The following is a 72089-nucleotide window of genomic DNA, read 5'->3' as shown; positions in this document are numbered from 1 at the left end:
GTCTTGTAAGTGGGACAGGATTGGCAGATTTGTGATTAACACCTCAGAAGGAGAAGTGTAGACACCATCCCAGGTTGGGAGCTCATGGTAACTGCAGCTAATAATCAAAAGGTTCTCCTTCCACATTAGCACAGTACAAGAGACCAGCATTTTATTTGTGTTCATTTGTATTAGAAAAGGGATGTGAGATTAGCAAGGGCTTTAGCTGTGTACATTGGTAGGACTTACTGCATTTCTCACTATCAGCACATCTCCCAGTGATATTAGTGTGATGAAAATTGTCCTCTAGACAAAGAAGAAAAAAAGATCTTGTTATTAAATACCAATAAACCAGACACCAAACTGCTTTCAGAGTTTTATAAATGTTTCCATTTCTTTGAAGTCCATGTATGCTCACTTACAAATAACTCTGCTGATACAGCCTCCACTCTAAATGCATCAAAAGCTGCTATTGACAGGTGCTGAAATGAGGGTCTACCTTTAACACAGGGTCAATTGATAAGTGCCTGACCTAGACTTTTGACTGACATGAAGAGCTGTCAGGCAAGGTGCATCATTATAAGTGGTGAGTAAGCACTGAAGAGGTCTGAGTCATTGCTATGTTTGGTAAAATAACTTGTCATAGAAAGAAGAGGTGAGAACCAGATTGCAAGAAAGTAAGAATGCAAGGAATGTTATTTTACTCGGATTTGAACAATTGAAAATTGACGTAATAAAGACTTCCCGCTGTCTGTTTACCATCCCCTTAAATCATTCTGTCTGGTGAACAAATCACAAAGGGTATCTTGAGTGTATCTGAGAACCACTATAGATGCCAAAGTACTTCTTATCTAGCTCCATCTCAGAGAACCTGCACACTTTGTACCACCCTTGCTCCCCATACTCATCAAGCTTAAAGTTTCCCCAAAAATAGGTAAGGTTGGGCCCTTGGGACTATTTTTTAACATGTATTTCACCATGTATATTACACCTCTTACTTCTCAAACATATTCATGGCTGGATGTAGAAAAAGGTATTTCACCACTGGAAATGACATACGATATGGAACTGTAAGCAAGTACAGAAATGCCTGGGAGATACAATGAATTAAGCAGCTAAGACAAATGTGTAGATCAACATCTCCAGATATATATCTGCCATTGAAATGGAATATTACAAACCTAAGACTTTGTTCACATCCTGAACTTGCGAGAGTTCTGCTGTACTTCAAATAGCAAAACCAGCTTTGCTGTAACCACTGGAAACTCTCATGGATGTGAAAATATCCTGTCCCAGTCTTATGACATCTGTTTTCATTTCAGAAGAAGGGGAAGACTTCAAAAACTAGGCAAGACCATCTTGGCTTATTCTACCTTTGTTTACACTTTAAGCACAGGTGGAGAAAAGTGGTAGTACAGAACAGATGATGAAGTACAATATGTTTGAAGATGAAAGTGAAGAATTAGTTAGAGCTGAAGATATCACCAAAACCTTGCAATTAGTGCAAATCAAGACAAATTATACTCAAACCATATGATAAATTCTTATGATTAAATTCTAAGCACATGAGGGAAAGTCTTAATCTGATCCACTGTAATTGTGTATCTTCTCTCCACTCTAAGACATATCCCCATTGTCTACAGGGTACAGGTAAGACATTAAGTATGTACAAAGTAAAAAAAGCACTTTCATCCTCAAGAATGTAGAAAAATCTCGCAAACCTACCAGTTCCTGAAATGTATCCTCTTTTTCAAGATAGTCCAGTATATGACCAGATGAACCTTCCCACTGTCTTTTGGACAATGTGAGCATGCAACATGATTGCACATAACACGTGGCTACTGACAAAATCTGTAGTCCAAATAATAAAGGTCTTTATAGGTCACAACCTGTATGTTAACAGAGCATAGCCAGTTGCTCATGAAATTATTATCTAACAGGTGCATCTCAGCACCCATTAGACCACATGTAGAATACTCCATCTTGTCTTGGGGGCCCTCAGCGCAAGACCCTATGACCTGTGAACCAATCTCTTGGATGGAAAACCTAGACTGTTGCTATGTGTATGAAACAAAAGACAAAAAAATGGGGGGAAACACTTGATCTTTCCACAAGGGCAAGAGGAAGTGAAGCCTCACAGGCTGCTCTTGAATCCATAACCAACCACCTGGCCTGGAGGTGTCATGAGTGGCTGAATCTGTTCTGGCAGCTGGGACTTTGTTTCCTTATACACACACACAGAGACACATATTTATATGTACATAGCTCGCTTGCTGCAGCAGAGCAAATAATTTGCATTGAAAAAGTAGATAATTTTAATGGTCTGTAATCTACCATATTCTTGAATGTATTAGTTGCTGAAACTAGTCCCTCTGAGATTAGTTCATGATGCATAGCTAACTCTTTGGTTTTGAGAAGTGTTTAGTGTGAGCATTTGATAGTAAAATCAGAGTGCATTGATTAGTTTTGATGTCTGTTATAGAGTTCAGTTGTGAGAACACCAATTTTTAGAGACAAAAATTCTGCTTTCTGAGAACATTTCACAATATTCACTCAAAATGAGTTGCTTGCATACATAAACTAATTCATAAGCTTATTTGAGCAAATATGCACACAAATGAAATTAAATCTCTTTTTTTTTCAAAATGCCTTTTTTCTAAATATTTGAAGTCTTCATCTAGGTGCAATGTTATTCTACTGTTGTAATTCTTCTACATGTATCTTAAAGCTGTCCAAAGACTCTTTAGGTTTATCACTGGAGAACAATTAAGACAAAGAAACTGCAGAATGTGAAAAGCCAACTTCTTTGTATGCTTTATAAATACTTGTACACTATATAAATATATACACAATATATAAATTGTGTATGTACAAAGAATAACAGTAAAAACAGAAGAACCAGTGATGGTCCCCAGTGCAACGAGAGCTTGCAAGGCTTGAATCTCAGCTTGTTCTCCTCATTCAGCTGTGCTAGCAGTACTTTTGGAAATACTTCAGCAAATATCTTCCTCTCTACTTTAGGCGATCAGAAATACAAAGCAGAGACAAGATTGCCATACGACAGCTGTGGCGAGTCCTGATTGAACAAATGCTGAAATAATTAAAAATGGTAGCGCTGTGGAAATGCGTGATGGGAGGCCAGACCAGCCTCATCAGAAATTGCCATAACACAGCTACCTACAAATTAAAATATCGTCCAGCCGCACTTTTGAGCTAACTGCTGACATCTGGGTAAGGCTGGCAAGAAGCTAAAACATACTTGTATTTTATCTCCGTGTTTTTACCGGTGCAGAGTGGACATATCTGTCACACGTAAGGAGGTAAGCGCGCGGGCTGAGGGTGGTGGGGAGGTGTGCTGCCCGTCGAGTTTCTCCCTGGGTTGCGGGGCCCTGGCAGCAGGCAGAAGATGTCTTGCCCTCCATTTCAATGCTGCGAGCATCCTCCGTGACCTTCCCTCTCCCTTCCCAGCGCACGCTGACACATCCAGCCTAAATTTGCGTCTCGCATCACCTCAGGATACTCATGGATAATTTCATTATTTTGGAGAGAAAATGCAAATGAAGCCAGACAGCTGGTGCTTTCCTCATGGCGAGGAGTGATGGAGGGGCCCGAGGCCTACCTCATCAGAGGCTCTCATACCCGTCTGCTCAGACAGGCCCTGGCGGGAGGAGAGCGGGGAGGCTGCGGGAGCAGCGGGAACAGATGGCAGGGAAGGTAGGAAGATGGAGAAGCAGGAGGGGCCGGAGTCGTTCGGAGGAAGAGGTAGTGTCAGTTACCTGTGGGCTGATGCAGCCTTACAGGACAGTTCTGCATCTCTCAGCCTCCCCTGCTTTGCAGGGTTTTTTTAATTCGCCAGGGATGTGAAAGACAGTCGCCGGTTAGGTGTTGCACAGCATCCTTAAATTCAGGATGTTTTAGAGTCTGTTAATACTGCTTTAAACGAGCAAGGACCTCGGTTCGCTGTTAACGCTGGCCAATTGACTGCTAACTCCTCCTAAAAACAGTGTAACTAACTCCAGCAGGTTTGGAGGTTGTTTTTTAAATTCCCTTTCAAGAGTAGGTAAAGACTTAAAAAAAAAAAAAAATTTCCCCCTCCATACAGAAGAGAGGGAGAGATTTTAAATCAATTTCTCCAATTATTCATGGAATAAGGAAGCGAAAACAAAATCATGCCTGTAAAAATCTGTCAAAACATTGTCTGATAAAACACCTTTACAAGAGGTCTGCAAGAGTAATGCCACTCAGCACAAACTGCCCAGCATTTCACAGTAGTTCAGACCAGCTTGTAAGAACACATTTCATGGAAATGTTTTCTGACATCTAAAAAGGTGACAAGACCAGGGGCATCTTAGTTGGTAGGTGTTTTTATATTACTATTTTTTATTATGATTATTATTATTGTTATTATTATTATTTTTAGTGAGGTTGTTTCTGGAGAAGTCTGAAATCTTCTTGCATTCGACATACCCACAGGCAAATAGCACATGTAGAATTTTTTAATGCATTAATTGGCGAGGTAGGTACTTTCAAGGGAGCAGATCTCTCTCTCTCTCTCTCTCTCTCTCTCTCTCTGGGTGGTATAAGTAGATCTTTTTAACAAAAGAATAAAAGAAAAATGGATTTGAAGAAGTTAAGGTGAATAACTGTTTTCAAGCATTAAGCAGGAGCTAGAAAAGGCAAGAAAACTATTATCTTACACGTATATAGCCCTGTCCTCTGAAACATTTTAACAAATTAATTACCATGATTTCACATCTATCCTATGTTAACAAAAAAACCCAAAAAACCACAAATCTCTCTATATCTACAACAGAGTTCTTTCAGATCCCTCTGTTTAATAATTATTCAGATCTGGCTAGAAATTGTAATAATATATCAATTGATTATAAAAGCTAATCTCCGATCCATTAGGCAAGTAAGCAGAAGGTCAGTATTATCACCGAAGCAGATTCACAGACTTTAAAGGAGATGACTGACGCTCTGCTAACAGACCCAATAAGTAGTGTCTGGCAACACAACTAGTAACACAGGATTCAAGAGACTTCTTTCCCACTACTTTTTAGATACAGATCTGAAGTTAAACTGCTACTGTAAATCTTGTGGTCATCAGCTCAGAAATATGCAGGCAAACACGAGTTTTAGATCCCATTTGGTACAGGGCACAAAGGGCTGTTGAGGGCTGATGCTGGGGAACTCTCCCACTTCTTCCCTTCCTCTTCCTCACCCCTCACTGACATCCGTACAAAGCCAGCCTGTTTTCCATCCACCTCATTTGTATTGTCCATCTCTCCCGTGTGACTATTCTCAATCTTGTGGGCTGTGTGCCTCCTCTACTCCTCCAAGTTTCTTCTTCTATCTCTCCCCACACTAGGTTATCCAATGCCTTCCCATCCTTCCTTCGTTTTGGCTACCAATGCTGACAGGCACAAGGGCTCCTTCTTGGGACACTGCCTGCAGTTTTTCCCTCAAATGCTGTGTGTCCCATGTATACAAAAGGCTTCTCCCATTCCCCTCCAAACTTTCCACTGTGTCTTCTTTTTCAAACAAGGCTGCAGTTAACCTTCCTCTCCTTCTCAGCCCCCATCTAAATCTGCTGCCACCAGTTGCTTCATTCAGTTCCTCCCCTTAGTATTCCTCTCTGATTTTGACTGATAACCTCTTTTCTCTTTGCCTCACTGTCTTTCTTCTTCTCACACTTCACCATCCATGATGAAGAGTCAGCTGAATATCAGCTGTGTTTCCCTGTCTTAACATCTCCCATTTGCATGTGTCCTGCCACCGTATTTCAATCCTCCTACCCTCTCTCCAACAACAAAAAAGGGCTCTTCATTTTACCTGTTCTGTGCTAACTATTGTTCCTCTGTGGTGTCTTTGCTGCTAAAACCTATCTCTGACTTGATCCCCTTCAGCACTGTCTATCAGCCTGCCATCTTGCCATGATTTTCAGCCCATCAGCTTTGACATATTCTCCTCTCACCTCCCTAAGCATACTGCTTGAGAGTTCTCTTTATCCTTGCCTACCTTTTGCAGAGCTTTAGCTTTAGTTCTTAGTCACCACAGCATTTGTCTCTATGCTTTTCCTCTAAATACTTTGCCAGCCTCTATGTTGAAACATAAACCTGTCACTTATTGTCCAAAATAAAATCTTGGACTCTGTGATTTCCCTTCACATGTGTTTAATGATAGGTCAAATTTACTATGAAGAAAAAACCAAACACTTTGTTATGTCTTCTGACATATGACTTCCTACCCAGACTTCCTTGCTTCCTCCCATTTGCTATTATCAGTCATTCTGGTGCATATCTTGGGTATTATCTTCAACACAGCCTAGATAGAAGCCTGTGTCTAAGCCTTGGAGATATTTATTGTGTAACATCTCCATGATATAGATTTTCATGTCAATCTATATAAAGATAACTCTTGGATGGTATCTACTCACTTCACATCCTGATTATTGCAACATCATTTTCTCTGTTGTGTCAGATTCATCACTTATGCTCACTTCCAGAATCTCTCTGCAAATTATCCATCATCTCCTGATAAGTAGAAAGCTGATTCCCACATCTCATCAGTTTGGACTGCTATCTTTTGTTACACACTCATATTTCACTGTCTTTATATTTCTCATTTGCAGCAACAACAGAAACACAATGAATAGATTTTGGATGTATGTACACCATAAGCTCTCTTATGAGCTAAGGATGCCTCATTTCTTAGGCTATATTTCCCTTTTGCTTTGTTTGTATCCACATTTTGTCACTATTTCCTGTGTTGAGATTGTGCAAAAGTTGGGAGCAGACTCTCTTTTTATCCATGTATTCTTATGCAGTAGAACAACCCTTAAGTAAAGCCAGCTCCTATGAGCTATGCTAATGTAAAAAAAACGAATAACACCAAAAGGTGAGCTCAGAGAAATAAGCAATTGTGCTCATGCACCTGCTCGTTGATAGAAGAAAGGTGTGGGAAATGTCAGAAGCAGCCTAGTTTTCTAGGTGGATTACTCTCCATCGGGTTACTCTCCGTCTATCCTACTGACTCCTCCTTTACTTGAAACAATTACAAGTCTCCCTGGGAAAAGCAGTGGGATTTTCCAGCTCAGGCATTAGGATATTCATCAGAATAAGGGTCATCCTTGAGTCAGCTTTCAAGGATCAATTATGAATTTCAATTATACAGTCACTAAAAAGAGAGGAAGACTAACCAAAGAACAGTCAGAGGAATACATCTGACGACCTAGTCATTGTATAGTTACTGATATGTTTAAATCTTGCCAAACTGGAAGCATTTTTGGACAGGAGCATCAACAGAGTGGTAAATACTCCAGGAACTCTACTGGTAGACACAGGGGCATGTCAGCTCCAAGCAGAAATGAGCTGTATTAGCAATCCCTCTGCCAGCTCCCAATGAGGCTGGGGCATAGCACAGCAAAGCCCTGTGTGAGAGACACTAGCTGAGGACTAAAAATTTTTTAATCTGATCTGCTCTACACTTCCAGCTGTGTAAATAACACTCACACAGGACCATGCTGACAGATTTCCACTGCTTCTTGTTTTGGAGATAGCTTAACGGACTAGCTGTATCTCTGCATAGGCCTACGTTGTAAGATGTAGGATAATATTGGGCACTGAAGATTACAGCTCCCTAAGGAGCTGTGAATTTTTTTTTTTTCTTTTCAAAAAAAGACTCCAGAGTTACAAAATATTTTCTCTTAAATGCCCTCATTCAGGAATAGGGTCAAAGTCACACTTGATAATCAATCAGATTTTTATTGATTAAGCAAACAAATGATCTGTTAACATCCGTAAGATACATAGCAGCTTTTTTTCTTAATCAAAGAGACACTCTGTTTAGCCATCAGCATTTACAAAAGCAGCAGCACAGACATGTCAAGTTCAACATGTTTTCATTCTGTGTTACCAAGCTCAGCAGTTAGACCGTTCATTAATTTCCCTTTCTCCTCAACACACCGTCTGTGCACCTTATTTATATTCACCTGCTGCCAATTTAACACCCTGAAGAGGCACACCTGCAGTGGCAGCAGCTTCCCATGACTGCTGTTGGACTCCATGTTTTAGTCCCTTTTAAGAGATATCTGCTGTAGAGCTCTTTCTGTCTAACCCCTGGCTTGCTTGAAACCCACGCTGACTACACAGCCAGCTTGTTTGGCTCACTGCAATTTGCACTAAAGCGTGAGCTGGCTCCTGAGGTTTTGCCAGCACTGCACAACATTTTACCTTCTGATTTCACATACCTGTGTTTACGTCAGGAAACAAACTATCCCACAGTGTCTGAAATAAAGGGTGCTGGCTGTGAAATAGAAAACAGACCTTCTCCTGAATCACAGAGCTGTGGATATTTGATTTCAAATCATGTTTCTTGCAGCCCCTCCCCTCCATGTGCGGTCCGTGTAACCTAAAACGTATGACAAAGGCATTGCTGAACATGCTGTGTTTACCCTGCAAAGAGCCTTCTGTTTTGAAGATAGAGAGGAAAAGAGGAACTAATACACTCATCAGCTCTTGTTCTGTCTCTTTGGAGCTCCGGTAGAAACCACAGGCTCTGGGAAGGTAGTCTTCTTCCTTCAGCTGAATCCAAGGTTCAATCTTTTTGACACTATATATAGCCAATGCCCCAAAGGTAGAAGTCCAGCAACCTTGCTGTCTTCGAGCAGGAGCACATACCATAAAACTAGAAAAGGAAATGGGCTGATCATGTATCTTCAAGTGTTACGTAGCAGCAGCAGCAGCAGCAGCAGCAGCAGCAGCAGCAGCAGTCACTCCTGCTCTGAGCCTGGGCTCCACTTCAGTCGGCGTGATTTCTTGTTAGCAAATTCACAGGCCTGAATATCATGCGAACCTTCAAAGATCAGGTTAACATAATGATTTCTAAACAGAATTTATTTTGTCAATAAGCCCTCCTTACAGAGAAGAGTCCTCTAACCCTATGTGCAGTAGAAATGCATAAATGACAGTCTTCATTCATGACGGCACTTTGGGATGCACAAGAAAGAAGCATATACACAATACATTCATGGTCACAGCCCTCGGGCAGAAAATGGAAGTTACAGATTTAATGCATTGCATGTGACTCCCCAATGTGTTAGACTGTTGGGTACTCAGAGGTGGGTAAGGGTGTTCTCAGCCTTCCCAGTGGTACGTGAAAGATGATGAAAGCACACCAGGAGACTGAATAGTGTGTCATCGTATCTACATGTGTGGTGTGAGGTCTAGTTCAAAGTTCTGGCCATTATATACACGCAAACTTTATTTTCTTCAAACTTTGCAGATGAAATCCCATAGTCCAGTGAAGTAGAAACAAACATCCCATTCTCTTAAATGAAATCGGGATTACTCCAGGCCCTGATATAGTAGTGTGCAATCAAAAGGGTTGTTGAAATTGATGAAGCCCACAGCTTAACTTGTACGGGTCACAGAAAAAAGATTTCTAGTTAAAGTGCTCACAGTTATGAACCTGGCCTGAGTGTTACGTTCTTGGAAATACTATACAGAATGATCCCTCTTGGCAAACAGTTTTATAGTCATTGGATTTCCTTCTATATAATTTAAATTTTGAAATCACATGGTGAAAGGGTAAAGTAGCACCACACAGTGCTATCTGTAACAGGATATTTATGAAAATACAGAGAAAAAGTCTTTAAATACTTAGCTATGAAATAGTAGTTAGAAGAATAGGTTCTGAGATTGCTTCTAACTTTACAGACAAGCAAATCTTCCTCATTTAAGAGTGTATATACTGCAGGCACATGAGAGAAATCTAGAAAGTAACTAACGCTATGTTGGTTCTGAGTTTCTGTGACATTTAGATTTTCATCTAAGGCAGAGATTGCATATTAATTTCTATTTTAATTATTTCTTTTGAGCTACTTTATAAGGAGAGTGTGATACAGAGCAATGGCTTTCTCAGTGTGGTATTGACTTACCTACATAACACCCCTGTGTACTCCGCATCTATCAGTACAAGTAAGCAGTAAATGCATCAGAGAATTCAGGCTATTTGAACTAATTCTTTCTTCTCTCTAACTGTACACCACAAGATGCAAATACAATTTAGCAATGAGTGAACTAACTTTAGCCATATGAGAAATCCCACAGAAGCTGATGGAACTGCTTGTATGCTTATCATTAAGCCATGCTTTAATACCTGGTTGTAACAAGTTATCACTCTTCCTCATACACAGGGCTCAAGGAAAGAAAAACACAATGAAAGACAAGCATCTTCATTTAAGAGTTAGATTAGTTGATTTTCACCTAAACCAATCAAGAATTCCCAGTGTAAGATGCAAACTTTGTGTTTCAAGACATACAGACTTCCTTCATCCAGCTCTCCAGTTTCACAGTATATCAGGAGTCAAGACTGAGATGCTTTTATACAGAGAAAAGTGGTTACTAAGTCTGGACATAATTTTGTCTGCCCTGGCAGAGATCATTTTCATGGAGAAGCCAACATTCTGCAGAGGGGAAAGGAGAACTTCAAGAAGTTGGTGCTTTTTGGACTTACAAAGGCATTTGAAATGATGAAGAAAGCTCATCTGAGAAAGTTCATCTGAGAAACAGATTAGTGGATGGGTGACATCAGTCACAGGAAGTGATATGAAGTGGTGGGGTCACATGAGTTAGATGGATCATGGAAGGTAGTTCTGCACTTCATCCTTTGTCCTCTCCAAGGTATTATTCAAATATAATTTCTCTGTACATTGTGTGACATTTACTAAGATTTTAAGACTGGTCCCTTTGAGCATTAGCCTAGGAGAAATGATCCTGACCAATATGGACAGTCATTTCCATAAGGCATATTGTTGCTTTAATCTCGTGTAAATATTGGCAATTGTGAATTATCCACTAGAGTGAATTTTTATTGTATCTTACACTCTATGCCCAATCTACAGATGATTTAGGTAAAAGCTTTGCTAATTTGACTAGGAATGTAACTTTAAAAATATTAAATTATTAGAACTGCTGCTTTAAGCAAGATTGTGCTTTCCCATTTTTGAAAAAAACACAGCCAGAAACAGACTCCTTCAGATCTGTAGAGTTTAGTCCACACCCAGATCCATTATAGTGGTTTCAACTTAATACCCACTAAATTAGTTTATTTCATGTTAAAACTGTGCCATAACAGACTGTAAGAGAGTATTTAGACACCGTCAGGATTAGGCACTACTTCCATAGAAGTAAATAGCAAGACCACTCTGCTCCTGAAAGCAGCAGAGCACTAATTAATTTCTTAAATGTACAGCACACAAATGCTGAAAAATAAAATAGCAGAGAACAATAAAAAATTGGGGATAAAGTGTATCTTACCATATATATCAAAGCTTTCTTTAGAGCTGAAGATTGCTTCAGTTGAAGGATTCAATAAAAGACTAAAATTAATATCAGTTTTTAAACCCATTTAAAATACAATCTAGAAAAGGAGGCTTTCATCCAGAAAACCCTCAAGCATTGCTCTCTACTCAATGAATACAGCAATACAAGAATATTAACACCTATCTGAAATTAACTTTCTCTGAATTCCTTTCACCGCAACTCTCTGGTCTCTAAAATCTGCATTCTGTTTTGACCGCTGTACAGAAACTGCGATTTGATATCTCATTCATAGCCCAGCTGTGCATGAACTCTGTTTAGTGCAAAGCTTTGCAAAAAGAAAAAAAAAAAATCTTATTTGACCATGAACTTTAGATGATCTAGTTAGCGTTACTGTCAAGCATCCCGCGGTCTTTTTGAAAAGCAGGACTTGTCCATGTTGCCCTCTGGCCAACTTCAGTGGGATTGAAGCACTAGCAAGAGCCATCAAACTGCCTGACAGCTTGTCACCAGTGAGACTCCATTAATTTACACACATTTTCCACTGTTTGGCATTTACCATGATAACTCTTTTCTTTCCAAGCAGCTCCTGTTTGCATTTAACACTCGGGTTAATTTTCATCAGAGTTTAAATTTAGCCATCAGTTATTTCAGGGGAGCTGTCAGCCAACATATGGAGGAAAAAAATCCTTCTGAATTTATAATAAAGTGGAATCTGTTGAATGTGAAACAAAAACCAACTGCAATATACTGCAAGGCCCCGATGGGGGGACCAGGGTCAGCAAAGAATAGCAGAGTGGATTAGTTGTTCTATTCACCAGAGTGGCATCTGAGCACCTCAGGAGCTTCTTGATATATCAAAAAATGATGGAAAGACACAGTTCAATTTGTCCCCCTTTTATAAAGGATAATTAACCTGTCAGTCTTGCTACTTTAACAACTTCATTAAATTGGAGCAGAAATGGGTGCAGGGAGCCCCTGTCTTTTTCCAAAATGAGCACAGGGCACTTGTTTAAATGGTTGAATAGCCACCTTCTTCCATCCTCCTCCCCCCTAGAACAACATGATGTTATTTTTTTTTTAGCTGGAATTGAACACCCTTCCTTAAAATACAGAACCAAGCTGCCTCTCATATAGCCAACACTAGGAATCTTCTTAGCTCCAAAGGATGAAAATAATCAGGCATGCAAACAAGAAAGGAAAGCTGCATCAGTTAAAGATGGAGCTTACAGGGTTGCTGTAAAACTTCAAGTATATTGTGATGCTTCTCAAAGATGAGATGACTTTCCCAGATAAGCCAGAAGGAAACAAAAAACCTCCCAGTTTCTTCTGAAGAAAATATAAACTTCGCGATTTATGTTCTGAACTGGGTTAAAAATGCTGTCTGTAAACTGAAAAGTCTCCAGACAATTTTATATTAAAAGGAAACATCAAATTAATGCGTACACCTCTGGAAGACACATTTAAGATTTCATAAATAATACTGCTTATAAATAATTAACTTGATATGGACTAAATTACTGGTCGGTCCAAAAAGCTTCATCTAGTACTTAAGTGTACTACACTGTTCTGTAAGATATTTTTTTGTACATTATAATATTTACCTCTCCAGAGCAATTGTATGTGCACAAAAGTGTTAAAGATATCAGAGGGAAACTATTTCCCAGAATATCAGCTTTCATAACAACAGGAAGAGTGAATATCCACATACACTACACTGTAATCTTGCATTTTAGAAGTTGAACTTTTTCTTGGTGATTACTCAGAGGAACCTTCTGGTATTACTACAAAAAATAGACCCTTGTGCCTAGTTCTATGTAAAGAATCTCGTCAGTTTTATCCAGAAACTAAACTTTATTTAACATGGCCAAATCTTCAGATGAAAACAATGATACAGATTCACTTATTGCAGGTGAGACTGCAATAAATGAGACTGCATGTGAGACTTCAATAAGTTAATTGTAATTTAAAATTAGAAATTAATGAAGTTAAAATAATTATGTAGGTTTTTTAAGTTTTGCTTAGTTGCTTGTTTGGTTTTAAATGTTGCTATACGTTCCACCTCATAAATAAAACTCCATGGTCAACAAGGACAGAATTTCAGCACCTTAACAAACCAAAAGGAACATAATTGGAAATTATTGCCACCACAAATTCCCTGTAAGAATAATAAAACTTACTATTATTTGTATTAATTATTTTTATGGACTGTTTTGGTATCTTTTAATCATAAGCGACCTACTAATGAAATAATGGGATTACTCTCTAATTCTGTATCTACAGACCTGTAATTGCATCAGAGCATATTTTCAGCTTCATTTTAATATTCCATTTTTGGAACTGTATACAGATTTGCAACTACATTTAAAAGTCACTTCAATTTTAGTGTTTTAATTTACATTTAAAAATTCAGGCACAGAGATTGAAGATATTAATGTGCCAGAGCAGATTAATGTACCCCATTGGACTTGTATTTTAACTAGATAAATACACACAACCAGTTTGCCACACACAGGAACAAAAACATAAAGATAAATTAGTTAAAAATAGGATATTAATATTCTCAATCTTATGATAGTGTGAAACAAATTAAATTCCTATCAATCTGAAGTTGTGGGAAGTGTTAATCCACACAACAATATAAGAAAGTTCTTTGTACTTGAAGTAATGGAGAAGCTTAATTTTCTATAATTTAGTGAACTCTATTCCTTAGCAAAAGGGCAACTGCGTACTGACAAACTGAAGTCTGAATTTAAACACTGCAATGTCAGAAATCTATTTCATAAAACATGCTTGATTGTCTCTACACTTATAATTCATAACTTTACAAATTAACAAAAGGCTAAAATTTTCCTTTACTCATCTGTTATCTTTTTCGGTTTTATTTATAACATTTTTTAAAGAAGATATCTGGTAGACTTCCAGCCTTTGCTATATAGATAAAAAATGTGCAGCCCCAAACTTAACACAGTAATCGATTTGGCAAACTTTGCATCATTCCAACACAGACCACTGTCTACCTGCATTTGTAAATAGAAATTAAAAGCTTGATAGTCTCTTCCACAGTGTTACTGTGAGAGTCAGAGTGAAATTCAAAATGGCAACTGCTCTTGCCACTGGTGGTTTTCCAACTTGTACACTGCCTCAAAAATTGGGGTTGCAGACATGGAATGTCAGTATTTCACCAGAGCACTGACATCCCACTTTTTTATACAACTTGGCATGTTTGTTAGCTTTTTCTTTTAAAGAAAAGCCCAGGGGCCAGAAAGAGAGGAAGAATCCTGCGCTCTGTTAGACGCATAAGCAGGGCTAGCAGGAGAGGCATAGCAGTCAGGAAAGAAAATGACTCAAATTCCTCGTGAAATGATGTTGGAGGATCGGAAATGTTACGAAGGCAACAGAAGGGAAAAGCTATCAGTCAAGGCTTATTGGACATCTGCTGAAAGTATTTGAAGTACAGCAGGTGTAAAGTTTGAGAACCCATTAGGTAGATCTTGCTCTGTATTTGAAGCATAGGGGAGAGCCTCATGGTGAGGTTTCTATAATTAAAATGTATGAATTTGGTGCCTAATTAACCACAAAAATATGTATGAATATATGGAGGTGTGTGTGTGCATGTCTATATAAATCACTGTTTATATAAATAACTGCATTTTCCTTCCATTCTCCAGCACACTTTCTCTCTTTACGTTCTCAGATTTGATGATTTAAGGTACTTTATACTATTTTTCAGATCATACTCTTACCCGATTATACTTCTAGTTTAAATTTTAACCTCCTTTAAAAGATCTCCTATAAAAAAATACTGTTATCAATGTAGTTTAGTGATGTGAGATATTTTAGCATTCACTAAAAAAAGTTTTTATGAATGTCTAAAATAGGGGAATAATGACTACTATGGCTGGTAATAGGAAAGCAAGAAAGCTCAGCTAGCTGTGGATCGAAAACATACACAGATAACAGTATGGCCCTTCATGTTTAATGAAATGCTTAAATTGACTTAGATTTAATCACTATAATTTATACACTTTAAAATCATGGGTCAGCTATTCAGTAGCTGCAGTATCTTTATAAACAGCAGAAATATTTTTCTTTAATGATTGTATTTTAATTTGCAATTGTTTTGTTCCAACATTGAAATGAGAGATGCAATTAAAAGCAAATAAGAAAAATAGCACTAGCAGTCCCATGTTTTGAATAGCTACTAAGGTTCACTAACTATAGCCATATAACCATATAAAAATGACACCATATTAACATGAGGGTGATTGGGAGTTACATTAACATATCAGACCTATAGGTCATGTCAGTTCTGGGTTACAATTGAAAAATCTTAGCTGATGTTTTTTTTAACTGTGGTTTCTGTGTTCCTCTTACTCCAGGGTTCTGCACAACAAGATAAAATAAAGACTTAGGAGTACTTGGTACAGCAAGGCTTGGAGAACAGGATCTGGAATCACATCAACGCTTTGGCCATCATTCCTTCTCTGGAGAGAAAAAACAAAAGCAATTTAATCTCTCCTGATCTGGAAGCAGCCAGATTGTTCCAGTGGTGATTGTGGTCATAAAATTTCAGTCCAGAGGAAAATTAGTGGTAGATCTCAGAGAATATTGTAGTGTGGGTATATTTGGTACCATTTCATCATACGTCACACAAAAGTTTTTCATAAAGCAAATGCTAAGCAATTTGTTCTGACTTGATCTTCCATTTAAATGACTTTTAATTTTAGTGAAATGCCAGATTCAAATATTGATTCTTTTTCTCTTTTAGGGTCCTTCCATACTCATGCTGCAAGTTTCCAAGCTCCTTCCCAAAGCAAGTTGCATCTGATGAACTATTCAGCAGAGACTCAATCTAGTGTGATTCTAGTTATAAATCAGTAAGTTGAATATACAGAAGTGACGAGATATTCAAGACCTACAAAACTGTCTAATCCATCCTGCTGCCATCACAATACCAAACTCAAAAATGTTTTCTCCAGGATGGTTCTAAAAGACCTATTACATGATTTCCACCACTTCACTTTTACGTACTTAGACTAAACTTTCTCCCTCTTAATTGTTCCCTTTACCCCAGCTTTATCACACTCTCGTTCTTTTATCCCTTTTTCTTTCTTCCACTTTGGTTGCTGTTCATGGCTTCTGCTTGAAATGAATCAATAGGATGAGACTAGTGATGTTTGACTTTGACTAGGCAAGATCTGACTGAGGTTTAATCTTGGGAGGGACTGCAGGGGAGGGGAAGAGAAGGATTACTTTGGGCTTGCAATGTCAAAAATCAGCACCAGTTATACTGTATTTTTGTTAGGATCCCATCTTGTCATAGTCGGCCACAATTTTAGTTCAGATTGCTCTGGGCTGTCCTGTAGCTTGAACGTGATATATTTTCTCTTCCTGTGAACAATTACTCACAGTTTGAAGTGAGAAAGGTAATGAAGATGAACTTCTCATGGGATGATCTGAATACAAAAGAAATACTGGTTCACCAACTGCCAGGACAAAGGAAAGACTACCAGATTGTTTTCAAAACATAGCCTGGATTTATTTCTGAATAAGATATGATCCTCTTCGTTATTTGATATGTTTTTATCAAGTGCTCTCAGTTTTCTTTGTCGGAAAAAATACACATTGAATTTTTTCCCATTGCATTTCCTCCTTCCATTCTTGTACCCACAAGTATAATTACTTGAAAATTTTCAGAGCAGTTGTGTATATGGGGAAATGCTCTTCATTTTTTAAAAAAAGATCCAAGACACATGTATGTAAGCCACCCCGAGGACTCCAGAACAAAGAATGAAATTTGCATTTAGAGTAGTTGGTAAGAAAGATGCAGTCACAGATAAGAGAAGAAGGTGTAACAGCCTATCTGCAGGCTTTGCTTTTCTCAGGGAGCTTTGAGTTTACTTGGACAGTGCACCAAACCGAACACCTGAGATCTTGAGGGAGTTGACAACTCTCCATTGTTTAGTGAAAGCACTACAAACATTTCTGTAACAGATATTTGACATGATATTTTTAGGGTGTAAAAGGCAAATATTTGATCAGATCATGGTCTTCTGACCCTCTTACTTTTAATGTGCATAGAGCAGTTAGAACTAATTATTTGGTAATTGTCAGGTTTTTGTCCACTGTAGCATGAAATCCTGTTGTGATGAGCATGTTATAACTGACAAAAAATAATCATCTGCTATCAAGCCTGAGGTTCTGCAGCTGCAAAAAAGAGCAGTCTTATGAAATGAGCAGTCCCATAAAATGTCAGTGATGCTACTCACTGGAGAAAGATTGCAGCATCACAACCTTACACAGCCATCTAAAGCAATAATGTGATGCTATAACAAAACAAAGTAGACAGTGTAGATGGGAATGACAGCCTCAGTATAAATTCAATCCCTTACTTCCGAGCGTAAAACTGACTTTCTCATCGATCCTACTTTTGAACACACACAAATGCTTGCTTTTATTATTTTGTTGATGCATACACATGTAGTGTATACAGTATTTTTGCTGGTAAGCACTACAGAAAGATCTTTTATATTTTTAAAGTATTAATTTTTCCATTTGAGTGCTTTATCTGTGTTGAGGACTCTTATTTTAGCCATCAGCTATCCATAGATTCCAGTTGTTAGTTTATTACACCTACTCTAGCAGGTGCAGTCTATTTGCTATAGTTAAGGAAAAGCCATTTTTTTATTGACATGTTAAGTCCCAAGTACAGTGCAAATAAAACCTCTCCTTTCATAAAATGATTTTACATGACATATTTTTATTAAAAGTGCTGTTTACGGCTGTGATTTATTGTACACGGTAAAAATAACAAAAAAAAGCACTGTGTATTTAAGCAGAAAAAAGCATTTATATCCCAAACTGCAGTTGAGATTCAACTGGTATTTCAGTGATTGCTCTATCTGCATGCATGTTATATGGGTCCTTTTGTCAGAAAGCCAGTAATACGGAGCCAAACCCTTTATTTTCCAGCTAAACAAAATAAGCAATCCCCCTCAAATCTCATTTTTCCCTACTCTGCATCCTAATTCAGGATAGGCAAAATAAAGATGTCTGATGTTGGAACAGTTCACTCAGCAATCAGCAGAGTTTTGGCTGCAGGGATGGAAGGAGTTGAAATAAATAAAGGAACCTTATGGGCCATTGACAAAACTGGAAAGGTAGTGATGGCCTTTTGCATTACCCACTGGTTAAAGTACTCATGTAATTGGAAGGAGACCACAATTCACTTCTTTTCCCCAGATTGCTTTAGAAGCCCATCCCCTTCACTGAACTCCCTGACCTCCAGGTTGAGCTCTTCAGTTTCCTGTCTGGTAAATACTCAAGTAAACTATGTTAAATAATCAAGTTTTGGTGGGAAAGAAGAACCCATCCTAGATTTCTCCAGGACCTACTGACTATAAACTTTAAAAAGTCCTGTTATCCTGCTTCACTGACTTAGAAGTGGAGGAGAGAAAGACCTGAGTGGGGCCTGACCTGCACATAGACAGCAAGATTATCCTACTACTTGCAAAATTCAGGGTTAATCTTTTGTGAGAATGAACTCTGGAGCTGTGCTCTACAAAAGGGAGACAGCTGACCTGCCTTTAGTTGGCTCTTTCTAGGGGTCTGCTGCTAATCTTCAGAAGACAGCGGGTGGCTTCACTACTGATGGGAGTATCTGTACAACTCTCCTTCATAGAATGAAGTTAGCCAGACTAAATGACAAGAAATTGAAGTTTTCAGCCTAAGTGCTTTGCTTGTAGCCACTTCCACCAAGCTACATAGTCAGGACTAGGAGGCTACGTCCTGTGCCAAAATAAAATCATGAAACCACCCTTCAGTGGTCAGAGATACATTGCAATGTACATTTTCAGAAGCTTTTGAACTGCAGTGCTCAGACGCACCAATAGTAATTTAATCCTTACCATCTGCTTTTCTGAAGGCTACATCAAACCTATTATATTGCTTTAAGATGACAGTTTCTCTTGGTTTAGACAGGTAAAGGAACTCCTGAGTAGCTATCAAAACAGGTTCAGGCTCCCTGACGAAGTGGAGCACGCTGCTGTGCTGGATCCTTTATATACATAAAGGACTATATGCTTTTGAGGCAGGGAATATATAAGTAGATACTGTATATTTATACCCCAATTTATAAGCAAGAAAAATTAGCAACCTGATACAAGGGCAGAAGTTGAAGTATCCCTTATTTCAGTGTACACCACATAGCTGTGAAGTGTTATTTCTTACTTACAAATCATTAATAATCTCTATTACTTGCATAAAACCTATCCCTTCACTCCTCTTAGACAGGAGGACTTCATCAATGCTCAAAGCTATTTTCAGTTAATTCTGGAGTAATTTCTATTTCCAAATACTTTACGAAATTGAAAGATCTATGTAGGAAAATATGCATTTGGAGATGATAAAATCAAGCAACTCTAGGTAGCTCTCCTGGGAATTACAGAGGCAGTAACTCAGATAGATACAGAGGCTTTTCTAATTCATATGTCCCAACAGTGTTCAACAGATCAGCCTCTGTGAAGAGGTGTTCTCAGAGAGCCCTCTTCTCTGTTTTGAGAAAACTGCAGTAAAAATGGATGATAGACTAATGCGTCTCCAATTAGTCAATAGATCAAATATGTTTATTTCCTCTGCCAAACGAAGTCTGTGACCCTTGTAATTTTTTTGTCTGCAATTACCTCACCTCAAGGAAAAAAAGCACAACAAAGAGTTAACAGTTCATTCTTGAGTTTCTTCACTGCATTTCTCGTACAAGAGTTAATACAGGACAGACAATTTACAAAAAGATTACTATAACTTATCCCCTTGCTATTACGCTTGTTAGCACTACAAGGCAATACATGTTTGACATATTTGTATTCCACTACATCAGATTTCTCTCTTCAGCAGCTGGTACCTGGATATTTATGCTGTGCACTGATCTTTTAACGGTGCCTGCATCTAAATATAAAGAGTTGAATAAATTTTAATAGTATTAATAATTTTAACTGTGTACACACACTTAACTGCAACTGTAACTGTGTGTGCACAGTTAAAATTATTAATACTATTAAAATTTATTCAACTCGTTATATTTAGATGCAAGCCTATTAAAAATCTACCCCTGACAAACGAAAGCTGTGTTCCAGGTAACCTGATGCTTCGTATTTCCTAATATTGCTGCTGTCTTCATGTGCTGACAGAAGTAATCTACACACAATAGATTAAGTCACATATTTCAGAAACCACCTCTGTCTTTCCGAGTGTGCGACCCACTATGCCTGTGTATGGGGAGGCTCCAGGAAAGGCACCTGTGGTGAGGAATGAATATTCTAATGTTTCTGAACCTTTTGGTGAAGGTGAAGGGGGCTTGTTGAAAACATTGCTGTGAGCAGATGGACCCCTGAAACCATCTGCTATCGAAGCAACTAAATGTTCAATGATGCATTACGAAATTATTTAGCTCTCAAAGAGCCTGAAAGTAGTTAGTAATGATGGCATCTGTACTGAGAGCAAACAACCTATTTATATATGATCTATCACTTCATAAACCGTTTGGAGACCATCTTTCCTTAAAGCAGCAGTAGTCTTGTTGACTCCCAGAGTAAAATACTGAGTAGCATGTGATAACTTCTAAAATCCCAGCTAGTTCATTTTTTCGTCTTGTAAGAACACAGTCTTTGCTGGAATGTGCTGGAATGCAAGCTTTGTTTTGGACAGAAGGGATCGCACTGTGTGCTAGAGCTACTCTCTGTATCAGTGCACAAACGTAACAAATGCAAAAAAAAAAAAAAGTAACGTGTTTACTCAGTCTTAATCAAATTAGGATCCTACCTTTTTCTTTCCTGTGAAAAATTTCATCCCATTTAGTAGTATCAGTAAAGTAATAGGCATTTAGGAATCAAGGCTTCCAAATATGAATTCATTTTTTTATCTACTTAGGTGATTCTTGTACGTTATATAGTTACCATGGGAACTATTAAAACTTGTTTGTGTGGTTATGTTCCACGTATGTAGTCAACTGTTTACTAAATACATAAAGATATTATACATTGTATTATAGATGTTTTTGCACCTGAAAAACACTGTATTTTAATTATTATTTTGTTTCACATATTTCTACAAATAATGAGCTTTATATGAATGTTTATTCCAACCTAAGTGATATTACATTGATTATTTTTCTACTCCAGATAGTCAAAACAGAGGAAGTTATTTCTTTTGTTCATTTTCTCTCAAAATTACCAAACATTTCTAGAAACTTGCTTTAAAAAATGATGTCTAGTCTGAAAGCTCTTTCAACTACGTAAGAAACCCGGATTTCAGTAAAAGCTCTTCATGCAAATATGAGGAAATACAATGCCAAGTTTTAAGCAGAAATCCCCATTAATATCAACAGTGACTCCTTATCAGCTCTTCTGGTCTAATATCTTTACTGAGATTGTACAGGTTATTTTAATTCTTTATTTGGAAGCAACAGTCCTAGTGCTGAAATCAAAGAAAATTTTGCCCAAGGAGAGACATCAGTTTAATGTGCAAACCATAATTAAGCAGACCTGGTAGGGCCTAACTTGGACACAGACAAGTCACTTCACAAGCATGGACTGTCCCACTCCCAAAGCCTTCACTGAGGCAAAATTTAGCCCCCTGCAGTGGAAAAGACACATTTCTAGTCTCTGTGCTTTGAGGCACAGTCACTAGATACTACTGACCATCTTGAGCTGCATCAAGAGGATTTCTTACCCTACTCACACACTTACTGACCTTGGAGACTTCCTCAGAAACTGCTTCATCCTCCCAGCTCAGAATAGCCCCTACCTACAACCACCACCTCCCTTTGGATGCTTGCCAGCCTTAGGATGGCACTGCTTAAACTGCAAGTTCGATGTCTAGCAGAGATCTCATAAACATGAGCACTGTCGTTAAAATATGTGCAAGTGCTATGGAGAGGCAAACCAGCTCCTACCCACTCCCATGGCATACAGTCCTTGTAGAGGCTGCACACTGAGTATTCATGGTTCAGCTCTGCGTAAAGCCTTTGCCATGTGCTTGCACTTCCAGAAAACAGTTTACTCTATGCATATTTAAAGAAAGCAAACCTTGCTCAGCACAATTTAAGCCTAAGTTGCCTCAAATTTTCAGGGTGGAACAAACACTTCAGTCCCAAATATTTTGTTGAAGTGCAGCAATTTGGACCCTTGCAAGATTAATTTGAGTTTATTTTTATATGTTCTATAAGTTAAGCTTCTGCTTTTTTAAATAAAAACATTTAGAAAAGGTGTTATTAAACTGTTGTTATAAACTGAATGTGGCAGAACAAAAATTCATTCCTTACAGCCTTTGGTAAAGTGAGCATGTGAGAAAGGGAGGACAGGACAAAATATCTTCTTTAAATTGCACCTTTTCTTTGTCATAGAATTAAACTGTGAAGGTTTGCAAGAGTCTAAGTGTTTGGTCAAATACTCTCCACACTCTCCTGTTCTTCTCTGCAGACAGGTCTACTTGACTTGGTGGCTGCAGTGCGAGTGGGACTGAAAGAAAAATTGCCCCCCTGATAGCTACACACACCACAAAAATTACAGGACTGAAACAAAAGGCTGGCGTGTCTGGCTGACACGCTATATCCCTTTCCTCTCTACCACCTGTCAATCAATCACCAGTCAATCACAGAAAGCCACAATCAGCCACTTAATGACAGCCAGATGGCATCTACTTCTCATGAACTGTACTCCTGAAGTCATACTTACTCCCTGTAACTAGCAGCGTTTCCTATCCAGGGCAATAATGAGGTGTTTTTTGTATTCAGACGAAGCCATAATGCCTCACACCTCTGACAGGACGCCCCTGTGAACAGAATACATGCTCTGCCAGAAGCGTTGTTTTGCTTTAGCAAAAGAATCAATGCTGCTTTAGAAACGTTGATACTCCCCCCTCCACAGCTGCAAGTGTCCCTCAAACTTTGATCAGGGAAAGGTTCGCTGGTTTGTGAATAAGAATTGCGAATAACATGGAAATTTTAGTAGGCATTCATTCTGCCTCCCTTATTCCTCTGCAGTCCTGACACAGGGAAGGAATCCATACGGAGACCAACGTGATCTTCTTCACATCGGTTTACCAATGATTTCAACCTTGACCCAAAGGGAACACTTCTTCTGGAAGTGACAGGTAATTTAGCTTTCTTGCTTAGTTCTGGGGCTCTCTTGTGGTGAATTATGTATAGTGCTTCTGTGATACGGACCTTTGTCCATGAAGGACCCAGCTGAGGCTGTTAAACTTCTTTTAAAAAGGCATTTTATCCATAAACACCAAGCAGTCATGAGGGTTCTTTGCAACAAAAAAATTTCTGCCTCGGGACCAAATGGCAAACTCAGTTTTGAAGTGACCAAGTTTGGGCCTGTCAAGCATGAAACTGGATTCAGGCCTTGCTTACAAGGCTTTTCACTGAACTGAGTAGAGGCCGGAGGTTTTTCTCTGTTACGTGATGGCTATCTTGTTACTGCATTACAACAGGTACATTTCAATGACTTAGCTGAAATTGCAATTTCGCTCCAAGGAAAAAAAAAAATCTTCTATGATCACCATACACTCTCTGAGCAATACTGTTTGTTTTCTAAGATGCATCTAATCCAGTTTAGCAGGAGAGGATTTATTTATGACCAGACTGGCGAAACATGGTTCTGGTGTGTGAATTCTAGCCTGGGTTGGCCACTACTGGCCAACTCTTCAGCATCCAGTAGCTCTCACCTTCTTTATTAAAAACTGCTTGGCATTGGCTCTGTACAGCTGAGGAAGAGAAGAGCTGGTTTTTTAGGGAGGATTAAGTATAGATTGGATGACTTGCAAGCAATGCATCACTACATCCCATTTCATTGGACCTTTAGAAGTGTACAGGCTCTTTACTCACAAGGTAAGTAACTATGTTTGCTCCTTAACAACACAAAACTACTTTATTCAGAGTTCTTCCTGGCAATTCCAGCACATCCCTCCAACACACTCTCCACCCACTTCAGGATATCTTCCAGCTTTATCAGGCAGGAATGCACGAGACCTTTACAAGAAGATTCCTCCCTTTACTGCTCCTGTGCTTACGTTTGTTGCCATACCAAAGACACATCAGTGTTAAATACATATTTTTTTTCTTGGCAATTTCAGAAACCTCTCCCTCAAGAAATCTCGGAGGTAGGTACCTTGCAACTCAAGGACGGGCAGATTTTATCCATTAAAGATGGGATGTAAATGGAGGCAACCTTCCACAACATCCCCCCCACACACATATACATACATTTTCAGCCCTGTTTCTGGAGTGCAGACAGAGAATCTCATTAGGAATCTAATATAATAAGGGCATGTAGATACTGGGGTTGGGGGGTGGAAATCAGATTAGCTTCATTACTTTATTCTGCACCTCGCAGCGCTTCTGCCAGTGGACAATTGCATTAGATCAGAGAGGAGATCAAAAGGCAAAAACTCCCCAGAAATACTGCTGCTCATTGTCTGAGACAGGAATGGGAAAAGTGCGCTGCTGGAGGACATAGACCCACGGTAGATACCAGACACTTTTGGGAAGGGCGGTAATTTTTTTCTTTAAACTTGTATGATACTTTTGCCTGTTGCGCTTATGGTGTTTGAAAGGCCAGTCTAGAGTCTGATACACAGAGACATGGAAACTAAGCGACTTGTCCAAGCGTATGCAAGTGGGCACCCCAAGAGGCAGGAGGGAGATGATATTCTGAGTGCCAGACATGTCCTGCCTGCAGAGCTCTACTGCCTCAGTCACCGTTACCTCTTCCACAAGCACTTTTTTCTGGACACCTTTCAGTTTTGGACATGGGAGCAACAGCTCAGCTGAGTATTCTGCTTCAGCAATGATAACCTGAGAAAGGAACACAACACTTGCCATATAAAACATTAAGAGCCTAAACCAGTTCAAGACCCTCCTGCAGCAGTCTTCCTGTACCAATTCTAAGGGGGCACAGTGACCACAGAGGCAGCTTAACCAGCCACCCCATGTTACTTCAGTCCAGACACTGAAGGTCTGACATAGTTCTTTCAGTCCTGATAGTGAAGCCCTGAATCCCACCTCATCCCATATCACACATTGCCTGGCAGTCACAGAAAGTGGGCTGGATAGGACCTTTTGGCACAAGAACTGCCATGTCTTCAGTGAAACACTTCTTTTACATACTCCTGAGTTGCACTGAGGGAGGACCAGTCACTGCAGATTGTTGCTGTTGTCAGCAGAGAACAGGGGAAATGATCTCCAACTTCTACGCCACATCTCTAACTTCCCTTTAAAGAAGTAAATTCCAGGCATCTGAATCTTTATTAGCGAGCAAATGTGAAAGAATGACTCAGACTGAAACAGAGTAAGAACTTCCTGGAGCTCAGCCAGGACAGGTAAGCCATGCTGGTTGTGTCTAAGAGTGCTGGATGCATTGTCAAATCCCGAAGCATTGCTACTGTGGTATTTTTTCATTTGCTAGCACTACACGTATTTCTTATGCACAGTTGGTGCTGTTTTTTCTTCCACTGCCATTTTCTTCTTCACTACTCCTTATGGAAGCCCTGTAATTTAAGCAAGTAAAAGAAATGCTGCATGCTAACTGCTACTGCTATGACAAACAGGTCACTCTTTAGATATTACAGAAAGGAAAATAAAAGGAAAAAAAAGTTGAGACACAAGCGATTAAATCAGAAATACGAGGTGGAATATATGGCTTATATTAGAAACTAGGTATTGCTTATGAAAACAACTTGTAAGGAAGTAAAAGCACTATTAACCATGTGATGCTCACAGGATCAGCTTACTGTTACTGTCATACAGTTTGTGAAAGTGTTACAGGAGTCCTGAAGTCTATCATTATTGCTCCAATATTTAATCAAATGTCAAATTAAGGGGGATTTGTCCTACAAATATAGAATTTTTTTGTACTCCAAGTTGTGGTTCACAGTCTAACGTTCTTCAGTTTGCAACCAAGAGAATGAAAATCTAATCTATAAAACCTAAAAGTGCTGTTTACATGAATGAACAGATCATGCTCTTTATTATTTATGCTTACAGAGATTGTAAATTTCTCCAAAATACAAAAGTGATATAAGATTTCATAGGTCATGTCAGGTTCATATATGCTGCAAAATTACTTGATAATTTAGTAGCATAAGTGAACATATACTATGGTATTCAAGTGTCCTTTTGCCTCATATTCTATGCCTTTCAATACAATTTAACCTAATCCAGAAAATCTGCCCTAATTTCAAAATAAGTATGTTCACTTAGAAGGTATGCCCATCCAGCAAGTACCCAGAAAGATCATCTATTTGGCTCAGACCTTACATTTATTCCTGTCAAATTTCTCTTCTATTGAGAAATTAGAGTTCAGCTACTGTTGTGGAAGTACTGCTATTAAAGGTATATCAGTGAAGATTTTATCACCATGGGTGAAACATACATCTGCTTCAACAAACACATTTGCGGATGACAGAGAAACAGAAGGTATCGGAAAAACACGACAAGAAAAAAACCTGAGCACTTAGGGGTAAGAAGAGACTAAACAAAGACAAGATGCTTGAGGCAGTGAATAACATGAATACTCCAATAATAATGACAGCAATAGGAATTTTTTTCCAAGCTGCTTCTTCACAAGTGTGTACAGAAAAATCTATATTGTGAATTTTACTGACAGGGGTATCTTTTTATATATTCTTCCATATTTTTACAAGTCTAATGAGAAGCATACTCTAGGGTTTCCACAGACATGAGTACTTATGTACTTTATCCCTTCCCTAACAATACCAATGAAATAGAAAATATTTTCCCTGAATTCTCCTCATGCCTCCTTCTCTTCTTGTTTCGAGGAGCACATTGCAAATACCTCCATTTGCCTGTGTGTTAACTTCTGAACTGCCAGAAAGGGCTTGAAGGCAAGATGTACTGACAAGGAGAATTCCTTTCTTAAAAGCTCAAGTCATTGGGCACCTTTAATTAAAATTGTATTGATTTTTTTCCATTGCTTTTAATGACAGGCACTAGTCTGTGACTTCCATTGTTAGCCATTGACAGTTTAAGTAGTGAAACAAAGGGCACTTATACAGCACTTAGTGCAAAATTATGACTGATTAAAAAGTCATTTGTCATGGTAACAGCATCTGCTTAGTCTTCACAAATTTTTAAATGCACTCTTGCACACAGTGTGTGGGAAGGTGTGGTACATGCAAGTCGTCATACCCATGTCCCTCAGCAATTTAAATACATTATTGAAATGCCATGTGAATCACATTTTTTAAGCAGCTACTAGTTTCTCACAACATTTGCTTGAAGAAGTTTGAGCTCTGCTAAAGCTTCAGTGTTTGACCACAAAGGGAAATGTAATAGAAGTCTAGGCACCCATGTTTAAACCTTATAAACATGTTACAAATCTCAGACAGAATCCAGAGCTCTTATTTCACTGGGATTTAAAACAATTAAATCACAATTTTAGTACCTCTGTTTTCCTATCTTTTCAAAGGCAGGCTCCTGCCTTCAGATGTGTCAAGGGTGCTTAGCATACCAAGGTGCAGATAGACAGCTTAGTTAAATCACTGTTGCTCAATTGCTGTCAATAGAGCACAGTTACTAGCATCCAAAGATCAGTCCAATGCAGATACAAGCAGATTTAAAAAAATAATCTAACTATATCAATAAGTAACACTTACCACAACTAATAATGGTCATTTTGTAGTTCACATACAAATATCTACACAAAGTGCACTGATACTCACTGTGTAGGGCAAAGCTGAAAGTGATCTGAGAAATTTGAAGGACATTGAGCGTAGAAATGACAGTGGGTGGAATTCGAATAATGCCCTCAGGCCAGCATCAAATTCTGGGGCAAACAAGCAGTCCGGAGTCTTATTCTTCTGCATGAGTACATAGCGGGTTTTGTATTTGTTAATTCCTTTAAAAGAAGCTCCAATTATGTATTCTACACCATTTCCTTTGCATTGTATGTTGGAAGCTCCAGTCATTTCCTGGAGGCATCCACCCACCGTAAGCTGAGCCTAAAAATTATTTCCAGAGATGGTTGGTGTATTTTGGACTAATTCCTCTCCTTTTGTGTGGAAATAACTGGGAAACATTTTTTCCAGGAAGATCCACTGCCACGAACACATCTGAGATTTTTTTCCTGCCTACATTGTCCCTGGCTTTCTCTAACTGCTGTTTCTAAGCTGCCGTTTTTAATGGACTTTGGATCAAGCTCCAGAAAAGTATTTTGCCCACAAATATATGTACATGTATATATTTTGTAAATTCATGATAAGTTTACTCTTCACATGGTAAAAGTACCCTCCTACTTCTATTTTCTTATTCCTTTTTCCTAGGTTTCACCTTTCCCACTCTTCGGAGGACCGCTGCACTATTGGGCACCTTCTCAACCTTCATTTGACCTCAACTTCTCCAGTAGCCTAAGTTTTGAGGAAGGAAAGATAGTCTTGTAGCTCAAGAATTTGAACAGGACAGTAAGAGAGCACACTATTAACCATAAAGCACAACTACTCTCGTGCTGATAGTGAGATAGCAGAGTATATACAGTCAGTATAACCTCTGATAAGACAATATTAGCCCTTTAAAGTACCGTTAAAATGAATTTGAGCCAACCAAGAATACTCTTACTAAATCAGCACTTTATGTTGTGTTAACAATGAGGTTTTGATTTCTAGTCAATCATTCTAGTCGGTCTTATTCTACAGACTTTTGGTTCAAAATTCATGTTCATTAACGTAGAGATGCATAGGCCAAGAAGGAGATGTTTTCTCACTACAGTCAAGGACCTTCATCAGTATTATTTCTAAAAATATTGCATTACCCCTTCCTCACAGAGACTGCAGCTAGAAATTAATTCAGCTCCTTCCTTTGTTGCTTTAATTTCTTTTTTTTTTTTTTTTTAACAAAGGTGCCTGATAGCAGTAGTAAGTTGTTAGCAGCTCTGAATCCATAAAAAGGGGGCAGATGAAAAATCCAAATAGCCAGTGGACATCACATTCATTTGTTAGCAGCAAAGGCACGGTCAGGGCCAGAAATACTTGGTTCCATTCTAACATCTGGAAATGTTTTCTTACTGGTTTTTCCCAAATCTGATTCCTGAGGACATTTTTATTGGGCTCCAGTCCTTGGACAATTTACCTGCCAAAGTCTCTGCAGATTACATAGGAACTGAAATTTTGCAGAAGTTCATAGCTCTCTCAAAGGCGGGTGCATTCGCATTCCTGACAAAAAGACCAGCCTTGAAAATTCCAGTTTAGGTATGGCTTCTCAGTGGCATGCATTTTAATAATTTCCAAGATATAGAAGATTTTTTTTCCCTATTAATATTATTTGAAATAGCTGAATTATTTTGACTGAAGTTTTCTGAAGCTTTTTCTGAGCTTTTGACATATATCAGAAGTGGCAAATTTTAGTCGTTTGTAACTGAGTCAAATGTTACCATTTAATGAGTAACAACTGTAATATTTGATGTAGTTATAAATAACTAAACACTGACTTTTAGAAGAATTAGCAACTGTAATAGCGAGTAGTCATAGCTGATTTACCTGCAATCTGCAAGAGAGTGTTGCTTGGAAGTTTTCTAGAAATTTTGGCCTAGATTTTAACTTAATGGTAACTCACTGACTTACATGCCATAAAAATTCATAAGATATGGAACACAGCAAATGAATCCTTTGTAAGTGAACTGTAATTATGTATGTTTTGTATGTGGTGAAGAAACTAACCATGTAAATGATGACAGCTAATTATATACAGCTCTCCTGGGCATTAGTATCACTCTCCCTGACAGCATACTCCTCTTTAAGGTTTTTTCTTCTTTGTATATAGACTATTATTTCTGCACATTCCTTAAGGGAATTATGCTGTTACCTTTGCACTGGTTAAATGAAAACTAAATGTTTTTATCACAGAAATCCTTAGTGTAATCTAACTAATTTCTCCGTTATTGTGCTAATAAGTCAAATCCAGCACTTCTTCTTACTGGTGTCAAGCCAAACTAATTCCGCTGATTTCAATGAAGTTGCTATGGATTTACAGATGCAAAGCCATCAGCAGATATTTGGCTGCTGGTTTTGCTCTCCTGGGAGAACTGGAGATTACAGTCTGCAGAAGGAACAGTGAATAATATCGGGTCAGGCCAGGGCCTGCCATGGAGGGGGTGGGGGGAACACCACATGGGAGGAATTTGGGGAAAGTAAACCCCTTATATCTTCACTGGAAGAATTCCCTCCAACTTCTTCCAGCCTGAAGGAGGGGCGAAGTGTATGTGGAGAGAAGTGGGAAGGAGGGCAATGCAGGGATGAAGATCGTCTCTTCACAAAAACCTAACATGCAAGAGGTTCTGACAAAATCGATCAGTATTTCAGACTACCTTTGAAAGGGTCTCTGGAGACATTGTCTGTGGGTGACCACAGCCATTTTGATATCCCTGCGTCTTTGGAGCACTGTTATTTTCCAAAGCTACTCTGATTCTTTCACAGTCAACTTTCTCTAGACTCTCAGTTGAAGGTATGCAGAAGAGTCTACACTGTCAGGGATTACAGGATGAATAAAGACAGTATGTACAGTACTTGTATGTAGATTTGCTGTGAGCTTCAAAGATAAAGGCTGACATTATGCTCACTCTCTCCCCTCTGCCCTCACCCTCTTGAATTTCTGGAATTCAACTGAGACACGGAGACGGGGATGTGATTTACCTATATTACTTAATCATCAAAAATTGCTCATGGCTGGAGTACCTCTTCTATGCTGATCCTGGTAGGCAGCTTCGTCTCATTGTTATTTTTGTGATCCACAGTGAAAAAGATCTGCATTGAAGCATTTGCTAAACAGTCCTAACTGGAAATACACTGGGAGTATAGTGTATGGTTCAGTCCTTTATGTGATTCTGAATCTTACCATGTTGCAATAACTATCACATATTTGATATAACTCTGACTAGTACCATGTGACATAGCAATTGAATGGATACGAATATGCATAAATACATCTGAATGCTGTCTCCTGGAGGCCATGCAACTTCTGAGATCACTTGTCAGAGACCCTGCACCTCTAATAGATTTTCTGTTTCTCAATGTTTCTCCAATTCCTCTCCTTGAGCCCCAGAGGCATGTGGGGAACCCAGACACATTGTCTTATTCTTGCTAGAAATGCAACAAAATACATTTCCCTTTTAACAAATCCCCATGGTAAAAACAAAGCAACAAGTTTGCATATCTTCAACCAGAAAATTGCTTCAGTATTTCCGCTATTGTAAAGGATCAGTGATTTAACTTCTTTTTCTCCCCTGCTGCCAAAGCCACTGCTGAGCTGCCCAGGCAGCCTGTTTTCTTCTTACGTGTAAGACCGAATCCTGCCTCGAATGTGGTTTCATTCAGAACTGCCTCCTGACCCTGTCGCTTTCCAGAAGGCAACTCTGGTGATGCAGTTCTTCCATTTCCTCTTGTTTCTACAGTCTTGATAATTTCAGACTTTGTATGTAAGATATAGCAAAACTTTTTAAAACACTTACCTGATTAAGTAATTATTTGCCTCAGAAACTCCTTCTTCTTTCATGCACACACATACGTTCTTACCTCATACTCCGCATCCCCTATTTCTCATGGCAGATTATCTCATTAAGCAGCCATCAGTCCTGTGAGTCCTAAGATGTTTGCCAAGGTCACACAGGTAGTTTTCAGCTGAGTCGGGAGGAGTTCCCATCTCCCATTTCCCAGCCCTATGCTCTGGCTACAATTTCATTGGAGTGATTTGTACACATATGAACAAACTGTGTATCTTGAAAAACGAATACAACCAATTTTGTTCAATGGCAAGACATTTATTACATATATGTATATATCATGATCTACAGACTATAACTTCTTCTTGGTTTATTTCAGCCTACACATGGAGCAGCCCTTACCACAGAAGATAAAAGTAACTTCTTAATTTCAGAAGACATATTAAAACTAAGATTTCTCCTCCCTGTTTTCTGAAACTGTGGTAAGGATATATTGTTGTTGTTGTTGTTATTTTGTTGTTGTATATTGTTGTTTTTTAATAAATTGAGAGGTCCAGCAATCTCAGTGAATGTAAATCAGCATTGTTTCTCAGGTACCCACAGATTTACACCAGATTACATTGGCTCAGACCTACCCAGAATTATAATGTGGCAGTGTTCCTTGAAAAAATAATAAATTAGAAGAATACTTTAAAGACATCAATTAATCCTAGACTTCAGGATATAATACATATTTAAGGAAGGTAAGAAAAGATATTTAAAAATTAAAGGAAATCTGAGAATGGCAGGAGGTGGAATTCTTGTATGTAATAAAATATTAGGGAGAGAGATGCATGATTCTTACCGTAAACACTTTGTTTTGTGTGTATTGATATCTCAGATTAATTTTCTTTGATGTCTGCATCTTTTTTTGTTTCCTGTGAAAGAAGATTTGTTGGCTCTGTGGCATTCATTGTAAACACAGGTGTCTTGGAAGAGCTGCAGGTGTTCACCCTCCTCAGCTTATTCTAGTCCCTATGGGTATGGGGGGAGGGAGGGAGGGGAACTTGTCTCACCAGAAAAATATTTTCTGCATGACCTTGAAAATAATGTCTAAAGCTCTGAAGCATGTGATTATGCCTTGGCACGTGAGCAGTACTTGGCCAATATATGACCTAAATGTGGTTTTCAAGTACAGATACTGGGCTTTTCCCTTTGTGTTTGTGTTTATTTGTTATGCTTTTTGCTTTGCTTATGGTAAAAAAGGGATTTGCACATGTATCAGTATTCACTGATATCTCACTTCTCTAATCAGGGAAGATTTCCTATACTAGCTCATCCCTTGGATATTACAGAATAATTTAATACAGGCATAGAAGAAGAAGCCTGGAAACTTGGCCTCTATTTTACTTCCTTTGGCACATCCTTATTTTGCCTTGATGTCCCTGTACAGACAGAAAAGGAAGCTTTGCGCAGAAAGAGAAAAAAGCTCCCTTCCTCTTCTCCACTCATCAAAGCCCTTTGGCCAAGTAGAAACAGAATAGACAGTTTAGCTGCTAAAGCACCAAATTAGGATGTTTTCTTAGCTGAGAAGGCGGCTAACCCATGAAGGTGCGACAAAAATCAGGTGATGCAGAGAAGATGAAATCCATCTGATTTTTCTTATAATGTCTCTCTTGCACATTTTTCTATCAGACACCAGGTCTTCCTCCGAGCACTGCATGATTCAGAAGGAGAGGTAGGTGCTGGAAGCAGGTGAGGAGCAGGGTCGCAGAGACCTGGACGACTCGTGGGATGTGGACACCCCAGAGACCGCTGCCCGTTTGGGGCAGAAAGAGGAAGATTCCTTTCAGAGCATTGCTAATGACCTGCAGAGGAGCTGCACAGCAGTCATTTCACAGATACGATGGCGGGTCACTGCGACAGATGTTCCCAACATATGTGGAGAATTAATTACCCACTAGTAAACAAAATCTGTGATGCGGAGAGTCATTTTGTCCAAATTTCTTTCGATTTTGCTGTTATTAGGAGCTTAATTTTTCTTGATCAGCCAGACCCTCTTGAATTAAAGTGTTCCTTAATGGGCTATACTGAACATTTTCTGAAGTGAAGTGCAGAGGGAAAGTGGCAAGGAGGGGGTCAGGGGAGATGAGTTTAGCTGGAAGAGTTGATTGTGAAGCTGTACCACAGTGAGTGATTAGTCAATTATTTGATTAAAAGGTTGGATGCCAGTCATATGTTTTTTTAGAAAAAAAAATCTAATTGTTAACTTGCATTCAACAGCATTTATGCTTAATTTAAGAACGTCCAGTAGAATGTCTGGACCTTCTGGGGAAAGGATAATATTTTGAGAGAAAGAGCTTTTGAAAAAAGGTTTTATTTTCCTTTTCCATCAATATTCTGAATGTGTTAATGTCTCAGGGCCATATTGTGCCATTGATTTTTAAGCAGAACTCCCCGTTTAAATCAATGGCAAAATCTGTTTAAAAAAAATCAATGGCATGATATGGCTCCAGGACATTAGAATGAAATTCTTATATTCATGACCCAGATAACAAATCAGAAGGCCATAAATCCCCTGCTGTTTCTTAAAACTCATTCAGTGCATCAATACTTGTAAACTAAATAGTGCATGGAAATGAACAACCTCTAATAGAAGGATATTGAAGATCAAAATATTTAGCTTTTTTTGGTTGATTGTACTTTCATAAATTCTCCCCAGTGTTTCAATTCTTGACACTTTGCTTAGGATTTGAGCTCACCTCTCTCTTTGATCCACAAAAGGTAAATTGAAATCACTGTCGTGCTGCTTATTCTAAGACACTTAGTGTTTCACCGTTCTCCAGAATTGGAAATTAATTTCTTCAGGTATGTCAAATTTTAGAACACTGGTTTCCAAATAGAGATGATGAAAGAGATCTCTCTGACACACTGGAATTGGCATACTTTGTAAAATCTTGGGCCTAGAAACAAAATCTGTACTTTAGCTACTTTTCTTATTATAATCTGCAACATAAAGGTTCATCACGTTATCATGGTCAGATGAAAAAAAAAATTGTATTAGGATAGTGAAATCCCTTCATTTTGCCATTAAGCATTAACACAGTCTTTGAGCATCACTTATTCCTCAATTTGGAAAACCAGAAAGGTTTCTGAGACACATGAACTGCTGCTGAATGCCACAAGACGCCTGAATTTCTTAGCCACGCTGCCAGCCTTCAGGTGCAGAAAGACATGAGTTTCCGGATACCCTTGCACAGCAATGGAGAAAAGTAAAATTGCCAGAAATTTGCCAGAACAGAATAAATGTTCAAGCGAAATTGAGGGGCACTAACATCATTATCCAGAAAGAGTAAAGGATGACTCAAGTGCAATGGTGTAGTATCAAGTCTTGATTCTGCTATGAATTTCAGTTTTAAGTCATTTAACCTATCTTTGACTATTCTCCTTTATCAATATTATTTTTCTTTATAACTGCCACTTTTCTACCTCATTGTTATTTGCAAAGGACTTTGAGAACTTGCAATAGAATTCCCCATAGAAATCTAAATTGTGTTTATCACTTAATTCAAAGTAATTAAATCAGGTAATAAGTTGTATCCACATTCTGCTTCTGAAGTAGCACTTGTATACATGCACATTTTTCACATGTGAATATGGTTGCGTTTGAACTTAAACAGATGCTGATGCTGTTGAAGAAGTTATTTTCCCGAAGGTTATCTTTGCCACAGTGTTAGATGGAAGTGTAAAAGTCCTGTATTGTCAGTAAACTACTCCACAGAAATACCTCCACACACACATCTCTTAGGTACTAGGTGCCACACAGAAAGGCATGGACTGAAGGTGAAGTGCTGCAGACAAACCTGTAATGAAGTGTGGGTTGAAGTTCTACATTTGTAGGGTAGAGATGAGAGCTCAGTTCAGCAGAGCTCACCAGTGTGCTGGAGCAGTTAGTAACCGTGCTGGACCAGTCGCTCCAAGTAGCTCAAGTGCTGCTTCACACCCTGGTTGCCGTCACTTGAATTAGGACATCTGAGATAGAATAGATCAAAGAGACGATGAATAGAGTGAAGGGATTCATTTAGCAGTTTTAAAGATTAGTGTAGCAGTGAATTTCCCCTCTCTGCAGAGAGGGATTTCAGCTGAGCATTGTTTATGCACAGAGCATGGTTAAAAATAGTTCAAATGGGTAAATCAAATAGTGTTTGTGGCAGAAACTAATGGTAGAAGATTCATGAGCTCCACTACCTCTCAAGTCTGTGTAATATGGAAATGCAACAGTTTTACTTCAGATCATTCTCACATTCTGATAGATCTTACATGTAAAAGTATATGAAACATCTATGAACAATTATCAGTTCAGAATGACCTGGCAGTGGACTCTGTACTCCGCTTCCTCTCCTTGGATCAAAAGTCTTCACATTACACGCAGAAACATATTCAGCAGCAGGCAGAGAGGTGTAAGTCACAAAATGCTTACCTATGTCAGAGATGAAGAGAGAAAACACCCTGCCTCAAACAGGTCTGCTTTTTATTTCATTTCTTACTCTACTTATTGATTTTCTGACTATTTTTTCTACAGAGCCGACCCATCACAGGAAATGCAGAACTCTCTGAATAAAGGTACATGACATATAACTACAGTTGGTATTAGTTTTCTGAGACCAGTACTCACATATTTGCAGCTGACTTTATCTAGGTAAAAGCTCTTTATGTCACATGTTTTCCTTTCTTCAATATACTTCCTTTGCCAAAGAGCTGAACTCCATCTACAGAGAACTGTGCTGAGAGTAACCAAGAAGCGTATTTTCTATTTGAAAGTACGCTTATGTATGTGTGTGTGCATAAACCTGTTGTTTTTAAATAAGAAAGAAACCAATGGTACTTACATTATTGATATGAAATAATGGTTCATAAATTAAAGTGAAAGTACACATGCATATAAACAGTAGGTCTAAGCTTGCCATTTGTATTTACATGAATCCACAGGACTACTGGAGTGAGGAGGGTCTACTCACCTGACCATAGGTTATAGGTGTGATCAATTTGATCTGAAACGTGAAGTGACCCTAAGAGAATTTTCAATGCAATTCACATTCTTTCACAGCTAGGGCTTCACTTCCTATCTCCCATATTTGTAGAAAATAAATGTTTAACACATACAAAATCTCATTATTAGTTGGACACTATTCAGGTCACAGAGTTAAGAGCTCAGAACTTACCAAACACCAGCATTACCATTGCCTGCAAAACCCTATTCACCCCTGAAAGCCTTTCCTCATGATAGAGTATTTTTCTCTATGATTTTTTATTTTTTCAGCCTGTCTTCTGCCTTGTTAGGCATACAGTAAATAAAGGTTCTGTAATTTATGGTCAACTTGTAAGCGTATGAGTGATATTTAATCTAGAATGATATTTCTAAAAAAGTGACCACATCAGTAAAATCCTGTTTCTGTTGATATTTGTATCTGAAATGGCACAGCCTAACCTAGCCATGATGACATCCAGTATATAATTATCAAATAATTCTTAAAGCATGGATTTCAGAGTTATTATCTAAGTATAAAAGTCATAATATATTGGAATAAAGTTTGTAGACGATTAATTATCTTTGTCCAGAGTCCCTCTCCACTGTAGCATTTTATCATGACTCCATTATTCAAAATGCCAGCTAATAATATTAATATGCCTTGCCACATTAGTTCCTAATATTTGCTTACCGTCTGTGAATACAAAAAGAAATTAAATGTTAGATACAACAGCAAACCTTCTCAAATACTTCAAACAGAGCAGTGAGGACTTACAGACCAAACATATAGATGAATATTTTTACTCACATAGGTAGTTCTTCTGAATTCTCAGAAATGTCTGTGATATCAGACTCATAGTTCAACAGACAGCAGTATGGACTTCATCTGCATTAATTTATTATTCCTAGCAACAAATGATTAAACCAATTTTCTGATTAATCAAAACTGTGCTTTGTAACCATCCATGTGAGATCAGAATTTTTAATCACTCTGCACGGGCTGTAGCAACATGAAGAACAAGATTGAAAAATTTATTTTATAAGAAATATTTAGCAAATAAAATCTAAACCTCATTCAGAGCTAGCGTCACAGTGAAGTTTCAGTTATTGCATAATTGCACACTCGAAGCTTTTTTGCTACTCTCTTTGAAGCATTTTACTAGCAACAGAGAAACTTGACTTAAAATGACTACTAGTCCTTATCAGTGCGGTGTTTCTATGATGCTAGGAACAGATAGACACTAATCATCCTTGCATGACTGGAGCTCTGAAAGGAGGAATCAGAGACAACAGAAAGGTTGAGAGGATCAGACTAGATTTCAGAGATTACAGGTATGCTGTGCACTGTCGAACAAATCACTCTCTGATTCAATTCAGAACTCCAGCCTCATGGACGTTCACACTGCAAATTCATTTGCAGTTACTCGAGCCCCCTCCTCTATTGCTGTCCCAGAAAGGTTCTCGTTCTTCCACCTCCCTTTATGCCTGGCACCATACGGTACTGCAAAGAGCCAAGCTGCTATTAAAACATATTTCTGCCTATTGCATCCTATTCGTGGTATGAACGTAGTGGGATACCACCTAAAGATGATGAGGCCCAAGGTGATATCTGTCACTCCCTGCGCTCTCATGTGTGGGTTTTCTGCCAGGAAAATTTCCCAGCAGCAGTGTGATTAAGCAGCAGCAGAGCTGGCACAAGCTGGCTTCATAAGAAATGGCAAATGAGTCAGTTCAAATTTAAACCACGGACGGCTACTTACTTCCAGGTCCTGCAAGACTGGCTTAGTGGTTTCAGGGTTCGTACTGTGGGTAGTCTTTGACAGCTACTAGCTAGAAGCATGTCATCAAGCTGAGAAGGAAGAAACACCTCGCCCTGTTGTTCTCCGTACTCCTACCTTTGCCATGTCTATTTGCAAAGCAGCAACGGCTGGTTGGGAGGCACCACTACATTTGTGACAATAGTATCAAGAATCACATCATTGCATTATTTGGCAGGGCAGCAATCAGTGAGCCTGTGGACTGACATAACCCCAAGGGTTCACAGGAGTGCCTAACCTAAGGTTATGGGAGCCAAAAGCCGGGCCTGCGTTTTGACCTCTGCTTCTTTTAAAGAAGCAGGAAGTACAGAAAAGGGACTGTCTTCATGGGCTTAACCATAACCCTGACATCAGAAGCTATGCAGGGAATAACAGGCCAATAAACCACCTTTGACATGGCACTATCTCCACTAAGATATGGTGTTATCATTTGGTTATTCGTCTTTTGGGGGTCTGAGAGGCTGAAAGGAGAAGCGTATCAGCTGGATAAGGGATATGTGAGGCTAACTAACTTGTACATTAGACAGTCTCTGGTGTGTCTCTAACCTTACATGGCACCCAAAGTGACAGATTGTCCTTTAGTATCTCACCTGTCCGTGAATTAACTAACCCATGATTAGATAATGAGCAACACAGACTTATCATATCTCCACTCAATGAAAAGTCATCAGAACTGTGTTTATCATAGACAGTCTTGTTTGAATATTCTCACAGTTGTTAGTTATGTAGATAGTGAGTCCCTCAGTGGTAGCGAGGAGAGCTGTAATGGATTGCAGATCTAGGATAAGTCACAATGAGTATTGGTTGATCCACATTCAGTTCTGCTAGTTAGTAGTCATAATTTTCCTAATTTAGGGGAATTTTGACAGAGTGAGTCAGCTGTAAATATGGCCTAGAATATTTACCTGGAATATCTAAATCCCTGTGCACATCTTTTTAGTGTACAATGAAAGTGATTGAATGACCAGCTGCCTCCTGGCTAAGACTTGGTTGTCACAATGGTGCTTTGAGACTGGGGGTGGTTGGTGCAAGACAAAACTGCTGTCTCCGAATAAAGTACTGGAGGGAGGACTATTTGCATTCTGGAGTGTTAGGAGAAGTGCAATGTTTAGGTGAACTTCGTGAGGAATGGTTGAGGAATCAACTAAGTTGAGAGTAATAGATCTTATGTACCCCTTATTTCACTCCATCACCTGAAAAATGTAGAAGTACTGCTACTGCAGCTCTTTTACTTCTCTAGTTAGGTACTGTATAATTAATCTATATGGAAAATGTGCAACTATATCATAAGTGCACTGGAATTAAACCACTGTTCCTGCAGAAAGGGGTAGTATTTAGTAGCATTACTGTGTTAATATTCCTTTATAAGGTTGAGCTGTTAAATTGTAATCAAAATTCCAGCTCAAATTGCAGCATTACTGTAAGAAATAATTCTTAAAGAATCTTTTAAAAAATTCCGTAAAGAAATTACAGGCAGAAGAGAGTCTGTCTTTTCTGCCCAGTACAAGATGATCCTTTACAGTACTTGACCAATGACATTGTCTAGTCCCATTTAAAATGGTACAAGAAAAGGTTATTCAATAAAACACTCTGCTTAGTTGCCTGGAAGCTTTACTCACGAATTTTACCTGCAGGTGTCTGTGTCTTTGGGTTTTTCTGCTATGGAAGCAGACAAAATAATTTTATAAGTAACATATTTAGTTCTTACCTTCTACTTTCAGTTATTTTAGATTATTCTAGCTTAGTCTATTTTAATTTCTTATTGCTGACAAAAATTTTGTTACAAAACAAAACCTTAAAAAACCTTGATGTGGCAAACTTCAAAGGAACTAATCAGGAATGTCTGTCTTTTCTGTTCATAATTAAAAAAAAAAAAAAAAAAAAAAAAGTCTTGGGTTACCTGAAAGGATGAAATCATTTACAGAACAAGTTACCTAATGGTACTACAATTTTCTAATTAGTCGCAGGTTCAAATGATATCAGTATTGGTTTATGCTTCAGGGCATGAACAGCACTGAATTAACTGAATAAACTTATTATAAACTGGTAATTAATGATAATTATAAAACGGAAAGAAGAAGAGTGATATGATTGGCTAATAAGAGTGGTGAGTGCTGAAATTAATACAACATAATTTCCTGCTCAGTACATGTTAGCCTTGTAACTAAATTAACATAAGTAATTTTAAAGCATTTTATAAGAAAACTTTGTAATTGCAATGAGGCATTATGGCGTATTGGTTCATGCCTAGTTGCATTGATGATAATCAGCTGGTATTAGTTTATGCTTGATGTGTTGGTTGATTATTGCTAATAAATCTAGATGTGAATGAACACACAAAAAAATCATGTTTGGGGCACAAATATTCTTTTTTCCCCCTACTTTACAAATCAGAAAATTTCAATTTTGCAAATACTGATAGGTCTTCTTAGCTAGAAATCAGAGGGAAGAGGACAGTACCAAACTGATCAAGGTCATTAGCTAAGTACCACGGTTCCACTAACCAAAACCAGAAAAGCACAGTGACGTTCCTGCCAAATCCTGTCAGAAAAGTGACAGTGGCAGAAGACCCTTTTGTCGGAAGAGGAAAGTGGAACAAAGTTTTGTACAGGTTGGGTTTTAGATTATATATCTCAAACCATTCTTATAAAGCTGTACATTTCAAGTACCAAAAATAGGTATTTAATGAACTGTAGATGACTTATTTGAATATGCTTTTCAGAAGTCTAAAGAGATCATTAACTTACTGCTGACCAGCCACCTGAGGTGAGTAGGAGAGAGAGCTTAACTTGCTGGGTCACCGTGCAGTGCTCATAATAATGTTTTTTTCCTTAGCGCTTCATTGCAATATTGCATTGACTACGGGTTCAAGTTCCACTATCGTGCTTGAGTCATGCATATCCTTCTATAGAACAAGAAGAACTATTCAGGTTGCTTCTGTGAATATAATCTCTCCTATAGCATTTCCATGGTCCGGGGAATCTCAAGTAGAGCAGAGCAACAGTCAGAACATTTTTCTGTACTGAAAGACATAGGTTCTTGGTGCCAAAAACATTTTGTCAATTTGTACCAATTTCAGACAGTTGCTACTGCCAAAAACTAAAGACGAATAAAAAGCCCTCTTTAAAACGGATGGACAAAATAGTCCATTTCAATATTCTCTGGATCAGTAACAGATGTTTCAAAGCACATAATTTCATTTCAGTGCTTTCTATATGAAACTGTTCCTCTTTCAGTTTGAAGCAATGTTTCACCGAGGAACAAATTTGAACTTTCTTTATTTAAAAAAAAAAAAAGTAAAAAAATAAGCATTCTGTTCAGTACAAATTGACAATTTCCCAGTTTTCAATTCACAATTATTATTTTTAAGGGAAATTTTCTGCAAACTACACAATTGATTATTTACATAGTTCTAACTCTCAGATTGAGAGATGTAGAAAAAACAGCACTTTTGCTATACGTTATGTTGCTCCTAAGGCGGCTTTATTATCGCCACTACACTCAGGCAGAGGAGAGGCACAGATATTCAAAATATTGTGGTTTTTCACTCTTTAGTGCCCTGACCTCCAAACCTCAAGGGAGTTACTGAGAAATTGGTATATGAATGTAGGCAACTTAGCAAATGCCATATAAGAAACCTCAGGAAACCTTCTGGCTTATTCCCCACACCTCCTGCGGCCTATCTCCTCTGAAAAACAAAGCTGGCATTCTTCCAGAAAAGATCTCGTTCTTTACAACACCCTGATTCATCCCCAGAGCAGGTTTCCCCATGCACTGAACAAAGAAAGGAATCTGATGGAAAATATATTGCGCTAAACAATTAAATATTACAAGACATAAATAAAAGACACTAAAGTTAGATTGTAAGTAATCTTATTTCTGCTGTTCTAAGTTGGAGTTCTTTGATTTACCATCTTCATGACATGTTTTTGAATGGCTTGATATGGCATTTCCTTTGTAAGGTGTATACCAAAGATCTGCTCTTTCTCCCTCTTTCTCAAATGAACTTTCAAGCAAGTCTTACACATAGGATCTACAGATGTGTACGTAAATGGAGGTAACTCTGCAATGCTGTCTGTGTTTTACAGTGTCAGTGCTCGGGGCTTCTATGTGCATCCAGTTGTGGATGTGCAGATCACGCACAAACCGTTTTAGAGACTGAGAACCTGGCCTCTACTTCACGACTAATTAATCTCCCCAGGGGCTGTCACCGATGCACAAAATTGTGATTTCAAAGATTTTATTGCAAGTAAATGCACATCGAGACACTGAACCATCATGTTTTTAAAGACTTTTTGAAATCTGTTGCAGGAGGAAAGACACTTTGGGGTTGAGCAGTGAAAAAAGCAGCACTGAGAATATAGGTCAAGACATTAATATAAATTTGATCACTTCCTTTTTATTCACCAACATTCCTCACAATAAATCAGATCACCTCCTCACCCGCACACCCCCCGCACACTTCACCCTTCCTGTCCTGATTTCGGATCACCGAATGTAAATCTGTGACAAGGGTATCTATATATAATATTAATGGTGCTGAGGAGTGTTGGTGTGAAGCGTGAGTACTTGCCAAGTAAGGAGTGATCAGAGCAGAGCTGTTCATCCTCTGCAGCATGCTCTACATCATCTGCAGGACAAATGTAACATCATTAGGCAAAAAAAGGCAGCCATTCTGCAAGGAAATGGCTAAGTTGGAGGTACCAATCAATCTCACCAAGCGAGGTTCCCTGTGATACTGTCAGAAGCAACAGACAAAACAGATTGCTGTGTAGATCACAGGGTGGTTAAAAAAAAAAAAAAAAAAAAGAAAAAAAGGGGAAAAAAAGAAATAAAAAAACCAACAATCCCCTTCTCCTCTACCCCTTTCCCTATGCCTCCTCCCACTTTGTAAGATTAACTCATGTAACCACTTGTCGCTGATCTGAATCCATTTACTAGACACTCCAGACTTGGCTGCTTTGTGCTTAAAAGCACAGGGCTAAGCATTGATGTTTAGCTGTTAATTTAGTAAGGCATAAAGTAACTGCTGAAGGCAGAGTCTATCAGTATTGCAAAGGGCTGTATTAAAGTCAATAGACATGAATTGTGAGCTTAAAAAGAGTCATTAACAGGCTCCTGAAAAGAAGTTACAATAAATAAATAAAAAGTAAGTTAAAGCAGTTCCAGCTATCATCATTATTTAAACTCAAATTGCAATTAAATCTTTTTCTCAGATATTTACAAGTCTTATTGACTTTTTACCTTGATAAATGTCTGCTTTCAAGTTACAGTTTTCTCCATATCCACGGCCTGTACACGCACATATTAAAGTCAATGGGAATATTTGTGCTGCCTGCAATGGACAGTGAACAAGACCAATCATGAGACCAAAACAAGGCAATAGTAGCCTTTTTGTATGATACATATTCAGCTTGCTTTACAGGTGAATGGAAATTAAGTGCAACTGTACAGATTGTATAATAAAATGTTCCCTCAAATCTTCTGTATCACCTAAAAATATGTTTATTAGTAAAGAACCAGGGAGACAGAAGGCATCAATTTGATTCCTATGGATAGCCTCATCTAAAAAAAATTGAACTTGCATTAATATTCACAGCCTAGAAGTTCTGCTGTTTGACCACAATTGATGTTTCTTTTAGCAGGAATTTATTTTTAGAATCAGCAAGGGTTAAATCTACCATTCGCTGTTTCTGTTCTTGTATCAAGGTCAGAATGAGCAGGTAGCCCAGTTCACAGTTTGCAGGACTAATAAATCTTTCCAAAGGTCAGCATCTGCAGTCATTATCAACTAATCAGTTTTAATTTGGTTTTTAATATATAAACACTGGGGATCATGTAGAAAACATCATGCATGTTGTTTAAATCTGATATTTTTTAAAAAAAACATCACTTGTTTTAGTCAGTTCATTAATATTTTAAATAAAGGAAATCAATAGGTGCATTAAAGCTGCTTACCTTCAAGTCTTTCTTGTTTTCACAAAATATTAAAGATAACAATAAATAGGTGCACTTTTTTCTAGTGAGGCTTTTATTAGAGCTGCCGCCTCTCTTATGAAACTAATCAGATCATCTCTGGTGTAAATCAGTATACATCGATGCACTTGAGAACTGACTTGATCCAACTGACTTTCAACTATTGCAAATATACTGTTTACTATTGAGGCTATTTAAATCTAGAGGACTAAGAACAGCAGTATGACATGTCAATGTCCAACATTTCCAAACACAGGGTGTGAAAACCCTTTGAGAAATATATTTTTAAACCACAGTGTTTGAAGAGTTCCACTGTAATTTATTGTGTGATGTTAAATATTTCTACTATTAGTCGTGCTTTCTCATCAGAACTAACCTCTAAGAATTCAGCAGAGTGTCACCGTATGACTCCTCGCAGCCAACAGGATTGACAGTGTTAAATTGATAAAGGATATTAGTCTGGTGTGCCACCTCATTGCCATATTATGCACCTAAATCCAAAATTTAGATTCTCAAAAATACCTGCTTAGATGCTAAGGTCCTAGAGGTTCTTAAATTTGATGATCCTTTTTAAATTTTAAGCAGTCTTTTCACTTACAATAGTTGTGCCTGAAGTCACACACACCCTTGAAGTCTCAAGACTAGGTGAGAGTCAGTGGTGCAGGCGATCTCAACTGCTAAGGAGACCAGAGGGAGATTTTTTGCTATTGCTGTAGCAGATCTTGTACTCACTGGCACCCGTTTTAACTAATGTTATTTTGTACTGTTTTGCTTCCACATCTCAGCCTATGCAGCAGTTCTACACGGACCACAAACGTCACTTGTCTGAGATCTGTTTTCTTACACCTGCCTTGCCGCTTCCACGGACGCTTCCTCCCAGTGTGGACTGTGCGAGGTGACGGTGCCGTCTCACTGGAGCAAAAGTTGGGGTTGCCAGGTGGCACAGCTCTTCTCTCTTCTGAAGCTGTAGCCTGATTTGCGAATGGACAAACAGAACAGCAAATTACTTTCATGAGCACTGTCTTCTCTGAAAGTATGGTGGTTTGCAATGTCCTAATACTATATAAATATTTTAAAATTCAATAGTTATCAATGAAAATATTCCATATTAATCTACTTCTGACATTTTTCAGAATAGAATATTACTTTTAAAAGAAATCATGCATCTTTGTTTATTTTCCAAATTTATTTTTAGTGCAAACAAAAGATTTTTGAAATATAACTTTTCTATAATATATCCAAATATTTTAAATAGTATTTTTTTAAGCCCTATGTTGATATTAGATTTTATTGTGATATAAAACACACAGGGTGATCTACCTACATAATCATTTCTAACTTTTCTAACCTCTTTTCAACCAAAAACACTTCAAAGAAACACTGTCATTGCAACATTTTGCAGTGGATTATGCTGTATTGCAGAAACAGCATCAGTGTAGCACCTTTGACCTTATGATCTGTTAAGAGTGCCGACAATCTCGGACCTTGGTAAATGTGTATCTAATCAGATGGTGGTTGAGGAGCTATGCCCATAGGACCTGATCAACCACACATGCAAAACGATGGAGGACATTTCCTTTTGATGTAAACAGGAAATGGGTTAGACTATAGGACTTTCCCAAAGGTTCACCTACTGTTCATATTGCAATAGGCCTGTCCCGTAGATTCCAGGGATGTTAAGGGGTATTCTGTGGGATTGTATATGATCAGGAACTGCTGCATTAGCGAAATATTAATTACCTAAAATCCCCAGTTAGAACACAGAAAAAGTTAAGCAGAGGCAGTGAAATTTAGAGAGACTAATGTGACTATAATAGAAGAATAATAAGAATATTGATAAGAATATAATAAAGAGACTATAAGAAGAGCTCTGTAGCTACCCAGGTAAGGCCAACACTGCAGAGAATACTGGAGCCTTCAAGAGCTAAAGCTGACCAGGACTTTGGTTGCTGAACACACAGAAAAGCTGGCATCCTCAGTTGTACAATGCCTTTCTCTTCAAGCATTATATCAGCTGTGGAGGAAATGTAGCATCATCTGAATTTCTGGGACCATTTTCCGGAGCAGTCTGGGACTCTTGCAGAAGTGTCCAGTCTAAGTGTTAAACTTTTTGGACTCATGACTTGCCAAGTAAAATCAAATAAAATATCCAAAGAGATGCTACAGCTTCAGAAAGATGCCAAACTTTCCCAGTTTGTATTATTCATAACTGTAGAGGTAAAATACTTCTTACATGTTATTTAGACAATATGTGTCACGGACGGGCAGCAGATGAACACTCACTGGGGAACCTAAGACTCAGGAAACTATATGTTTGTTACATCCGGAGGGAGCCTTAACTTTGCGTGGCAAATTGTGTACTTATGTGGCCCTTTAGAAGTCTCAGGTATAAGGATGCAAAATTGGCAAATTCAGTTCAAATAATATATGAGTCAGTAGGCTATTGGGTGAGCTGCATGTGTCACAAGTCATGAAAACCTTGAACCAGTAACAGTTGAGGTTTTATCATGGTGGAAAAATTAATGGAGGAACATATTATGAGAAGTTAGTAGACATGGAAATGACTCACTGTGCAACTTATTCCTTATCTTCTTTTTAAAAATCAGCCAGAGCTATAAGTGTATTTTATACAGGGAGATATTTCCAAGGTTGATTTTGAATAATTTATTCAGAGGGATGGACTTCTTTTTTTTCAAAGTCATTGAAGGCAGAACACTTGGCTCTGAAGAATTATGAGCAAAGATTAAAAGGACTATGGGCCCAATCTTGCTTTCATTGAAACCAACAGGAAACTTTCCATCAATTTTGGGGGATGGATCAAGCTCTTTATCCTTTGTACATGTGACCTTTCCCATAATGCTATGCCATCAATTTGAATATCTGCAATGGGAACAAATGAAGGGAAATCCCCAGTGTTGACTAGAGAAAAAACAAGTGCTGCTTTTGCTTTTCAGTTGAGAAGCAATAAATTTTTTGTGTTACACCTGTTTGGCCATAAATACAACCATGTACATTACGAACCAAAGTTTACTGATATCAGAAAATGACTCGCTTTAACTTCAGTTGACTTTGGAACAATTGCATGAGGCAATTCATTAAAGGGTGCTAAAGCATTAAACTGCATTTCTACCACATCTTCTGGTCATTTTTGTTCAAAGAAGACTCCTGTTAAAACCAGTAAGAGTGGTTTTATTGGGAGTAAAGGAAGTTTAGGGGGAGTTTTAAACCTGACTTAGGGATAAATAATAAGAATAGACTTCTGGACAAAAGGAAGCCAGGAAAGCTCAAGAAGGCTGGACAAAGGCTGGACTGCCGCTCTAGTCCAGTTTTTGTCTCTGAGTTGTAACCTAGACTTTGGATGTCAGCCATAGCAAGTTGCTTATGTAAGCTACTCATGAATATCATGAGTGAGGGCTTCCACCTACTGTCTTCTCCATTTTTCCCCACTGTGATAATTTTGATTCTATTTAAGTAGAGTCTTTTCCATTGTTGTATATGACTCTATAAGTCACTCTGGTACTTAAACTACTAAAACTGTAAAACTATACAAGTCCTTGAAAATGAATGCTACATTATGTGTAGGGGTTGTCTTATCACTTACTGTACAGTTTAGAGATAATAAATCTAATTGATTCTCCCTTCTGTTATCTTAACACCAGAGGCCAGCGCAAACTGTACAGCAATATTTAAATGACCACAACACAAAGTCAACATGATGCCATGGAAAAGAATAGAGCAATATTCTTAATTCTGAAAACCTGTATTGGTAATCAATTGAAATGTAGGAGCAATTGAAAAGCTGTCCAATTTTCAATTGCAGTATAAGTTGGGAAACAATTTGAAAATAATGGCTCATACAAAGAGTTTTTGAAACAGTCAATATGGTCTTCATGTGAAGGGCAAATAAGAATTTGGCGGTCTACCCATTGTTTGGTCTTTGTGCATTAGACATTATCTGCAGGACTCACCGCAGCGGCCCAACTGAGATCAGAGTTTCCAATCTTTCAGTGTGACTCCAATGAAAATGTACTTAGTGGGATATTAATTCTGGAGGCATATTCAATGAATGTATAGCAGCCTTACTTTGAGCATTACTACCAATACACATTCACCAAAATCTTGCTTTAGTGAACTGACTCACATTTGAAATGTTTCCTACCTGTGGTATGTTTTTCTTATATTACTGTGTTGCATGCTATTAAGAGTAAGGGTTTTCACGGAGTGTAGTTCACTGATGTCAAAATAAATTTTCTTGCACACCAAACATTATGATTTGGAGACAATATTTATGCAGCTTTCCTTTGATAGAAATGAGCATTTCCAAAGCTTGGCTCTTAACCTGAACTGAGACACAAATCTGCCTTTCTGTCTTCTGATTGTCTTAAAAAAGTTATTGAGATTTAGACAACCAGCATTCTAGCCTGGGTTAATTTCCATGGGAACCTCTGGCTGCAAGCTAAATATTTTTTGCATGACATCCTGCAGATGGTTGTCTCTGGGGTGACTGAGGACTCATTTGACACCTTCAGCTTCTTATCCTTCTCTGAGACAGTTGATGTCCATCACCACAAGAACTGTGCCTTGACAGAGAGACTCCAAAGGCGAGGATCAGCATGGCAAGGTAGAGCAGGACTGAAATTCAGTAAAGGAGTATTACACTCATTAATCCCTCTTAGTGTTTTATTGAGGCTGTCCTATGAAAAGGACATTTTTAGTAATGAAGACGAGGATCCAAGCTTCGGCAGCAGCATTCTGGTAGTCAGACATTTCTTTAATTTTCACTACATGGTAGTGAAGCAAAACTCCAGGAATATTGCCCTGTGTTGTTTCCATTGAAAAGAAGAATTTAAAATAAAATAATTTAAAATAAAAAGGCTATTGAATTCCGAAGAAGACAAACAATTATGTTCTGGACCTCAGAAAAACACTGGAATTACCTTGGATTTGGAAAAATATTGGTGTAACTAAGACCTTTGAAATTTGTTTTTACGCGAGTGTTGTGTGGATGTATAAATACAAATTACTCTGTGCCTACATATAGAAAGTGTGTGTGTTTTTACAGTAATAGAATAGATAAGAGCTAGTTAGGTGTTTTTCATATTCATTATATGCAATTTTCTAAGCATGTATCTGTGAATTTGTTTCATTTATGATTGTACTATTTTACAAATTTCAGTTTAAATAGTGGTGCCCTGGCAAATTCTACCTTCTTGGTATTTACATTTACCCTATGGCATTAGCTGAGTATTTTGCTTCCTGTTCAATGTGAAGTTGTTGTGCATTGTCACCTGAATCTGAAATAAGTGTGTTTACTTGTGTAACATGGAAATAAGGGAAGGAGAATTAAGTTTTCAATTCTCTTATGATGCATTTGTACATCAAAGATTGTTGTCTGCTCTCTAACAAGGAAAGGTCTTGGCTCATGCAAATAAAAATATATTTTTGGTATTCAGAAAGGCAAAGGAGAAAGGTAGGTCTTCTTGCAGGGATGCCTATCTGCATGTTCATGGATCCCCCAAAAGCAGTGTGGTGCTACTCATATAACTTAAAAAAAGCAGACTAATACTCTGGGTTTAACACCGCTGGGATCTTCTCCAGGCTTTCAACTCCCACCTGCAATGGCAAACAGATAAAACCTGACAGTCAGGTAGAAGTCTTGACGGTAGAATAGCTGGACCAAACAAAGCCTTGGCTCTTTCAGTGTCAAAGCACCACACTCAAATTCAGTGAAAAAAAACATTCTGTAAACTCATTTTTATAAGACACTGAAACATGTGGTCTATGATTAGTGGCACAGAGTCTGCGAGGTTGTTCACACACTTAAAGTCAGGATGCATTTAAAAGCTTTGCCAGACTGACTTTTATTTACCCACCTATTATGGGTATTCTTCAAACTATATTTACACTGGCACCTTTGGATTCAACAACAAGCTTATGTCGTAAAGCTCTCTTGCTTGCTCTGTTTCTGAAAGAGAAAAAGTCGTTTTATCTTGGGTTAGCTTTAAAACCATATTAATTTTCCATGGGAGGCCTGGATGGACTTTCTTAGCTGATTGCTTATGGCATAATTAGCTGGCAATCTGGCATCACGATAGGATATGCAAGTATTACAATAATATAGCAAATTGCAGAAAAGTTAACCAAATGAGATTTGTACCTCTGAAATCTTTACAATTATGAGAATAAGCCTCTCAAAAAAAAAAAAAAAATCATGCTGTAATGTAATGTTAAACTTTTAAGTTAGATCAATTTAATTCATTCCACATGCTAGGGAAGTATTAACAATTTAATTGCTGTCTAGCTAAAAAGAATGTCCTGCATGAAGTACAAAAACAGCAGCAGTTGGACACATACAGCATGTCTTTTGTTGTTCGAGCGGAAGAGAAACCTATAGGATCATAAGCCAGTGACGTGTAAATTAAAATGGGTAAGTATTTAAAATTCTTTGCACAGATGCTTACATCATGTCTAAATGGGTAAAGCGATGTCCAAGAACCTTTTAAGGTATTTTTAGCCCTAATTATTTTACCTTCATGCTAGCCCAAAGCAGTACAATGTGATCAGATCAATACTAACACTGAGGGGAAGCGAGGGGAGGGATGCTGGGGGTAATCCAGCACCAGGGCATGGTGCTGTCCTGGGAGAAACACCTTCCTCGCCGTCCCCGTCCCCAGGGCCAGCGCCGTGCAGGAGAGGACTGCCTTTTGTGAGCCAGCCCTGGCGCTGCAAGTGGAGTCACAGCCTTTTATTTTTTTAAGGACTAAATCCACCGCTCGATTGCTGCCCTCTCTTGTCCTATGCAGCAGTTCGTTTTTCTCTCCCCTCTCATCCTCTTTTTATTTGCCTGTATCAATTTCTAAGGGGAGCCGGAGGGAGCGAGGCGGAAGAACATGTTAGTCCACAGCTGCCTATCAGTGGAGGACAGTGGGTTTGATTAAAGGGGAGCTCCCTCCTGGATTTCACACATCACATCAATCACATTGATCAGCCCCCAGAAAGGCAACATATTGTCTGGGAATAAGCCAAGGAGGGATATCAATTTCACAATAGCACTTATGTCTTTCAGCCAAGAACTGGTTTATTTTTGGCTACTGAAGGCTGAGACTCACTTTGGAGCTCCATTTATGTCCAAAGATTTTCACTGCTCACTTGCTATTTCACTAGCAAGTTATTACTAACTTTTACCTGAAATTTGTAGTCCTATATGTGATTTCTACACAGAAAAATCAGCTTCTGCCTGCTGCCCGTATCTGGTGATGGCACTTCCCAGCTGTGCATCTATGTTCTTTCTTTCTTCCACTGCTACTCGAAAAGATAGAGTCTTCAGGAGTGCTCACATTTTTTTATGCCTTTCCCTATAATCTTCAAGAAAGTGTTCAAGTCCTTAGGAAAAATTATATCTAAAAAAATCTCTGTATTATTCCTTCATCTACATGATGTGGTAAAATATGTCCATTGTTTTGATATACCTTTTATTAATACCATTTGCAGAAGAACTCTATGAAAGGTGTCCTATTTTGCAGTAATGGTATCTACACTTCCTGGTCCCAAATATTCCAGTTTTATGGATATGTTGCTTTGTCAGACAGAGTTTTGATTTATTATCTCTGCCTGTCACTTTAAAGAAATCATTCTTACATATTGTTTTATATCACACTCCCAAGGAGGTTTCATCTAGTTTGTTGACATAATGAATCCTATACCTCATGATTAATTACTTGTATTATATTATTATATCCACCTACATTTACCCCGGCTACTTTCTCAATAATTGCTGCTCTGTAAATGTATTTGAGAGTGCCTCTGTGTGCAAGAGAGAGAACTGGGGCTCAGTTAAGCTGCAAACTGCTATAGCGAGTGAGTGTAGGAATTAACAAAATGACCCCTTCATCATTAAAAATAAGGACTTGAAATAGAAAGAAAATTGCCAGTATGGCATGCCTCTCACGTAAAATCCTGATGACTTCACCGGTTTTCTAAAATAACATGTATCTCATAAAATATCTTTTAAGGCTAGTTATCATTTAGTACTCAAATTGTTATTCTCCCCCCACTATCACTACTTCCTGAATTATTTAGCTAATGACAGGGTGGCAACAACGATCTTTAAAAAGGAAGGTACAGCCTGGCTGCCCCTGTGGTATGCTAGAAAACAATATTTTTAAAAGAGCTATTTTAACATTTGCAGTGATGCAAACCCTACCAGCTCCACAGCACTCCACAGATTTGCCCCCTCCTTTCATGTTTGTTAAAGAGTCAGAGAGGGATTATCATCTCCATTGTTTAACAGAGCCATTTAGCTAATTTTATTTTTCAGTAAGGGGTGAAAAAGAAACTATGTAGTTAGCTAACACATATTCTGGAAGTTCACAAAATAGCCTGTTATGTTTCCTGCAGCCACTTCTACATAATCCAATCTCAACATACTATTTTCATAGTATCTCTAAAGACATGATCTAGAAAATTAGGATACATACAAGTTTTAATTATGTTTTGTAGCAGAGGAACTCAGACTATCTTCTTAAAGCTTTCCATAGTAAAGACACAAAGTTTACGTTAAGTGATGTGATTAAAAAATATCATCAGAACACTATTTTTTCTTTAGAGTAATCAGGAGAACATAAGCCTGTTTCCAATTATTTGAGCAGACAGTCTGCTATGAAAAGATGTTACTGCCTTGCGTTCTTGAAATTGGTATAGCTATACATGCTTTTTCTCTGTCAGTACTCCTATACTACAGGCACAATGAGAGGCAGTGCTTGTGGTAATTTTATTTTTTAATTAGTTAAAATGGGTCCTAAAGTATCAAAGACACTGGCCAACTTTCCAGTGCTGTGATCCTTAATTATTTGTAGGTATTTTAGGAAGATTTGTCTTTCTCTTTTCATCTCTAAGCTTACCAAAAAACCATATAATCTTGATGCTTACATTATTAAATTATTTCATGTTTATGGAGCTTTGGGACCAGGTCTTTTCCATGTTAGAATTTTAACAATATACTTTTTATAAAAAGTGACACAATTGCATGCACATAACATATCATCTCATTATTCTTATTAATTCTGCTAAGCAACCTGGAGGATTGCATTTTCACCAGCTTTGAGAGTAAAATCTATGACACTTTATTGCTAAATTTCAGGCTTTTAAAATCTAATTTTTCTTTCCCAGCACCCCAAATCACTGGTTTTTGTGTGACTGACATTATCTTTTGAAAATTCCTATGTACGTTGCAGGATATGTATTTATTTTAACATTATTAAACATACTTGTGAATACATCTCCTGCAGAGTGTTAGTAGGGTTTTCTTAAAATAGTTACAGTAAAAAACAATAAATGTTTTATATAAAGGAATATGAATGAACTACATCTGCAGAACTAAAATGTGCCTATGATGCATATGGTAAACTGCCAATGTCTTTTTTTTTCTCCCAAATATCTACAACATATAAATAATCTTAAAAACCAAAACAACCAAAAAAAGCTAGTCCCGTGGTATCAGAAAATGTGAAGTAAAGCTATTATTTGCTTAAATGAGTTTCAGAGCCTTCGACAATTTATCATCAATTTCTCCGAGTTCCTTGACTTTCTTCATCTTGATCTCTCCCGTTATATATATCCACCGTTTCAATATGTAGCCAATATTATCATACTCTGAACCAAGTCAGCAGTTTTGACGTCTTCATTTCAATGTCCTTTTCTGTACCTTCAGCAATGTTAATGTTACAAATTACAGGAGGGTGTATTAATAGCCATACCCAAGAAGCAGAAAGAAAAGTGCATTTTTTTAGACTAAGTACTAACTTGGGATTTCCCGGGCCCATTGCGGAGCTGGCGGAGCCCCGGCTCCTCCGTTGTGATGATAATGGATTCCGTGTTGTTGGCTCAAAGGTCGATGGGTCACCGTAAGCTCCTTAATGGACTGTGAAATAACTTTAACTGCATTAACCTCTCCGGATCACATGGGTGGCACCAACATCCACTCCTGAAATTCTCATTCGCTTATAGAGACAATACCATTAGATTATTATATTTTCCTTTTGGAATAGCAATAGGCTCAAAGCAATTATGCAGCTAAGCGTTTCCATTAAGCGAATAGGGCCTTAAAGAAGATTAACTGGAGCTTCTCCGGCGTTCAGTATAAAGGTGGGATAAGTCTAAAGATTTTGACAGAATTCAAATCTGCTAAAACCTCTATCTGTGATATCATGGTGCTCTAAAGTATGAAGTCATTAGCCGAAATAGAAATGTTGGGGCCGTGCTCATGGAGGCAGGTGCGGTTGGGTGCCTGCCCAAGCCGAGCACCTGTCTTTACACTGCACTTTCCGAGCGTTTGCTCTAAAGAAGGTTGTGAAAAAATTGGCACTGAAAAGAGCAGGAGGAAGACTGGCTTGCCACAACCACCAGTGAATTATTTTAACCTGATATCTAGGTCCCATATTTTCTGAGGGTCAAAAATCACACTCACCAAGCAAGGGCTGCAACGCCCATCTTCAGCCCCACTGCAGGACCATTGCTGCTGGAGTCAGGCTGAGGCATGGATGCGCACCAAGGCTGCACACCCCTGGGAAAGGGATCCCGAAGCCCAGCAGGCCCAGGGCTGGTTTGTGGGTCCCTGGAAAGCCTGGGCAGAGCGTCATCTCCAGATCTCCCCATTTGGTTCTGTTGATTGGTAGTCTCCAGGCTGAGAAAACCATGGCTCAATTCATCACAGCCCTATTCAGCACTGCTAATGTTTAAACCTCCAAGTCAATTAAACTCGAGTGCGTGTAAAGAGCTAAGGGGTTGCTTAAGTGATGTGCTGAAGTGGGGTCTTTCATGCCCCAAATTACCCACAAAATAGATATGCTGATGGTAATGTCAGCCTTTCCTTGTGCCAAGTACAATAAAAAGCATATAGGAACAATACCGTGAGCACAGCTTCCAGGTCATAACAGTTATAGGCATTATTGTAACAGTTTGTTTATTTTGTTTTACACAAAAAAAGCACCTAAGTACCCATCCCAAGTTCTAGGCACTTTAACAGATTAAAAAAACAAACACAGCATCATCTCCTCAACCACACAGCAGAAATCCATCTAAAGCAATTGTGGAAGGTATGATTCTTTGAATTTCATGGGAATGCCTCTAATTTGAAAAAAAAGAGATACTGGTAGGACCTGAGGAAACTGGAATTTAATGATTGACCAGTAAAACCTCTATTTATCCCTTCATTTTGAATTTGAAAGGATAGTTAGGCTGTGATCATGAGTTATTACACCAAATACTTGGAAAAGTTTAAAAACTTTAGATAGTGTAAGATCTTATTGTTAGATTATTTTCTATTAAAGCTGGTTTCACAGAGAAAATGGAACTTCAGTTAACTTTTTTTTTCCAAAGGTACTTAAAAACACTGTAATACTCAAAATGGAAAATAACCCTAGTACATTTTCTTTCATCACCAGGAAACTATTGATAATATAGCTTAACAAGTTATTTCAGCATTAAGATATGAAAAAGTATTTCTGTTTCTGGTTTAAATATTTTTGCTTTCAATTTTTTTTTCCTTGACATGTAATTTATTTTCTGTGGCAAAACAAAACAAACAACCTATTTCTCCATTCAGCAGCTCTGGTTATCAGTAAAGATAATTTTCTGATTTTTGTAGACTTCATATTTTGGTTTTCTTGCTTAAGCTTCATACTAATAATGACAAAACTGAGATTATGCGTTTTAAATTTTATTTATATTTTGTCTTTTGTCTCAGCAGCTCCCAGTATGTTTAGCCATTACACTGCATACAGATTCACTACAATGAAGCCATTATTTGGTTGTAGGGAAGGGCCAGGTGATCAATCAGAGTTTAGCACAGGACTAGATAATGGATAGAGAAGAAATTTTGACATCAGTCTTCATGGGAAAGGTTTATGGTAAAGGAAAACTACTTTAAAAGTTAAATGCTAATCTGTGCACGCAGATGCATGCAATTGCCATGACCACATGCACAAACGCACCTAAAATATGTGTTTATCTCTATTTTTAATGTTATGTCAGCAGAAGGAAGAGAAGAGGTAGATACTGTCTGTCAGATATTAGCAAAATAAGGAAAGTGATGGGAAACAGATTTTATAAAAGAGGCAAACAGAAGGGAGGCTGAGGGATTACTACTTTCCTCAGCCCAGGAGAAGAAAGGCAGCTCTCCACAACAGAGATGCCTGCATCCATTTTCACTGGCGGTAGTGCCTGAGCAGATGAAACCTTTACTGTCTCTGCCTTTGGTTCCTCCTCACTTCTGCCTCCTAACCTGCTGTTCAGACTCCTGCTGCTCGAGGGCTGGGTTTTTCCCCTTTTCTTCTTTACATTTTTTCTGTCCTACAGCCTTCAAGGGCGTCTCATTTTAAGCACTGTTTGAGCATTTCTTTCAGCCCAGTCTTCTTCACTTATTTCATTCCACTTCTCCCTTCACCTATATTACTTATGGCTTGATAAATCTGGTATTAAGTCTTACAAGGTACCGCCTATGGAAAGAAGGGTCTCTCATTGTGTTTTAACTCTCTTGGTAATTGAGTTTTGGTCTTTCCCAATTCTGTGAGCCCAGAGTTGAGCCCAAAGCAATTTGGGCTTTAACAAGCCAAGAGATATATCTGTCGCCCTGCCCTGTCTCTGTTTCTCTCCCATTTCTCAGTACCATGGCACTGTCTGTATTTTCCTGTGATCCCAGCAGCCCCCCGTGACCAGGCAGCTGCCAGCAGACTTGTCAACTCTTACATGCTTGTGTGAAACTCAATATTTTTTTGCACCTCTAACATACCTGCTGTGCTTTTTTCCTCCCCTCATGGGTACAAATCACACCACTCTCATTTAATTCAGCTGACATTTTAACCAATATTAAGGTTTTTCCCTGCCTTTTTTTCATTTTTATTTTGAGGGAGGGTGGATGACTTTTAGTGTGTATCATGCTGAGATAGAGATGTCAGCCAAAATCTAATGCATATCTCCACATATTTGGCAGATGCAGTGTGTATACTGATTTGCTGGATGGGACCTTATTCTGAGCACCTACAAGTCTCATGGAAGTTGAAGAAAACAACTTAGGAACAGGTCTACAGAGAGGAAGCTAGGAGATTGTTGTACTTAATTTACCCCGGCACCTTTTTCCCACAGCAAGCTTAAAGCAATGACATTTAATAATAACCTGAAAACTTGGACCTGTCAAGAAATTGCAGTGGCCCAGCTATACTGCATTTTGGCCTCATCATTGCTTACAAAATATGGTACAAGTGCAACAGTAATAAGTCCTCAGAACTACTCTATGATTTTGTATTTTTAAGGGAATTGGACCATTCCTGTTTTAAATAATATTAATACAAAATCCCCACTGTGAGCTGGATTGGGAAACTTGGCTGATTTTTTAAAAGCCATTCATTTTTGCTGGGTTCCTGAATTACTTTCACCTTGCGTGCCCCAGTATGTTACACCAGCAGGAGAAAATGACTGTGAGCAGGTTGGGGCGGGGGGCAGAGGACAAGCATCTTGCTGCCAAAAGCAATATTCCAGCAACAACAGCCTAAGACTGGAGACAGCTGAAGTTACTTCTCTTCATTATTAAAGCATAAATGATTTGGTTGATTCTAACCCCCCTCCACAAGAGAGATTTCAGAAGCAGAAGAAAATCCTGAAAAATGCAGATCCTCCATTCCTCATTATAAACCATGGGGACTGTCAAGACTAAGCAAGTTATCATCTCGTTTGTTGTGGTCCCCAAAAAGCACAAGGGATACAAGAGAGAGAAGGAGGACAAATTTTAAATGGAATTTTGAAGTCATCTCTATAGGAAGTCTCTTCCCTGAGAGAAATTATGACATGTGGTGAAACTCAAGACAGGCATGCTTTCCAAAAACTACAGGACATCTCTGATCCACTAAGAAGTGCCATATAAAGTTGACTTCCATAGGATTGTTTGTAGTAACAGCAGGGGGATTTGGAGGACAGAGGCCAACTTTCTCAATACTTTGTTCATAGTAAATGTTGGTATCATGAAAGCCTCTCTAAAAAATAAATTTATTGGCTATAAATATTGTTGTAAATATAGATTTTATGAATAAATATAAAATAAATAGTATTTATCTTTAACTAAGGTCTGAAGCAAGAACCATATTTCAGAACTTTTCTGAGAGCAAACCAGTAGCAATGCTACACCATTATGCTTATTTTGAGAACATATTTAAGTGAAAGATGCTCAGCAAAAGTCCTAATTCAGCAGGGACTACTCATAAAGAATTCCTGTTGTCAGCAGATTCTCTTTGACCCGGAATAAAATCTTCAAAATATTGCTTGTGGCTTTCTTGCTTATGGCAAGAATGCTAAAGTTTCAAAAAAATCTCAGGATGCTAGGAATGCCATTTGACATACAAAAGAATAAGCACAAAGAAAAAACAAAGGATCAAAAAATGCATAAGATTCTATAGGCCAATCTAATCTTTTGTAGATCTATTTGCATTATATCAGCTGAAGGTTAATCACTGTATTCTAAAAAAGTGAGGGCAAAATAACATTATTAAATACCAATAAATATGCATTAATATGAAATAAAGGAGAACACAGTAGTTAACAATGACTTATAAATCTCTTCCTCAGTAGGCTAAGTTGCCACTTATCACAAAAAGAAATACTTTCTTCAAAAAAAGTTTCAATTTGGCAGTTCTGTGAGGTGCTATTGGACTAAAGAACATTTTACTTATCTAAAACTTGCTTAAATCTGGCCTCTCTCTACTGTGAGAGAGTTTCTACTGTAACTATATAAAATGAAATTGTGAATTCTGGCCCCTATCTAGAAGGCAAATAACTGCATCACAAAACCACCACATCGTTACCACGACCCCTTGATTCTTAACTTAGCCCAAAACAGGGGACTGAATGAGCGCAGACACCCTCAGAGGTGTTTCCAGGTCATGTCAGAAGGATATTTCTATTGCAATATTAGAAAACTAACACTGCTGTGTATCACTAAAGTCAATGGAGCCTTAAACTCCTTTTGCTGTCATGAGGAGGGATAAATTGTGGAAAACGAGTAAATACTTTCTTGAAGTAAGGCCCATATATAGCTGGTTTGACTTCAGGGGAGCATATTGCAAAGAAAAACGCTGGATTTTCTAAAATACTTCATGTGTGAGATGTATCAATGCCAGAGCTCCAACATGAGTTGTATATTGTATATTACATTATAGAAATGGGACAAGAGAAGGATAATATTGTCTGTCACTTGCTGACACTAGAATGTGGCAATTGACAAATATTTATGGTATCTATATCTTACCTTGTTCATGACTGGCTTTGAAATATGAACTATAACAATATTGAAATATATCAGTATTTAACACTTGAACTAATCTTAGCATATCTACTTCAGGACATCTGCACCTGTATTTGTGTGTTTGATGGGAAAAAAGAAAGTTGAGAAATGGTTTTCCCTGATAGAAATGTAGCCAAATTTTGTCTTCTTTCCTGGCAGTACAAGAAAAGTTTTTTCTATTTGATGACTAGATTCAAGCTGACCTTCAACTATTTGGCATATTGACTATATAGTGGTGCAGGACTCATTTCTGGTGATTAATTTGGTTGACCTATTTATCTACCTTTTGTACTTATTTATTCCTCTTTGTACCACACTTATGGAAACACACATTGAACAGAAAGGCCTAAGTAATCAAGCACGTTTACCTGAATTGTCTTTTAAGGCAATGTCTGTTGGGCACCATGAATCCAATCTAAGTGTCCACTGACAATGTTTGCATTCACGGCTCATTTTTCATTTGTTGGCTTCAGTGCATAAGGCTGACATAAATTTGCATGTCAATGCAAGTTCTTCTTGCCTTCAAAATTAATTGTTTGGCACTCTTCTACCTTAACACTATGTTACAGTGATGGGTGTGTTACTTCTACAGACAGGCTCTCTAAACTTACAAGCGTCATATTACTTAAGCTATGAGTCTCTCCAGAACAAAAATATTTCTTGACTTCCTCTGTACTCAATATATTTTTAAGGACAGTTCCTCAGTTTCTGGAGCTTTTGTTGAGTGGAAATGTTTTGCCAAGTCCTGATAACTAAGTTATCTTTCTACTGACTGTCATGTGTCTTTCTGCCATGGAGACATTCTTCATGAGCAAAGCAGTTATGACCATGCATGTTACCTTCAAAGTCACGCACTTGCTGCAGCTCAGGTTTTCCCATTGGAGCACAACACCCAGATTCTCTCATCAGATGCACCAGGGAGGGAACTTGTAAAAGGATAATGCTTGCTTTGTTTAAGGAAAAGGCACCTTACAAAAAATCTATTCATAAACTCTCACCAAAGTACACATACACGAACAGATGAAGGTGAACTGAGTCATGACCCTCCACATTTCACATGAAAATTGTAAGCACTGCTTATATGTGTTTATTTTAAGCCTTCATATCTACAATATGTATTGAAAGTTTTACACATACCTGTGTCTGTAAGAATTGAAAACCAAAAACAAAACCAAAAGGTAATCCCCATAGTCTTTCAGGACTCATTTTTTTTTCTTTTTTTTGTTTTTTCCTCTGAAGCCCAAACACACTTAGTTTGATTTAGGTAGATCCAGTTTAAATAGCCACTGAAAGTTTACGACCAATTTACAATTTAGAAATTTTAGATGAACCTAAAGGCAGAGTGCTGATTAAAAAGATAGTATCTATTTCCTCACTCAACATAGCGTAGATAATTTCCTCAGCAAAGAAATTGCCCCTGGCTAAAGTGACAAATCTGAGTGAAATGCTGAATGTAAAGGACATGTGAATCTGGACTGAGACTTTTCAGATTCTATCTCTTTTCAGCCTTCAACTGAAATCAGCTGCTTCATAATCTCAGTGTAAATCTTCCAGTATCTGTGTGAACATCAGATTATGTACCATGATAAAATAATTGAATAAAATTATATTTTTGACAGAATGTCAAGGAGTTTTTTTACTTGACAAAATGTATTTTATACAATTTTAAAATAATAAATTTATTCATTGAAACCTTTTATTTGCTAGCATACATAACCATGTCAAGATGAAGTGATAAGCTGGACAGCCTGCCAACTGTCAGTTTGGTTGTGATTTTTATTTTTCACATATAAGTCTTAATGATGAAAAATGTAGGCTGGCAAGGGTTCCCTTGGATCCAAGAAATCCAGATTAGATACAAAAGCATCACTGTCAAAGGAAAAAAAAAAAAGAGTAGCAATATAACTTTAATTTTTGGGAGCTACTAATCTTTGATCTGTGGGAACACTCGCCATCCTTTATCAGGTGCAATTAATGTTACTAGTCTGAAATCCTGTTGTTCATTCATCCTGTATATTGTATGAATTTCTAGTCCCATTGTCCTGAAAAATTTACTTTTAGAGCTCAAAAATGTACAAAGAATGGTAACAAGGCTGGGCAAAGCACGTCGTGTGTTTTGCAATAGGAATGACTGAACCAAGTAGGACTCCTCAGGCTGGGAGGAAGGTTATTGAGGGAGCTACAACAGAGATTACAGACTCATGGGCTATACTGGGCAAGTGCTTAGATAGCTGTTACCAGTGTTTCACATAATACCAGAATAAGATGACACCATGTGAAGCAATCAGATATCTGGTTCAAAATAAATGAAGATTTTTTTCAAATGTGCAGGTAGGCTGTGGAGCCACTGCTTTGATTCACAAGAGACTAAATTATTTGGATAAATTATTTGGAAGAGTTTTTGTCTTTTTTACCTAACAACCCACAGTTTAGCTTTCAGAATGACCGGTGTTATCATTCCTGTTTGTGCCTGTCTTTTTTTCTGTTTTTAAAGCAGTAGGAGACTGTGTTTATGCTTGAGAAGAAGAGCTTTAATTTAAACTCACTTAAATCAGGTATATCTCCATTGAAAACAGTGGCCCAGATTACAATATCTGCTACAATTCGTGGTGTTGTTTTGGTTACAAAGGATGCAGGTGTGTGGAAAAAAGGCTGAGATTTTTTTTTTCAGCCAGCACTGGAATAGACATGACCAGAAAGGAGAGCATATTGGAGCAGTATAGCATCATGTAGCAGCATGGTGAGACAGCTCTTGGCTGTGTCTGCTGGCCTGGAGGCTGGGATTCACTCTGAGGTGGGATCTCAAAAAGTGATAGCTATCTAACAGCCCTTCCCCAAAAAACAGGCCAACTGAAGTTAGGTGGATGACAAGTGGGTCAGAAATACTCCCACCTCTGGGGCCAGTGAGAGGTGGTGCAGGAGGATGGTCACCCCACAGCTTTGTCCAGTCTTCTGCAAATGCCAGCTGCGGCGTAGGACTCTCACAAGGATATCACAGAACGCAAGACTCTTGCTGAAAGCTTTTTTCAGAGGCCTGTTCACAAGAAATCAGACAAAATGCATGGATATCTGATCCTGGCACTTCTCAGTACCTCACAACAGAAAAATTCCTCAAACTAGTAATGCTCTTTTCCACTTCCTCCCTCCCTCATCTCCTCCAGACACAATAAAGCCTCAGCTGTACTGTATGAATCTGCACCCAGATGTCAAACTCATACAGAAGATACGGATGGATGGCTCCATCCAGGAGTCTGGTTTGGCCCCATGTAGAAGTATGAATCACTTGTAACCTTCAGATCTGCATTTCCATTTCAACATTAGCAGATGTGTGAAGCTGCAATTTAATTTTTGATCCAGAATTCCCTTATTTCTTAAAGACAAACCGTCCTGCTAGTTGGACAGCAGGCTTCTGTGTCCCTGGAAGGAGAGAGCTGCAAGGGAGGTCTGCTGAAAGCAGCTGGGTGTTGCTAACCCCCATACGACCTCGGAGAGGACAGGGATGGGCAGGGTGGGCAGTGAGCAGGCAGTTCCCCGCAGCAGCCCTGAACCTCCTCATTGCAAGGGAGAGATTTAAGCAGCAGCATGCTCAGTCTTAGACAAAGGGTGCCAAGAAATATGTTACACCTAGGCTGGCTATATTTCAGTAAGACCAATTAAGGTAGCTTTACCTTCAGAAACTAGGATGGTAGAAATATGTGAAAGTTTAACTGGTTGCCTTTCTCCCTAATGCCCTTGCCATGTTAACAGAAGAAGGTGGGTTCAGCTTGAGTTCATTAGCTTGGGATAAACAGTTGACAAAATTCTAGCAAAGACAAGACAGTTTGTTATTCTCAAATGAGTTAGCAATTGAGCAGAAAGGCAAGGCTTTCCCAACACTCCTGTGAGGAAAATATTATTGCACTTGCTTTGAAGAGTAGGGAACTGAAATGAAATGATTTCACCATCAAATACATCTGAAGTACTATTTTTTCCCATTATCGTGCACTGTACATCTATTTCTCCAGTGCAAAGTGAGATTAAAAAGCTGCCAAATCAGAACGTAGGGCCACCATCTCTGGTGGTATAAACTGATATATCTGCACTGAAGTAAATGTCAAAATGGAGCCTGTGGTGTTTTGCACTCATTTTGTATAGGTTGAATGACAGGACAAGGTGCGAGGCAACAGAGGATCAGTCCCCAGATTCCTAAAGGAGCCAGAAATGTTACTTGGGACTTGGATCCACTGCGAGGGTAAAACAGAGCCTCAGGAATTTCCCAGATCATAGGTAAACAAGTGTCAGAGTATCTGCTTGGAGGTTACAGTCATTCACATTTAAGCTCTGTTTGGTTTCTCTGGAGCTAGGCTATGATACACTTCTCTGATACACTTCTCTGAGTATGCTTATCTTACATCCCCTTCAGAGAATGAAAATATATCCCAAATTGTATAAAACCTTCCAGCTAAACAGATACGGGTGAGTTACATGCACAGGTAGATTATATACATATACACAAATTTCAGCAATCTGAAGCAGAGCTCCTGTCCAAGGCATCAATAAAAGGCAGCCACTGGACGCACAGCAATGCTTTACTTTCCCCAGGTAGCTTGCCATATGAATACCTTGCATTGTCCTAGAAAGACCTTTTTTTGCTGAGAATATATTTTGGTGTGAGCTCTTCCACACAGGATTTTGTATAATCAGGTTATATTCCCTAAATACTTATCACCTCTGTAGAGTATAAACAAAATAAAATAGAACACAATTCCAGATCCCTCCAAGGCTCTTGTATTTCCCAAGAGCTGTGACATCTGAGTGTATTCAGTATCAATTATGAAATTTAGGTGGAAAGCACTATGGTCAGCAAGGCCAAAGAGGATTCAATTATTGGTACAGCTGCATTAAAGGCCCACCCATAAATTACTTAAGTGGACTCTAACAATTATGAAAACTAATGAGAATAATCTTAAATGGTTAGGAACAATCTTATATCATTTTAACATTTTAATCATAAAAATAATATTAAAAAAGCTTTTTACCACCAAAAGATTCTGGGTCCTCAGCTAACTTCAACTTTGTTGAATTTAATGACATAGCTGAAAAGCTGGCAAAGTCGAAGTAAAGCTAAACAGATCTGTTGTTTGCCATGTCTTTTGTCTTAAAGCCACAGTACTTTGGACGACAGAGTAGAAAAGCACATTACTGCAATGGCAAGAATGATTATTAGCAGACAAGAACTCACCTTGGCGCTGACGACTAGTCTTAGGTCTACTGGACAGTGAAAGATCAGCCTTTGCTTTTCATTGAAATTCTCCATGCATGCTGAACTCCCTGGCAGCACCAAACAAGCAAGCAGCATTTTCTAAAAAAATAAAAAGATAGATTTACTTTTCTTTTAAAAAGACAACTGGGATGCAATAAGTAGGAAAGAATCTGCCTCTGCAAATAGACTGCTTTGTGGTATGATAATCTTTCTGACTTAGAAATAGTCCTTAGCTTCAAAAAGTTGAGCTAGGTTCTAGGTATAGAAACATCTTTCCAAGTTTTCTCAGGAGCTTGGACTCAATTTACAGGTAAAATAAGACACATAAACCTGCACTCGAGGCAGGAAGCATGGGCTCAGCACAGACATTGTATGTATTGACTTTTACTGCATGGTCAATATCTCTGGAATTCAGACTTTCGATGGAGCTTTTACGTGCAGGATTATGAGTCCTATTTTGACAATCAAGTTCAGACATTTGGACCAAAGTATAATCAGAATTTAGCTCCAGGACTCAGGCTTGTCTTTGATTAGAAAAAAAAAAGGGTGTGATCCAATACGCACAGCCACAGTCAAGATAATGGCAAAACTCCCACTGAATTAACTGAAAGTAGGATCAAGGCCATGGTTTAGATAAGCAACAAAATGAAAACCTTCTTATTTGTGCCAGTGAGAGTACAGCACCCAAATAAAGCATTTCCAAAGTTGCATTTGTGAACTGTTATTTTCTTCTCTTGTAACATGTGAATATAAACATCAAACTGGCAGTAATGAACAAGAAGTCTACGCATAACTCTGCTTTCTCTCCATTTGGTTCCTTTTATGTTTGGGCAACTAACCTGGGGGAACAGTGTTGAGAGGCATCTTTCCCAGCAGTGTAAGAGGTCAGGAGTAACAATGGCTGTCTCTGTGAAAACATAGAGGAGCTGGTCCTGTGTCTTCTCTCCATGGATATAGCTATGCAAAAGTCAGCTAGAATCTGGCCTCTTTGAAAATGGTGAGTGAGAAGCAATGCGAATCTCTTTGTCGCGCTCACTCAAGGAGGTATCTTTTCTGGCTGACAATCATTCAGTCTGTTATGTAATAAAATACTGTACACCAAGCACCTGTGTGATTGGCAGCAACATTTTGTAGCTTACCCCTGGAGAGGAAGTGAGGGGCTTCAATCTACCTCTTTTGTAATTTCTCATCACCAACTGGATTGGTGCTGCCTGTGCAACATGTGCCAAGAGATCACCAGTGGAGGATAGCATTACCCTACCACACATCATACTAAGGACGCTTTCCCAATCGTAAGGATGAAAACTGAACCAGGATGATCGGATCCTGAGCGAATAACTCAGGCCAAGGATAGCTGGTCCCTAGGAGGGAGTACCAGGCTTAGAAGGTGTGATGTAGACTTACTAGCTTGTTAACATAAATACTATTTCCCTTCCACATCAGAGTTTGCACAAACACTTTGCCTTTGCTGTGTTGTTTAACCTGTTGCAGAATAAATATTCTTAGCCTGTCTGGGGTTACGCAGTTATATGTGCACAGGTAATTTCAGCTGGATCCCATCCAAAAGTATGGGAACCCCTTCCTTGTTTGTTATATAGAATCATAATTTTAAAATATTTACATTTCCTTTTTTTTACTGGAAAGTTAGGCTGGTATTCCCTTAAGGTTTCTAACCATATATTGATGAAGGCGTAAATGTTCATCTGTAAATTAATTCACTTGTTAACTAAAACAATTTTATTGGTTTTTTACCAGTATCAGAGTCTCACACGTATGTAGCAGATTCCTGCCCTCTCTCTAAGAAGTGAGCTGAACTTAAGTCACATTTGGAAATTCATTACTGGGTTTACAAATCTGAGACAAATTCTCTATCCTCTGCCCTTTCTAAAATGGTAATGTACAGATCTTGGAGCAGATCCAAAACACAGGTAAATCAGTGGAAAAATGTCTATTGACTTTCAATGTAATTTTAGATCAGGCCCATGGCAAATATGAGAGAGTGTGTCCAGTGATCTCCCTCATAACATTAATGAAGAAAGACAACATGAGTATATCTTATTATATAACAGATTGCTAAAGCTTAAACTGCAGCACACATTGCTTTACTTAAAACTTGCTCAATTTTACTTCATTCTTAGGTCCCATGAAGAGAGGATTAGGATAGTTTTTGAACACCAGTATATATAAGTGCATGTATGCTCCTGAACAGTGGTGTTCAGAAGCAATGTTCAGTAGAAGCATATTTCTCATCCATTGCTGCTTTTGCTGGTCTTAAATCTTTTAAAACTCATGCTTCAGGGTTTCAGCCTGTCTTGAACAATTAGAAATCAAGCTGGCCCTTAGTCGAAGGCAACAAACAAGACCACTTTGCACCTTCTTATTTATTCTCTCCGCTGGCCACTGTCATAGACACAGCAGTGGACTAGACACACCTTTAGGCTTGAACCAGCAGGACAGTTCCTACGGTGTCTGCTTAATAATCCATTTTTCATTCTATTACAATGTAAACTGTATTTGCTTATTGCTGATATTTTCAAGGCAGCAGCTGCTACTGCTACTGAAATCAAACATCTCATTTCCAAGGGCATGCTGGGGCTGGAAAAAAAAGCAAAGGAAAGGCAAGCATTCGACTCTCCTCCTGGCTATGTGGAAAGGAGAACTGGGTGATGCTTTACACCATCTCAAAAAAGAAGCAGGAAAGGACTTCTGCCTGACGTGCATGTTGCCAGCACCAGTTGGCCCCCTTAGGCAGAATTAGATAAGATGCAGCTGTAGCTGTCCCAGCTGCATAGTTCCCTTTTGGCATTAAATGCATGGGCAGCCGGTACAGTGAACTTAGCAGGCTGGAAGGTGGATACAACAAAGATAAAACATAAGGAGGAAAGGATAAATAAAAACACTGTTCAGCGGCAAAGCATTGCAATCGCACTGCACACTCCGTAACAGGGGACTTCTTAAGGGGATCAAAGAGTTGCCTAACACATTATTCAGTTCTCGAGGAGCTTCTCTGTACCAGGAAACATCAGTCTGGTCTCTGTGTTCTCTTTCAACCCTGTCCAGCTTATGAATAGTCTTTTATTTTTTCTCTACTAAAAAAAAAGTTTACATGCTGCAGAAAAGAAAGTGTAGGCCTTTGTTATTAATGTTGTAGAAATACAAATATGTCCACCTAAGAAAGGAGTCTTCATTAACTCCCACAGCCCAGAAAATTAAGGCACGGCTCATCAGGATCTGCGCTTGCTGTTGGCTAAATTGCAAGGGACTAGTTGAGTTGCTGGGGTTCATAATGCTGATAGAGCGGTTTCCACGTGAATGAAGGATAAACAGCGATTAATTTCAGCCAATAAATAATGGTTTGAGGCCCACATTGAAAGAGGAACAATTACTTTTCCATTTTTCCTGCCAAATGAGCTGATAAGAGAAAACAGGGGAGTTGGCCACGTAAATCAGTCTTAATTTTATCTTCCCCATTAAAAAGCAGCCATTAAGACCATCTTCGGCTCATTTCATCCTCTTCTTGTTTCACTTTTTCAATTTGCACAAAAGGGGGGAGTTTGCTCGTCATAAAATTTCACTTTGGCCAACCTATCATTTGCATCTGAGCCAATAAATAGCAATTAGCATAAACATTTAAATCAGGAACTGGAACAAATTCTTGTTCCCCCAGCAAGCTGTTAAATTACTGTATTTCACTATATATAAGAAGCGTTAGAAACAAGATCTGCTGGGCACAATTATCCCTTTCATACAAGACATGCTTGAAATAAAACAAAAAAGAGATAGCTTGCTGGGCAACCTTGTTGCTCATAGCCAATGAGCTTAATCAATGCAGAGAGAAGCTGTACCATTAATGACGTTCAACAAAGCCCTATTTCAAGCTTTCCGTCTAAAGGGATTTATTTGATCTTTATCCAAAAGATATTCCCCAGGAATTAATTTAATTTGCACTGATGTTAAATCATCAAACTTAATTTTTCTTGTACATTCTTCTCACTTTGCTAAGATGTGCATATCTTTACATATTGGTGAGCCTGAGCTTTGCAAGTCTTGCTTTCTTGCAGCATGTTAATTATGTCAACACACGTTCAGTGAGCATGACTGACTTGCTTACGATGTGGTAAATCAGCAATAACTCTGTAAATGCCGAAATAACTCCAGCGGGTGCAAACCACTTGAAATAAGGTGAGAAGGAGGCTCAAGCAGACTCCTTTTCTTTTACATACATTCTTTTTGACTTGCAAGAATATTTTGCAAGTTAATTAACTCTTATGCAACATTTTTCATCCTCATAGACTACAACAGAAAGTAAGTGGAGTTATTTCCATTTTGAAGTTGGGGAACCTAGATCACAGACATTAAATGACTTGCCAAAGGTCATATAGGAACTCTGAAATGCAGCCACAGTTGGTACTTGGGCCTCAAATATACACCTAGCTCTAGGTTTAACTCTTTCTAATGTAAGTGCTGAGAAAATTGATGACAGATGTAAATCAATTCTCCGTTAAGGTTATCTAGGCTCCTTCCGCACGTGACCCATAGGCATTACTTTCTACTGCTGCAGTCGCTGTCTGTCCTTTACCTTTCACCCAAAGCTTTTCACTCATAAGGAGAGACTGCATCTAAACGCCTCCTTCCAATGTAGCACGAGATAGTTTTTTCTGTTGTTTTCTAAAACAACAACAAAAATAATAATTAAAAAAAGTTATTATACTATGGATAATTTCTCAGTCACTGCACAAAGACCGGGAAAAGCTTCCAAGACTTTGCCTGTGCCTTATCCCATCAAATGCCAATCCTTGTTCTTGGGTCTAGTCTACATCCAAACTCTCATTCAGATAACAGAGACAGAATTCCATCTTTTGCCTCCAGTGAAATTTTGATTGAAAGTGTCTCTGAGGACAACCTTGTTTTGGATTGATTGCCTTGTTTGAGGTTTATAGTAAAATAGGTTGGATTCTTTCTTGTAGCCTGTGCGTTAGTACTAACAAGTAAAATGTTTTGTATTTCAATAGCATATTCCACCCAAGGATCTGAGAAGTGATAAGTATTATTATCCCCTCTTTATAAACATAAAAACTGAGGGCTGATTTACAAACAGAAGTGCATTATGTAAACTGACAGTGTTAATTAAACCAGTTTAGTAAAACTAATACAAAAATCTCTTCAGAATCTTATTATGGTTTGGAAGAGGTCACATTATTGTAAAAGTCACTTGAAAACTAATATACTAACATCCGCATATGGCATTACACCAGGTTGACTGAATTATTTTTGAAGTAGAGGTGATACCATTTCTGGGTGTAAACAGAATTTGTAAATCATGATAGGTTCGGTGATTTGACGTAAGGCCATAGAGTAGCAGATTTGTATCCAAGACCTGCATCCACAGGCTTTGTTTATATGATAATTTTCTATGTTGTGGAGCACTTTATGAATACATACATGGTATGACCCTGGAACTTTTCTCTTTCCATTTCCATAAAACAGTTATTGTGACCATCTCTTAGTAATGTATCTATCTTTAATGTAGCAGGATAATAAACATAGATGAAAAGAAATATTAAAGTATTCCTAACATATTAATAATAAACATTAGATTTATTTTAGACAAAGTTTATCAAAGAATCTGAGATTTACATATAAAATTCAGAGGTGCAGTTCTGTAAATGGATGGGTTAATATTTGTGTAAGTAAGTAGATAGCAATTCTGGATGTTCTTTGGGCTATCCTCCAGAACATCTTTGAAGAATGCAATTTTCGGAAATGCTTCAGTTTGGCCACTTGAAAATGTTATTTCATTGCATATATGTATTTAGGTATTTCAGTTTCTCATCCTGGCAAGTGGGAAGGACCCCTTCTGTAACAAGGAAAAGTCTTGATGATGACAATAGTTAAAATTAGGACAACCTTCAGTATATAGTCCTATTAATTTTATAATTGTGCTGAATAATTAACAGCTCTTTGCTTGGCAGGTTATTGAAGAATTTCTGGGAGTTTTCTTTTCCTGGTGAAGTTGAATAAAATTAAGTGTGGATATAATTCAAAAGCGGCAGTCTCACATACACTTGGTTGAAGAGAAGCAAATAAAAAAGGAGAGAAGATAACTGAGGGTCATTTATACTCTGAAAGTGTGTACCCCAAAGAGAAAATAAACAAACGGAATAAAATAGGGAAGAAATAATCTACCACTATGTCCAGTATTTTAAATTGAATCAGTTCTGTAATACTGTAATAACTGTAATATCGAGATTTTATATGCCAGCAAACTCAGAAGAACAGATGTCAGAAACGGGAGCAGTACTGGGACTTGAGGGACAATTGAGATGTCTGAGGAGTATTGTTCAGAATTTTGCTTTATGTTTAACAGGATTTAGGATTGTGAAAATAAAAGTGCAAGTCACACATTCTAACAACATTTAGCAAAAATTGCAATGGATTTTTTTGAGAGTAAATAAATGACCATCACCATGAATCAATTCAAACAGAAAAAATGTCATCCAGTTTTATGAAACTGTTTAAGTTCTTTCGAAGCTTTCATGAAATACAGACTGGGAAGGCATCTATCAAAGTCACAGATTCACTACCAGCTTCATGGTGTCTGAATTACGATTCAACCATCAGTCGTGAAATTGACATTTTATTTCAGATCTATAAATTGTTTTTATTATGTTAATTGATTTATAATTCCATAATGCAGACACTAGTAATTTGATGAAACATCTTAAGCTTTAGTCTGTGCTGAACAGTTGCAGTTTTCTTGCAAAAAAGAATTCAAAAGTGAAATAAATCTTTTCCACAAAATATGGATTGACAGAGATTAATCCATTGTTTCCCTGTATATTTAATAATCTTTCATGTGCAAATTAAATGTAAAGTACATATAAAATGCTAAAATATTGGAAAAG

The sequence above is a fragment of the Gymnogyps californianus genome, chromosome 3 (genome assembly GCF_018139145.2).
Source record: "Gymnogyps californianus isolate 813 chromosome 3, ASM1813914v2, whole genome shotgun sequence".
Classification (NCBI taxonomy): domain Eukaryota; kingdom Metazoa; phylum Chordata; class Aves; order Accipitriformes; family Cathartidae; genus Gymnogyps; species Gymnogyps californianus.
The sequence above is the reverse complement of the archived record's forward strand: the minus strand, read 5'-3'. Positions refer to the sequence as shown.